This window comes from Arachis stenosperma, chromosome 10, assembly GCF_014773155.1.
Source record: "Arachis stenosperma cultivar V10309 chromosome 10, arast.V10309.gnm1.PFL2, whole genome shotgun sequence".
Taxonomy (NCBI): Eukaryota; Viridiplantae; Streptophyta; class Magnoliopsida; order Fabales; family Fabaceae; genus Arachis; species Arachis stenosperma.
This window is the reverse complement of record NC_080386.1, coordinates 94,596,810-94,668,898: the sequence shown is the minus strand read 5'-3', so window position 1 is coordinate 94,668,898 and position 72,089 is coordinate 94,596,810. Positions and strand designations below refer to the sequence as shown.

Sequence of the window (72,089 nt, the reverse complement as noted above, 5' to 3'; positions counted from 1 at the left end):
CTAAAGTAGAAGAAGTAATAATATTAATCCATAGAAATGAGTAGAGGTCCTATCCTTAACCTAGGAGGTTTAGTCACTCATAGTTTATAGAGAAAACAGAGTAGTGTCTGACTCCCTCCTTGGAGGCATGATTAATTCCTAAGTGATCTCCTCTTTAAATAGGAGATGCTAACACTAAAGATGTTAACTTAAAATTAAAAAGCACAAAGATAAGACTAAACAAGCTAAGGAGTGCTAAAATTCATTTTGCGCCCACTTTGTTCATGTGCTTCGTATGCCTGGCGATCAACTTGGGCTTCTGGGCATTGAACGCCCATTAAGAGGGTGAGCGTGCAGTTTTCTTGCTCCCTTGGTGGCTTTGAACACCAGCTTTGGGCTTGATCCTTCTTGGGCGTTGAACGCCAGTTTTGGGCGTTCAACGCTGAGTTTCCTCCCTTTGAGGCATTGAACTCTAGATACGGGCGTTCAACACCAGTTATGGACGATGATCTAGAAAAAAAGTATAGACTTATATATGTTACTGAAAAGCGCTAAAAATTAGCTTTCCAACGCCGTTGAGAACGCATCAATTGGACCTCTGTAGCTCATGAAATGCCCGTTGGAATGCACGAAGGTCAGGACTTGACAACATCTGCTACCCTTTCTTCAGCTCTGGACAAAACTTTGATAATCTTGCTATTTTCGCCCAAAAATCACCTAAAAATATAGAAAAAACACAAAAACTCAAAGTAGCATCCAAAAGGTGAATTTTGCACTAAAACTTACTATAATTAATAAAATCTAACTAAAAACAATATGAAAATCTATTGGAGTTTGTGACTGATTCTTTTGATCAATTTGGAAAGCTTGTTGAGGTGGTGATTGCTGCAATTCTGTGAATGCATTAAAGCAGCAGTCTTGTTTGAGAAGTTCTGTGGTTGCTGAAATCGAAGTAAGGAAGAAGGATGCTGTTTAGAAGGATCCTGAAGTGCCGCCGCAGCCACAGCTTGATACATGTCTGTCTGCATATTCAGCATGGATGGATCTTTAACAGTGGTGCAAACCTGTAGCCATAGATTGAGTGAGGTTCTATAAAGACACAGGAATTAATCCATCAAATTGGCATTCCTGTAGCCGTAGTTGGTTAAGAGACTTCAACTGGCCTATGGAATCAGGTATTTCTGCTGAGAACGCTGTGTAAGAGAGATCCAACATCCTTAGAGGACTGCTCCAATTAGACTTTGGAAGTTCACCTTTCAGCTCTTCATTCTGTGACAAATTCAGTTCTTCAAGATTAGAAAAACCAAGTATGCCAGTTGCAACAAAAGATGAATGACAAGAGCTAATTCAGTTGCAACAAAAGATTAGGAAAACCAAGTATGCTAGTTATTTTTAATATGTAATTAGTCTTACTTTATTTGTGTTATTTTGTGCATGCAGGGATTCAAGTAATAATAAAAGTGTCTTTGCTTGTTCATCAACACAACAAACATCATATAGGTTTATATATAGATTCCTCAATTTTCATATATGGAAGTTAGTTAATTTTAGAAGTTTAATTAATTCGAATTATATATTTGTGAGTATAGAGGAGGAAAGTGCTACTTTATTGAAAAGAAGCAGTAATGAGAAATCCAGTAGTAGTATTGGTTGGAAATTCAAAGAAATTAAAGCACTACCTAGCTAGCCAGCTTTTGTTAATTATTATTATCCATTCATTTTAATTCTTCTCCGATATCCTCTTCATGTTTCTGGTGTGGCTAAGCAATAAAATAAAGCACTTGCACTTATTGATTAGCCACATCAGCTTATGAATTATATATGATATATATTAGCGCTATCTTTCTATTGAAGAAAAAAAAATAAATTTTGTTTCTTTTTTAGTTGCAAAGGAGGTGCTAGAAGCTCAAACTCAAAATGTTCTCTTAAATTTGTTTCCTTTTTCATCGTACTTACTCAATCCTCATATCATAAGACTAGTGTGATATTCTAAATTGATCTTTAATGATTTTTGTGTCGAATAAACTATATTTTGATAAAAAGAAATTGTCAAATTAATTCTTAATATTTTAGAATACTAGACAAATTAATCCCTTGACATAATAATTTTGGTGAACAAACACATTTTGAATTATCACCCCATGGCTGAGCTGCGCAAAAATGTAGTCTTGAGGCTTTGAGAAGTGAGAATTTTCTCACCCCCATCATTTTGGGAAACTTGATTCCAGGACCATTTTTATTTCGATCAGAAGCTTTGAATTTTTCTTTTCAATGATGATAATCCATTTTGAATCGGGGAGTGCTAGGGGAACAATGAAAATTTTGAACAACATGAACAACCACCAATTAAATAAAAATACATTACACCCTAATTTAATGCTACTAATCAAATTTACTCTTTTAACCCTATTAATTCACATTGTTTACACATTGTTCAAAAATCTTGTTTGTTACCTATACTTTTCCGATTGAATCATGCTTCTCATTCTATCATTGGTGTGATCTGTTACAGAGAACAACGGCTTCAAACAGTTGGGCCTGCTTGGCTTTTGAGAATTCAGCAAATTTCGGCACAAAGAGAGTAATCTTTGCAAAGGGTTTCAAGCTGAATTGCTTGGTTGATAAAGTGATGGATGGGAAGACATCATCTTTAGTGAATGATGCAGTGGATTGTTTTGCTAGTATGTGCTGCAAACCAGACTTTACAAAATGTTGTTTTATGTTTTTCGTGTAAATCCTAGTCATTTCTGTTTGCAGAAGGGGAAATTTTGGACCCTAATATCTCAATATTGGTTATGAATTTTGAGAATGAATCTGATCCTTTTGGAGCAATCAGTAATCCGCTCTATCAGACTACTACTTTTAAGCAGGTAAAGCTTTGATTTTTTTAAACACACCGTGACATGAACCTTTCCAATGAATTTGGACATGAATGTGTCTAGATACATTGATTTTTCGATGTACCGAAAAAATAAGAGTGCTAACTGGAATGGAGGGAGTAGTTTTCTCTTGATCTCATTATGTTTATTGACCAGTACTCCTATTCATGCAGCCTAACGCAATAGAAAATGGTCCCTAAGATTATACCAGAAGTGGAAATCCCACTCGAGATGCTTTAGAAAGGTTCACTGTGTCCTGTTAGTTGTGTTTTCAGGCTTCAATTTTGGTGAACAATTTTGAAGTCAGCTTAATTTTGAGGATTCAAAGGGGTTACATTCTTCCCATTTTCCTCGAATTATATGCTTGCTGTAATCTGCTTGCTCCATATCTCATTTTCTGATTCTTCCCTGCAGCTGCTTTGGTTTTACCCGCTATGTATCTGTAGCATGGTTCTAAGCATCATCTGGTAACATTCTCTTTCTATTCATCTTCTTATGTTAGAATCTTCATTGTTGATGAAGATTCACACTGCTGTAAATTAAGCACATTGATAATGCCAGTGTTTGGTTAGTTCCATAGGAAGGTGCTTTAAGTCATGTTTGAGTTTGTCTTAAAAATTAGACTTTCTAATAATGCTGTCAGGTATAATGACATTGCCAAGTTTGGGTATACTGCAATGGGACGATCCAAGTTCACAGGAGAGAAAGACTCAAGTCAAAGCAATTCTCCAACTTCACAAAATGCTAGTCATGTAAAAAGGCCAACTTCACAAAATTAATTAATTAACTGTAAGAACTGATTTGAGACCCTAACATAAACACTTTTGTTATTGATTTTAGCTGTAATTATTGGTTTTTGTTGTTGATTAGGCTTCATGGAAGCTGTTAATTTAGCAGTAATATATATGCTTAAAAAATGTGTGACAAATAAAATGTGTGTATAGCACTAAAGATCGCATTATATAGCGGATGCATGAGAAAATGGTGTATCTTGTAGTGGCACCAACTTATCTCCCTGCTCATCACTTCACTACCAAAGATGTAAATGGAAACCCACATGAATTCAACCTCATCGATGATGGTATTTGTGTCAATAATCTGGTATACATTTTTAACTTATTATTATTAGTTGTCATTGTTGTTGTTTAATTTTGATGCATTTGATAATATTAAAAAAAAAGCTACACTAAAATTAGATTCATATATCAAATTAATTTTGAGAAGTATGAACCGGTTTGTGATAATGTTGTTAGAATTTTTAATTCCACATCATGAAATGCAACAAAACTAATTAAGGCAATTTTGGATTTCTTATTATTTCAAAGAGTTTATGTTGAGAAACAAAAGAAGTGCAGCAATAAAATAAACTTGGCATTGAAGTTGTTACCTTATGGTGATGAGAAAGAAGAGAGGATGAGAAAGCTGAAGAGGTCATTATTAGTGATCAAAGATGACAGCATGACATATATATAGTATATATAAATATAAATTTGTTGTATTTGTGTGGATTTATTTCTACCTTCATTTTTTTTCATATAGTATACATAAATATAAATTTATTTGTATTAGAATTCATTTTCTATTTCATCTTTATATGATTTTCAATAATTGTTGGCATTTAATCTTATTAAATAGTTATCTATTTTTAATTATTTATATATTTTGTTGAATTAGAATTATATTTAAAAATTAAATTTTAATAGTGATATATGCGAAATTTAGTTAAAATTTATAATTAGAAAACAGAGTAGCGACCGATTTAACAACTGATTTTAGAAATTTGAATTAGCTATTAGCGACCGATTTAGTAATTGAAAAATTAGCGACTGATTTAGTAACTGAAATATTAGTCACTATTTAGCGACCGAACAACTCAACGACTGATTTAGTGACCGGAATATTGGTCGCTATCTAACGACCGATCTTTAGTGACTAAAATTATTTTGTACGGTTAGGTGGTCTTGGTTGAAAATTGGTTACTAAATATTAGCGACCAACATCGATTGTTATTTTGAATTTAGTGACCAAAGTTTTAACGACTACCAAAATCAGTCGCTATTCTAATAATTTTTTATAATGAATACTATGAATTTCATTTAGTAAGTTGTCCAAAAATTTAAAATATGACCATATGTATATTGATATGGCTTAGGTGACTAAAACATTGATGATAGAATATTACAACAATTATGTCAAGTGTTATATATAAATAAAGTTGATCTTTTATTTTCTCGTAGTAACCATTGAGACCTTAGTTGATCTTTTGCTTCTTTATTAACTAGAATTAAATTTGAATTTTAAAAGGGAGACAATTAGAGCATGTTTCGTTCAATATACATTGAGGCCCCAAAGGAAATTTTTCATTAATAAAAATAAATAAATAATATTTTCATAAACAAAAGATAATAATTTTATTACCCAAAGTCTATTTTCTTGGGGGCAAGGATAGATCGGGTGTGCCCATCCCAATCCGAGCTCAAATCGGATAAATCCCATTCGGTTATGATTTATATATATAGTTTCTGGTGGTAAATTTTTTATAATTAGTAGAAATATTTCATAGTTTAATTTAATTTAATTATTTTGTAAAATTAATAAACTAAACTAATAATTAATTATTTAATATATTTAGGATATACTAAATTATAATTTAAAATTAAATACTATTTAATTTAAACTAATAAATACAACTCTAAATGTTAAAATAAAAAAATGTGATGATTTGATTCAGATCCATTGAACTAGATTTAGAGAAGTTAGAATTTCAAAATCATATTTAATTTAAACATAGTTTATCAATGTAAAATAGACTTTTTAAAATTAAGCTATGTTTAAAAGAAAAGAATCTACTTTATATTGATAAATTATATTTAAATTAAATATAACTTTAAAATTATAATCTTTTAAATATAATTAAATAAATCTAAATTGATCCGTTAGATTTTAAATTTAAACATTTAATATTTGGAGTTTTATATATTCATTTAAAATAAATAGTATTTAATTCTAAATTATAATTTAATATATTTCAAATAATATTAAATAATTAATTACTAATTTAATTTAGTAAATTTAAAAATAATTAAATTAAATAAAACAGTTATCAGTAGCGAACCGGTGATCGAACCGGTCAGACTATTAGAACACTAAATTACTAGTTTAATCAGTAGATTACTGGTTCAACTGGTTAATCCAGTCCTACATAAGTGAAACATATAAAATAGTCAAAAATTTAAAAATTAAAATTTAAAATACATATTTTCAATAACATTTTAATAAACATTAAGTCTCAAATCCTAAAAATAAGTAATACAAAAATAAACATAAAATTTGTTAGTACTATTACATTAGTATCTCAATTTAACACAATAAAAATTTCTAAATTCCTAATTAACCAGTACTAAATAACTAGTCTACAAGAATAATATACAACAACAATCTACTGCTATAATCAACAATATAATCAACAGAAATCAAACAATTTAACAAAAAACTGATATTACAACAACAATATACTAATATTATACTATAATCAACAATATATTACACCAACAGCATAAAACAAAAAACTGAACAATCTAACAGAAATCAAACAAAAATCAACATAAATAATTAACATAGATAATCAACATCATTAATCAATTAATTCTAACTAAAGTACTAAATTATTGAAAATTTGAAATACTGAATAACTTAAAAAAAAATAAAAATACATACCTTATGGCTGATGTACCATCGGCAGAGAAGAGGGAGACCAGAGAAGAAGTACGGCACCGACGACGACAGCGACGACTGCATGACCAGACCGACAAAAGGAGGACGACGACGGACACACAACGGCACAGGACAAGATGCGACGAGTAGTAGCAGTAGCAGGAGGCGACAAACACACAGGAGTCAACGACGTCACATTGTTCGATGGAGGTGGCGTTGGCTGTGGTTGGGTAGTGTGAGAGGAGATTGCGGGCACAGTGAGGGGGCGTTGGCTGAACGGGTCTCTCTCAGACGCAGGTCTCTCCCATGAGTTTGGGAAAAGGAATGGGTTTGGGAAAGAGAATGGGAGGCTTCGAGTTAGGGTTTCTTTCATTTCAGGTTAGTTTCTTTTAATAATCGAAACGACGCTGTTTCACTTGAGGAAAAACAAAAAAAAATTAGAATTTGAACTGCTCCGGATTTTTTTAAACTTGTCGGTTTTCGTTAAATTCGGCCGGTTCAAATCGGTTCTCTCCCTTGTCCTATCAGCAAACTCATCCAGACCGGCTTTGTTACCGGTTCACCATGTTTCCGGTCCGACTAGATGGGTCAATCCGGTTTCGATAACATTTAAACTATTAAAATTTATTTTACTACTAAAAACAATATATATAATGTTAAAAAACAAAAGAACCATAATTGGGTGGAACTCGTCCGATTCATATGGACCCGTCCGATCCCCTCCCTCCCCCACCCAAAACAAGAAAAACTAGATTTTGGATAATTTTTATATTTTGTTTTTGAAAGTTTTTTTTTTTATGAAAAGTTTCCAAAACCGATATGTTAATTTTGACGAAAGTTTTTTCTTTGACTCCATATCAAATAATTTCATATTTCTAAAAGGCAAGAGGGATTTAAGAAAAATAAAATAAAATAAAAATAATAGTAGAACAGTCAACGGTGCGAACATTTAACACATTATAAATGTGTTTAAAGTACATATATACGGCAGTGTGAAGACTTATATTTTTGTGACATGCTATTTTGCTATTTTAAAGATTCAAAATTATTCAACAACTTTGTGCACAACTACGTTTTGTTAGTTAAAGTGTCCAACCCAAACTTCAAGTTGAAACGTGAAATAGCACTTCCCGCTTTCAAAAAATACTAGATATATCAATGGAATTGGAAAACATGCAATGCCCGTAGCTCGTAAACTGAAACCAAATAATCATCTTCATTTTTTACTATAAATCTGTTAGTGTATCTAATATTATCTATGTATAACAAAATGATTACATTAAATACAATCATAAATATTAAGGAACACAAAGCACAAGGCTTTCTATATTTACACCATCTGTTGCTACCACGGTTTTATTGCAACAAGGAACACTAACACTGGGATTTCGAAAGCACAATCATGTTGGTATAGAAATATGATCAGCTACATTTGATGGCTCAGAACTAACGCCAATTAGGTGGCATCTTGGTGGAGGAAGGTTTTGAAGAATCATCCAAAACCTTAGCAAGGGACCGATACTGTAATTTCACACTCTCTGCATTGTCCAGTGTCTTCACCACATACCTGTAAATTTTGAAATTCTAAGTCTTTGATTAACAATGCAAGCAATTTTAAAGTGTAGCATAATGTTTGCAAGATCATTTATTATTTATTTATAGTTATATATAGCCTTTAACATCACTCAAGTTCACTTCACACTGGAAGTTAGCATTATATATTAGAAACACAAAATTCACATAAGAAAGCAATTAACTGCTAGAGGAAAAAATCAGATATAGTCACTAACCATCCATTAAGGCATTGTGTTGTTACAATAGCTTCACGCCCAACAAAGCGTTGCGGTGTCCTCTTGTTTCCCTGATCCAATTTCTCTCCAATTATTTATTTTGATAGATTAAAATTATTCTCTAAGTAAACTCATTTGTGTTTGTATACTACCTTTATGATAACACGGTCCATCACAGCAAAAGGAAATTGAACACCTCTCCCCCTTGGTGGTTCTACAACAGCTGAATCTCCAAAACCACCCTGTCCTATGCAAAACATATCTCATATTAAAAGATAAGGAAAATGTCAAAGCAACATATACATATACCTAAAAATGAGGTAAGATCCTAATCTCCTTTCATCCCATTTTCTCAACTTACAGAGACTGAAGCATAGTTCAGAATGGAAAAACACACCTGATCAAATCTCTCTCTTCGTCTTTTAGATGACCGGTAAAATTGTGACTCCTCTTCACGCCGATATGCCTGCACAGCAGCTCGAAGTGCTGGTCAGGGCAGTCAGCACAGGACCCACAAGAAATCAAGGAACAAAATTAGGATTGTTAAAAAGGATATCACTAGTTATAATACATTTATTTGTCTTCACAAAATGAAGGTATCGTATATCCGGTATTTTGCATTTTCAATATATAAACATTTTAGATGAAAGGTTTGCTTAGATTTTGCTTAGTAAATGAAAGCATTGATGGAAGGGGAGTGTGTGTAGTTAGCAACTTAGCGCACTGCAAATACAGAAAAGGACAGTTTAGAAATCCTTTCAACTCTTCCTAGCCCATTTTTGTTATAGTGCTTTTCCTTTTTGTGTACATTACATATAAGCAACATGAAAGCAAAACCCAAGTGCACAAAAAGTGATCAGCAAAAATTGAAATTAATTAGTATAGTATTGTTGTTCATTTAACTGGAATTTATTTGAGTATAAATAATTGAATTTGAACATAATTTGCTTACATAGGTTTTGAGATATTGATTCCTCGGATGTGGGTTGAGAACAGGTGCAGCAAGCTTTCTGAAAATGCATCACATGAACATTATCTTAGCTACTTAAATACATGTATTCCTGAATGAGAAAAGTCCTGAAGCATGATAATAAAAACATAAGTTGCTCTAAAAACTTCTACATTCTATAATATGTTGATCAGCAACTCAAACAATTTGAAAGTAACATGATAAGTTTTTTGCAATCACTATTCAATATCATTTTCTTTACAAACTTTGTTAAAAATTCCAGTTCCATATCCTCGAAACCAATTCAATAACCTTCCATGTTCTCAAAAAGGAAATGAAATTTGGAATCTATGAATCAATTTTGAGACTACTATTGTTTTACTTTTCCAGGACTTGTAATCTATGTTACTCAGTATTACCATATTCTTATCTCCTATCCTATGTGACTTTTCATAAGTACTTATCCACAACATCCCAATTAGTTACTTTTACAGTCCTGCATGTAGAGTCATACATGAGAGAAAGAAGTTGAAAATTACCAGCTCCATAGTTAAAAACATTTTTCAGATGACTAGTCACAGAAAAGGTAAGTCCAAAAGTTACAGCATTTGATCGCTTAGAACCCACCATTCTAATAACATGCTGTATTCCACCTCCACCAAATGAATGCCCACAAGGTAATATCATGGCATCGTCCATAAGTGCACCTCTGTGTTTTCAGAAGATAAAGCAATCAAATCAAATAAAGCAAGCATAAGCTAGTAACAAGCCTTATTATAAAGAAGAAAAATACAAATGCCACCAGTTTTGAACAAGCCGGACTGATTTTTTTGGCTGATGGATCAATCAACCATGTATAATTGTGGAAATGGTTGATATTCTGCACTTAAGTTTATTCATATATCTCACACACTAGTTCTGCACAAGATTCAATCTGCGAAATAAGTTAATCAAACTCAGAAAGAGACTTACGTAACAGGATCAGAAAGAATTGCCCTCAACGACTCCCCCGACTCGCTTGAAAACAGAACCTCCTTTCTTCCACTAAACCCACAACCATTCTCATCCACCATAACTTTCTGCACAGAACCCGATCCTTCCGTGCCATGAAGATAATGTGAATAGTACTCATCACAATCAGTTTCAGCAATGGTTACAGCACTCTGTGATTTACCCAATCTCTCTCTCTGATGATGATCTTCATCAGTACCACTCGCATTGTTATGCACCAGCTGCCCCATATCACCATCCTTCCCCAGCATTTCTCTAGTAGAAACTACAACAACTCAACAAAAACATCAAATTCAAAATCAAAATGCAATTGTGACATAAAGCAAAAAATTCAAAACTTGTCTCAAAATTCATACCATAAGACGAATGATGCTGTCCTTTCCCATTTGCCATCCGCTCTGCAGCACTAACACCACCCAAACTACCACCGCCACCACCGTTGCTACCGTTGCTACCGTTAATGTCAAGAATTGGATTCGAATTGCGCTTGCTTCCATCACCAACACCAACAAGCCCTTCATCACCTTCGACATCATCGTCGTCATCGTCATCCTCGTCATCATCTTCGTCATCATCCCCGTCGGATTCGTCGCCGCTTGGAGTGTTGGCGCCACCATTCCTACTCCAATTGCGTGCTCCCGGCGGATCACGGCGGCTGGAGCAGTCGCCGTAGACGCTCCGGCGGAACTCAGAGCCCTGTGCGGCGAAGTACCGGTCGCGCTCCATGGAGAACATCTTGTCATCGATGAACCCACCAAGATCCCGGGTTTTCGGGCCCGGGTCCCCGACCCGACGCTGCGGGCCCCCGCAGCTGAAGCGCAAGGTTTCGTCTTGAAAAACGAGTGAGGAGCTGAGACCAGTTTCGATCCTCTGGTCTGGTACGAGACCTATGTCTTCGGAGGACATGGTGAGTGTGAAAAAGCTCCCTTTTCTTGGAAGTGCGAAAGGGAATTCTGAGCTAGGGTTTAGGGAAATTTTTGGCAGTAGTTGGTGCAAAACGGCGTCGTTTAGAAGGTGTTTGAGATTTTGAGGATCGAAAGAAGTAAAAAGTACTTTGATGAAGATAGCATAATGAGCGCTTTACTGGAAGATGATTTCTACTACGTGTCGTGTTCTAAGTCGTTTCTTTTATTTATTCTTAAAACGACATCGTTTGGATGTGTTTCACTTTCTCTGCTCGTGTTCAAAGAAGCTACATTTCCACGGGAATAAATAACTATTTTCCTCCATAATTAGACGCTAATAAAATTAACTATAAAAGAATAAAATTAATATTATGTCTATAAAAATTAAATTATATTCAACAAAAATATCTAATTATTAATTATTTATTAATTTTATTATAAAATTAATTAAAATATTTAAATTATCCTCATTTCTTTTATTATCTTTAACCTTTTAAATTTTTCAATTTAATTTCGTTAACAATAAAATTACTATCTTTTTTTTCAAATTTTGAATACCATTAATATATGACCAGTACAGCTATTACCAATACTACTATTATACTACCACTATCACTACTGCTAACATCACCATTAACACAACACAACAACAAACTGAGACAGAAAAAATGAAATACAGGAGATAAATAGCAAGACCAACAAATAAAGAGCATGTGCTTTGTGGGAACAGTGATGAGAGGCGAGTGGCTTTGAGAGAGTTGAGTTCGAAAACATCACTTATATCTATCTTCCAGGTGCAGAGGAAGAGTGATGTGGTTGTGGCGGTTGAAAACAAAACTTCAACACAAGTAATTGCTTTACAATCAGCACAACACACTTATTTTAAACTGTGAATGGAATGGATGATAACCATGACCGCTATACCCAATTTTGAGTGGCGCAGCCACACCACTGCTAGATTTGGCCAACTCAGCATCTTTCCTCTCGCCATTAGAAGGCAATGTGACGTTCTCGACCCAATCTTGCTCCTCCCTTCCCTGATACAAATCATCGTTTGCCCCAATAGCCTTTTGTCCCAGCGTCCACACTGGAAGTCAATTCCTTGCGGTGGTTCAAATCCAGAGAAACCTTTGGGATGATTTCAACATCATTGCCATGGGGAACCCTAGCGCCTATGACTAGCTCCGATAGCACGGCAACGACGTCATCGCAGCCGTAAATCATAAGGTCTAAATAGGTATGAGTTGCAGACGATAATGAGTTCAGAGATTTGAGATTTGTACATTGACATTCTCTAACCCTCCATTTCATCATCCTCTTCACCCCAACCGCCAAAACCACATCACTCTCCACCTGCACCTGGAAGAGAATCAGTGGAGTAGCCTCCAATGGTTGTTTCTTCAGCTGTTTCGTGGAAGAGGAGGGAGATCGGCGGGTGGAGGCAGAGGGTCTCCTTGAGTATGCACCAGAGGTAGGTGAGCTTCTCAAAGTCAGACTTCTCAACCTGACGGTCCAGGCTCACAACTTGGGCTAGCTCTTGTAGAACAAAATTAACAGAAAAGGAAAAACGCTAAAGAGAAAAAGGGGAAGAATGTGTCGGCAGTGAAAGGTTGCCGCTGCTGACGAAGAACGTAGAAAGAGACCCAGGGCAGAGAGGGAGAAAAAAATAGAAGAGAGAAAGAACAAAGCAAGAGGCAACGTCATGCGACAGCCACCATTGCCGACATCGCCACCGCCGTCGCGTGTGGAGAAGAAAGAAAATGGATCTGATAGCAAAAGAAAAAAGGTGAGTGTAACACTGACGTTAGGATTTTTGCTAGTAAAGAATTTTATAAAATTGCGTTGTAAGTATAGATTCTAAACCAACAAGAATCCCTTCGTACAAACGTTTTGGTTGTAACAAATAACAAACCCCTAAATAAATTGATAACCGAAGTATTTAAACCTCGGGTCGTCTTCTCAAGGAATTGCAGGAAGGTATGTTCTTATTATTGGCTATGAAAAAGGTAAAATTGGGGGTTTTGGAAATAAGGAAGAAGTATGACAAGTAATTCAAATGACAATTAAAATAAATAAATAACCATAAAATAAACTCTTAGCAAGATATGAGAACTGGAAGTCCTATCCTAGTTAACCTTATCAATTGTGATGAGAATTGGATTTTTCTCCCACTTTGTTAACCTTTAACTATGAAGGTAAGTTAAGTGAATGAATTAATTCGAATCCTCAAGTTCCAGTCTTTCCTTAGGAAAAGTTAGAGTTATTGGATCTCGAATTAATTCTTGAAGAATTCCAATTTTCAGTCAACAATGAGTTTGATAACTCAAGAATTACCAATTAATCAACCAAAGCCAAAAGGGAATAAAATCTACTTGAATGAAAATAATTTGGATAGAGCCAAAGCATCCATAACATATAAATCTAAAATACCTCAAATTATATTAAATAAAAATGTCAATTCTAACATGGACAATATCATCAGCCAATTGGGCAACATCAATCAAACACAAATAAAAATATCAGAGTGAATAAAAGTAAAAGAGAAACATAATTTATTGAACCTGGTATGAAGAAACAATCCTAATCCTAATAGAAATTCTAATCCTAAATCCTAAGAGAGAGGAGAGAACCTCTCTCTCTAAAAACTACATCTAAACTATGAAAAATGAATTCTGAGAGCCTTCTGAGTCTCTGCATGTTCCCTGACTTTAATCTGTGTTTCTGGGCCAAAAACTGGGTTGAAATGCAGCCCAGAATCTCTGTCAGCGACTTTTATAATTCTGCAGATCGCGCACGTCACGTGTCCGCGTCGTCCACGCGGTCGCGTCACTCAGTGTTTTTCGTATCACGCGTGCGCGTCGTCCACACATTCGCGTCGTTCGTGCAGCTTCCAATCCGTGCGGTCGCGTCAGGCACGCGATCGCGTCACTCTGATTTCTTCCATTTCACGCGGTCGCGTGAGCCATGCGACCGCGTGACTTCTCGCTGGTCATCTCCTCAATTCCTTGTGTTCCTTCCATCTTTGCACACTTCCTCTTCATTCTCTAAGCCATCCCTGCCCTATGAAGCCTGAAACACTTAACACACAGATCAAAGCTTCGGATGGTAATAAAAGAGGATTAAGATTAGCTAAATTAAGACCAAAAAAGCATGTTTTCAATCATGTAATAATTTTAGGGAGGAAATATAAATGCATGCTAATTATATGAATAAGTGGGTAAAGACCATGATAAAACCACGCAATTAAACACATTGTAAACCATAAAATAGTAGTTTATCAACCTCCCCACACTTAAACATTAGCATGTCCTCATGCTAAACTCAAGGAGACCAAATAAATGAGTAGAGAAAGGCAAGACTCATGCAATGCAACCTATGAATGTGAATGCAACTACATGCTAAAATGATTCTACCTACTTGGTGAAAAAGTAAATAAATCCTTCAAGAATAAATATGAACTGAATTTCACTAATTCAAATCACAAAATAAAATATAAGTAACTTGCAAGAAGAAGATAGCTCATGAAAGCAGGGAACATAGAATTAAGCATTGAACCCTTATTGGTAGTGTATATCATTCTGACTCTCAAGTGTCTAGGGTCAATTCTCTCAATTCTCTACTAATCTTGCTTTCTCTAGCTTGCTCTTCATCTAACAATCAACAAAAATTTAATGCACCAATACACAAATCAAGAGGTCTTTTAAGGGTTGTAATGGGGTTAGGGTCAAGGTAGGATTGTATTTGGCCAAGTAGACTAAAATTTGAATCCTTAATTAACATAAACTTTCCACCTAACTTAAGACAATCCATTTAATTAAAATACAAAATCTAACTTCCCATTAACTGTGCTTTCCACATGTTCATGCATCCTAAAATTGAGTTTAGTACATATGCATTGATACCAACACTTACTTTGGGGCATTTTGTCCCCTTTTATTAATTGCTCTTTTCTTTTTCTTTTTCACTTTTTTTTCTCAATGCATATGATTAAAGTATTGAATGCAATAATATGTGCTCAACCATTATTTTGCACATTTTCACTAAAATATACAACACCCAATTATTCAAACCAAATATTTTCAAACCCAACTTCTCCACACTTAAATCATGAGCACTTTTACTAGTCTAAGCTAACCAATGATTCAAATTAAGGATATTATTGTTTTCCGCTTAGAGTTAGTAATGAGCTAAAGTAAAGAACAAATGGGTATATTAGGCTCAAATTGGTTTGCAAAGGATAATGAAAGGGTAAGGCCATATGGGTATGTAAGCTTAGTGAAACAAGGGCCTCAATCATATCAGTGCATGCATACATCAAACAATGGAAATATAGAATTAAGCAAGACAAAGATCACAATTTTAGAGAGAAAAACATACACCAAAAATAAAATATTGGTTGATAAAATACAACCAATCAAATAGGCTCAAGATCTCACTGGTTTTGTGTATTCGAGCTTTAACCCATGTTCCAAAATAAGACTTCTTCAAACAAGTTTTTCAAAAGGTTTTATTCAAATTAGTGAAATACTATAAAAGTTTCTTGAAAAAGAAAATATTACTTTGAACAAGTGGTAAAATATGCAAAAAAAACAAACATGCAATCAAACATACAAATGCAACAATGAAAAACAAAAATTGGTGTTGAGAATGGACTAACTAACCCATGGAGATCGGTATCGACCTCCCTACACTTAAAGATTGCACCGTCCTCGGTGCATGCTGAGATGTACAGGTGGGCGGGTGTTGTGGTTCCTCAGCCAATGCTCGTTGTAGAGTCTTTCTCTTTACTCTTCCCGGTGGCCAGCCTAAAAAAGGGAAAAGAGAAAGGGACATGAAGTCAAAGGGATAGAGCAAAGAAGAGGGCGGTACGAGTGATAATCATGCCAAGTAAGGAAAATAGTAAATGAAAGACATGGTCGCGATTCCATGTGATCAGTTCATCGATGGAAATATAGCAAGGCATGGGGAGTATTGGATGCAAGATGTTTATTAGCATGCCGGCAAGGGCATGAGTAGCATAGATCAAGCATCAAAAGCTTTAATGTATTGTTAGTCGTGAGAAACTAACAATAACGTTTGTATTAACAATTATATTTAATTCATAAAATAGTAAAGGGAATTTGTGAAAAGCAGGCATTTATAGTAGTAGATTAAAAGAAATCTTAAAAATAGTGCACAATGCCATACGGGCGTTTTCACAAACACATAGCATGCACGGTAAATAAGCTATTTGAAAGTATTAAATTTAACATGCAAGCAACCCTTTAAAAAGTAATATATAATTGTCAAATAATCCACAAAAATATAGAAAAAACAATGACCCAAATAAAATTCTAACACCAAAGAAAATAATGCAATGAATGAAAGTATGCAATGAAGTAAAAGAAAATGAAAGATAAGAAGAATGAGAAGGGAAAGAAAGGAAGAAGAAGTAAGTAAGAAAGGAGGGAGGAAAAATTAGGATTGGGGAAGAAAAGATAAAATATTTTGGCATATTAGGTTAAGGTGTGCGACGTTGGTGACGCGGTCGCGTGGGTGACGCGGCTGCGTGGTGCGCAATAAGGTCAGGCGACGCGGACGCGTAGGTCACGCGATCGCGTCACTTGATTTGTGCTAGTGGCCCGAGTGTAGCCTCGCATTCGCACAACTCTCTGTTTGAATTGCATTTTGCCAAAAATCTGGGTGACGCGGTCGCGTAGATGGCCATTTTTAAAAGACGACGCGGCCGCGTGGGGCACGCGTTCGCGTGGGAGGGCTTGGGCTTCTAGTACGAGTCCAGCCCAATTCCAGCACAACTTTCGGCCATGCACCTTTTTGACGTCGATTTTCATGGCACGCGGCCGCGTGGGTGATGCGGTCGTGTGGGAGGCCAAAGTTCCACATGACGCGGTCGCGTGGGGTCAAATTATGCTAAAGGCGCGCCTCCAGCCACGCTTTCGCGTGACTCTCTGTTCAATTCTTTTCTTCCCAACGCACTAGTGACGCAGACGCGTCAGCGACGCTGCCGCGTCGCGTGTGTGTTTTCCCTTTTTTTTATTATGCAATTATGCAGTATGCAATATGCAATGTTAATGTAGATGCTATGAAAACTTCTAGGTTCAATGAAAATAAAATAAAATAAAATAAATAAACAACACGAAATAAAATTGAAAATGAACGATCATACCATGGTGGAGTTTCTAATGTCTCCTTCATGCTACGTTCTTTATTAGATTGTCCACATGAAGCCATGGGGGTTCCTTGAGTGTCCGAACATCTAGAAGTTAATTGATTTATTGCTTGCTCCAATTGATGAAGGATTGCATAAAATTGATCTACTGTTTCCTTGAGACGATCCCTTGACTCTTGTTCCATTTCAATAGCATAACTGAGATCATCTTGCTCTTGGATTGATGGATGTGGGTGCTCTTCCATGGATGGTGGTGATGGAATGGGTGGATCATTATGTAGTTGAAAAGGAAGTGCACTAGAGCTTGAGGGTTGATTGTTGAAGGTATTCGGTGGTCCAATTTAGGTGATGAGAGCTTGTATAGTAGAGTTTAGATCGGAAAATGCTTTCTCCATGGAGGTTTGGGGTGGATAGGAGGGTTCATTTGTTGGGAGAAAGGGTTTATGGTAGGAAGGTGGTTCATCTTGATAATGATAAGGAGATGGTGTATATTGAGGTGGTGGTTCTGTGTATGGTTCATTTGGCTCATAAGGTGGTTGGTATGGTGGGTACGGGTTAGGATCATATGAAGGTGTTTGGTGGTAAGGGGCTCGTGAGTTTGGTGGTCCAAAGTCATGTTGAGGAGAGGGTTCATAGGCATATGGTGGTGGTTGTTGATAGTCCATTAGAGGTGGTTGTTGCCATGAGGGTCGATCAAATCCTTGTGGCTCCTCCCATCTTTGATTGTTCCAACCTTGATGCCTATTCTCATTGTAATTTCTTCTTCCTGCAACATAATTGTAACCAGACTCATAACCAAAGGGGTGAGAGTTCATAGTAGTGAGAGAAAATAAAAACAAAAACTAACAAAAAGAAAATATTTTGAAAAAGAGATGATTTAAAAAAAATAAAATTTTGAAAAATAAGATAAGATAAGATAAAAATTTTAAAATAAAAATCTGAAATTTGTTTTTTAAATATTTACAATAACCAATAATAAGGCACACGTTTGCAATTCCCCGGCAACGGCACCATTTTGACGTTAGGATTTTTGCTAGTAAAGAATTTTATAAAATTGCGTTGTAAGTATAGATTCTAAACCAACAAGAATCCCTTCGTACAAACGTTTTGGTTGTCACAAGTAACAAACCCCTAAATAAATTGATAACCGAAGTATTTAAACCTCGGGTCGTCTTCTCAAGGAATTGCAGGGAAGTATGTTCTTATTATTGGCTATGAAAAAGGTAAAATTGGGGATTTTGGAAATAAGGAAGAAGTATGACAAGTAATTCAAATGACAATTAAAATAAATAAATAACCATAAAATAAACTCTTGGCAAGATATGAGAACTGGAAGTCCTATCCTAGTTATCCTTATCAATTGTGATGAGAATTAGATTTTTCTCCCACTTTGTTAACCTCTAACTATGAAGGTAAGTTAAGTGAATGAATTAATTCGAATCCTCAAGTTCTAGTCTTTCCTTAGGAAAAGTTAGAGTTATTGGATCTCGAATTAATTCTTGAAGAATTCCAATTTTTAGTCAACAATGAGTTTGATAACTCAAGAATTACCAATTAATCAACCAAAGCCAAAAGGGAATAAAATCTACTTGAATGAAAATAATTTGGATAGAGCCAAAGAATCCATAACATATAAATCTGAAATACCTCAAATTATATTAAATAAAAATGTCAATTCTAACATGGACAATATCATCAGCCAATTGGGCAACATCAATCAAATACAAATAAAAATATCAGAGTGAATAAAAGTAAAAGAGAAACATAATTTATTGAACCTGGTATGAAGAAACAATCCTAATCCTAATAGAAATCCTAATCCTAAATCCTATTTACCATTATCACCGAAAGTGACAAACCTTCCGTCATATTCATCAAGTTTAATGAAGAAGGTTGCCTTTCCGGTCATATGCCTAGAACATCCACTATCCATGTACCACATATTGTCCTTCCGCTTGGATGCTAGGCAAACCTACAAAATAAACTTAAGTGACCTTAAGTATCCAAATATTTTTGGATCCTTTGACGTTAAACCATCTTCTTTGTCCCAAAGCATTGTAATCACAAACAATTTTATTTATTTTTAATCATTCTTTCAATAAAAAAACATTGAATGGGAAAATGACCACTCCGATTGCAAAATCTACAAAACCTTGGAGTTGCCGTTTTACTAAAGCTTGTTGGGTTTTGAAACCTTGTATCATTTGAAGAGGATGCCAATTTGGTAAAACAAGGTTTTTTAACAGATTTTAAGGCTTTATGAAAACCCAAACCAGCTTTATCATAAAGAGGTTTTTGACTAGTCAAGAGTTGATTTAGATTTTCAAAACTTTGAGTAAAGTTGGCTAAGTCTTCTTTAAGCCTTCTTATCTCTTTATGCAACCAATCATTTTCCTCAAAGTAGTTCAGATTTGCGATCACAGAATGGTGGTATTCACATCTTTTAAGTTGAGCTTTTAACTGCTTGTGTTCTTCAACAAGTTCAACAGCAGTTTCAGCCTCCCTTAATTTATCTTTGAAAAAACCATTTTCAGCTTTAAGAATAGTGATTTGTGATTCAAGATCTTGGTTTTCACTTAGGAAGCATCTGGTTTTTTCAGAAAGATGATCAATCATGAGATGAAGATCTTCAATGTCAGGATTATGAAATACTACCTGTTCAACGTGATCAGCCATAAGGCACGGTTGAGACTTGGTTTCTAATTCTTCATCTTCTTCTGAGTCGTTTTCCAAGTCTTCCCAAGAAGCCATCAATCTTTTCTTCCTTCCTTTCTTTGGCTTCTCCTCCTTCTTCAACTTTGGGCAATCGGATTTGAAGTGTCCAGCCTCTTTGCAGTTGTAGCAAATCACTTTACTGAAGTCTTTCTTTGGTTTTCGTGAGCCGCTTTGTTTGCTTCTTTCCTTCAATTTCACCATTTTCCTGAATTCTTTTTTGCAAATAAAACAAATTCATTTTCAGAAGAGTTATCACTGGATTCATCATCTAGAGGGTTAGTAATAGATTTGAGAGCTATTCCTTTTCTTTTTGAATCTTTTTTCAAATATGTGTTTTCAAAGGCAAGTAAATTTCCTCTCAAGTCATCATAAGTCATAGAATCAAGACCACTACTCTTATATATCACTATTGCCTTAGTTTCTCACTCTTTTGTGAGACTTCTCAAAATTCTCCTCACAAGCACAGATCCAGGATATGTGATCCCCATAGCATCCAAGCCATTGATGATGATGTTGAATCTTTCAAATAGTTCATCTATCGATTCTCCTTCCTTCATTGAGAACATTTCATACTCTCTGTTTAGCATGTCAATTCTGGTCTTCTTCACTAGGGTTGTACCTTCATGAGTGATTTGAAGTTTGTCCTAGATTTTCTTTGTCGTTGTGCATCGTGATACTCGTCGGTATTCCTAGATGCTGATTGCACAGTTGAGCAAGTTGATAGCCTTGGCATTGAGCTCCACCTTTTTTCTGTCTTCTTCAGTCCAACTGGCTTCGCCTTTGAGAGAGACCACTCCATCAGCACTTGTAGTGGTTGGAAATTAAGGATCTTCCAGGATTATCTTTCAGAGTCTGTAATCTACTGCTTGCACAAACATCTTCATTCTTTCCTTCCAATAAGTATAGTTCTTTCCATTAAAGAGAGGAGGTATGTTGCTTGACTGCCCTTCTGTCAAAGTGTCGGACACCAGGTTTGAGACACTGTTATTCGCCATCAGGATCTTTTCTCCAAGCTGCAAAGCTTGATCTCTTTAAGACCAAGCTCTTATATCAATTGATAGTTATCAATGGCTAAGAAAAGGGGGGTTGAATCTTAGCCCCTTTTCGCTTAGTAACACTTGCTTCCTTTCAGATCGCTTTGAGGAGATATTCTTGCTTTTTGTCCCGTACCTAGCCAAGAGATATTTTCTTTTTATCTCATAACCAGGCAAGAGATATTTTTTAATTTTGTCTCCTATGCAGCAGAAACAGAAATGGAGTAGAAGAGAGAGAGAATCACACCAAGAAATATCCTGGTTCAGCTGCTAAGTATAATGCAGCCTACATCCAGTCTCCATCACAACTATGACGGAATTTCACTATAATCATACAGATTACAAACACCAATTCTCCTTAGGAACTACCCTTCCTATCCGAGACAAGTCTAAAATCTATCCCCAATCCAGAACTTGACTTGGTCACCTACCAAGCTTTCAACTTCTAAGTGCTAACCCAACTTGCAAGGAGATTCCCACAGAATCATGAAACACAATACAAATGTACAAAGGACCTCTAAGACATCTATGGCTTTTTCTTTTAATTTTGTACTGGTGCACGAAATTGTGATCAATACTTTTCAAAACATAAACAATCCCTAGTAATGGCCCCAAAGACTTGGTGCTCAATACCATGGCATAAACACAACTTCGCACAACTAACCAGCAAGTGCACTGGGTCGTCCAAGTAATAAACCTTACGCGAGTAAGGGTCGATCCCACGGAGATTGGTGGTATGAAGCAAGCTATGGTCACCTTGTAAATCTCAGTCAGGCAGACTCAAATGGGTATAGTGATAAACGAATAAAGCATAAAGATAAAGATAGAGATACTTATGCATATCATTGGTGAGAGCTTCAGATAAGCGAATGAAGATGCCTTCCCTTCCGTCTCTCTGTTTTCCTACTGTCTTCATCCAATCCTTCTTACTCCTTTCCATGGCAAGCTCGTGTAGGGTTTCACCGTTGTCAATGGCTACCTCCCATCCTCTCAGTGAAAGCGAGAGCATATGCTCTGTCACAGCATAGCGGAATTCAGCTGTCGGTTCTCGGTCAGGCCGGAATAATATCCATTGATACTTTTGCGTCTGTCAGTAACGCCCCGCCTGCTAGGAGTTTGAAGCACGTCACAGTCATTCAATCATTGAATCCTACTCAGAATACCACAGACAAGGTTTAGACCTTCCGGATTCTCTTGAATACCGCCATCAGGTCCTGCCTATACCACGAGGATTCCGATTAAAGAATCCAAGAGATATTCACTAAGCCTCAGATGCTTGTAGAACAAGAATGGTTGTCAGTCACCTTGTTCATAGGTGAGAATGATGATGAGTGTCACAGGTCATCACATTCATCAAGTTGAAGAACAAGTGATATCTTGGACAAAGAACAAGCGGAATTGAATAGAAGAACAATAGTAATTGCATTAATACTCGAGGTACAGCAGAGCTCCACACCTTAATCTATGGTGTGTAGAAACTCCACCGTTGAAAATACATAAGAACAAGGTTTAGGCATGGCCGTGAGGCCAGCCTCCCAGTGATCTAAGATAGCATAAAACTCAAAGATAGCTACCCCGATTCTTCGATCAAAATACAATAGTAAAAGGTCCTACTTATAGAAAACTAGTAGCCTAAGGTGTACAAAGATGAGTAAATGACATAAAAATCCACTTCCGGGCCCACTTGGTGTGTGCTTGGGCTGAGCAATGAAGCATTTTCGTGTAGAGACTTGTCTTGGAGTTAAACGCCAGCTTTTATGCCAGTTTGGGCGTTTAACTCCCATTTAGGTGCCAGTTCCGGCGTTTAACGCTGGAATTTCTTGAGGTGACTTTGAACGCCGGTTTGGGCCATCAAATCTTGGGCAAAGTATGGACTATCATATATTGCGGGAAAGCCCAGGATGTCTACTTTCCAACGCCGTTGAGAGCGCGCCAATTGGGCTTCTGTAGCTCCAGAAAATCCACTTCGAGTGCAGGGAGGTCAGAATCCAACAGCATCTGCAGTCCTTTTCAGTCTCTGAATCAGATTTTTGCTCAGAACTTTCAATTTCAGCCAGAAAATACCTGAAATCACAGAAAAATACACAAACTCATAGTAAAGTCCAGAAAAGTGAATTTTAACTAAAAACTAATAAAAATATACTAAAAACTAACTAGATCATACTAAAAACATACTAAAAACAATGCCAAAAAGTGTACAAATTATCCGCTCATCACAACACCAAACTTAAATTGTTGCTTGTCCCCAAGCAACTGAAGATCAAATAAGATAAAAAGAAGAGAATATGCAATGAACTCCAAAAACATCTATGAAGATCAGTATTAATTAGATGAGCGGGGCTTTTAGCTTTTTGCCTCTGAATAGTTTTGGCATCTCACTTTATCCTTTGGAACTCAGAATGATTGGCTTCTTTAGGAACTCAGAATCCAGATAGTGTTATTGATTCTCTTAGTTAAGTATGATGATTTTTGAACACAGCTACTTATTGAGTCTTGGCCGTGGCCCAAAGCACTCTGTCTTCCAGTATTACCACCGGATACATACATGCCACAGACACATAATTGGGTGAACCTTTTCAGATTGTGACTCAGCTTTGCTAAAGTCCCCAACTAGAGGTGTCCAGGGTTCTTAAGCACACTCTTATTGCCTTGGATCACAACTTTATTTCTTTTTCTTTCTTTTTTTTTCTCTGTTTTTTTCGGTTTTTTTTTTCGCTTGCTTTCTCTTTTTTTTTTTGTATTCACTGCTTTTTCTTGCTTCAAGAATCATTTTTATGATTTTTCAGATCCTCAGTAACATGTCTCCTTTTTCATCATTCTTTCAAGAGCCAACATTCATGAACCACAAATTCAAAAGACATATGCACTGTTCAAGCATACATTCAGAGAACAAAAGTGTTGCCACCACATCAAAATAGTTAAACTGTTATAAAATTCAAAATTCATGCAATTCTTTTTCTTTTTCAATTAAGAACAATTCTTAAGAAAGGTGATGGATTCATAGGACATTCATAACTTTAAGGCATAGACACTAAGACACTAATGATCACAAGACACAAACATGGATAAACATAAGCATAAAAATTCGAAAAACAGAAGAATAAAGAACAAGGAAATCAAGGAACGGGTCCACCTTAGTGATGGCGGCTCTTCCTTCCTCTCGAAGGTCCTATGGAGTGCTTGAGCTCCTCAATGTCTCTTCCTTGCCTTTGTTGCTCCTCTCTCATGATTCTTTGATCTTCTCTTATTTCATGGAGGAGAATGGAGTGCTCCACCCTTAGTTGTCCCATGTTGGAACTCAATTCTCCTAGGGAGGTGTTTAGTTGCTCCCAATAGTCTTGTGGAGGAAAGTGCATCCCTTGAGGCATCTCAGGGATCTCATGATGAGAGGGGTCTCTTGTGTGCTCCATCCTTTTCTTGGTAATGGGCTTATCCTCATCAATGGTGATGTCTCCCTCTATGTCAACTCCAACTGAATAACAGAGGTGACAAATGAGGTGAGGAAAGGCTAACCTTGCTAAGGTAGAGGACTTATCCGCCACCTTGTAGAGTTCTTGGGCTATAACCTCATGAACTTCCACTTCTTCTCCAATCATGATGCTATGGATCATGATGGCCCGGTCTAAGGTAACTTCGGACCGGTTGCTAGTGGGAATGATTGAGCGTTGGATAAACTCCAACCATCCTCTAGCCACGGGTTTGAGGTCATGCCTTCTCAATTGAACCGGCTTGCCTCTTGAATCTCTCTTCCATTGTGCGCCCTCTTCACATATGATTGTGAGGACTTGGTCCAACCTTTGATCAAAGTTGACCCTTCTTGTGTAAGGATGTTCATCTCCTTGCATCATAGGCAAGTTGAACGCCACCCTCACACTTTCCGGACTAGAATCCAAGTATTTCCCCTGAACCATAGTAAGATAATTCTTTGGATCCGGGTTCACACTTTGATCATGGTTCTTGGTGATCCATGCATTGGCATAGAACTCTTGAACCATCAAGATTCCAACTTGTTGAATGGGGTTGGTAAGTACTTCCCAACCTCTTCTTTGGATCTCATGGCGGATCTCCGGATATTCACCCTTTTTGAGTAAAAAGGGGACCTCGGGGATCACCTTCTTCAAGGCCACAACTTCATAGAAGTGGTCTTGATGCACCCTTGAGATGAACTTATCCATCTCCCATGACTCGGAGGTGGAAGCTTTTGCCTTCTCTTTCCTCTTTCTAGAGGTTTCTCCGGCCTTGGATGCCATAAATGGTTATGGAAAACGAAAAAGCAACGCTTTTACCACACCAAACTTAAAATGTTTGCTCGTCCTCGAGCAAAAGAAGAAAGAAGAGAGTAGAAGAAGAAGAAATGAAGAAGGAGGGAATGGCTTAGTGTATTCGGCCAAGGAGGGGGAGAAGTGGTGTTTTGGTTGTGTGAAAATAAAGGAGTGAAGAAGGGTATTTATAGGAGAGAGGGGAGATGGGGTTCGGCCATATTGGGTGGGTTTGGGAGGGAAAGTGGTTTGAATTTGAAGGGTGAGGTTGGTGGGGTTTTATGAAGGATGGATGTGAGTGGAGAAGAGAAAGATGGGATTTGATAGGTGAAGGGGTTTTGGGGAAGAGGTATTGAGGTGATTGGTGAATGGGGGAAGAAGAGAGAGAGTGGTGGTGGGGTTGGTGGGGATCCTGTGGGGTCCACAGATCCTGTGGTGTCAAGGAAAAGTCATCCCTGCACCAAATGTTGCTCAAAATCACGTTTTGAGCCATTTCTGGCGTTAAACGCCGGGCTGGTGCCCATTCCTGGCGTTTAACGCCAGGTTCTTGCCCTTTTCTGGCGTTTAACGCCAGTCTGGTGCCCCTTTCTGGCGTTAAACGCCCAGAATGGTGCCAGACTGGGCGTTAAATGCCCAACTGCTAGGTTTACTGGCGTTTGAACGCCAGCAACATCTTCCTCCAGGGTGTGCTGTTTTTCTTCCTATTTTTCATTTTGTTTTTGCTTTTTCAATGGATTTTGTGACTTCTTATGATCATCAACCTACAAAAAACATAAAATAACAAAAGAAACTATGTAAAATATAATATTGGGTTGCCTCCCAACAAGCGCTTCTTTAATGTCAGTAGCTTGACAGAGGACTCTCATGGAGCCTCACAGATACTCAGAGCAATGTTGGAACCTCCCAACACCAAACTTAGGGTTTGAATGTGGGGGTTCAACACCAAACTTAGAGTTTGGTTGTGGCCTCCCAACACCAAACTTAGAGTTTGACTGTGGGGGCTCTTCTTGACTCTGATTTGAGAGAAGCTCTTCATGCTTCATCTCTATGGTGACAGAGGGGTATCCTTGAGCCTTAAACACAAAGGATTCTCCATTCACTTGAATGATCAGTTCACCTCCATCAACATCAATTACAGCCTTTGCTGTGGCTAGGAAGGGTCTGCCAAGGATGATGGTTTCATCCATGCACTTCCCAGTCTCTAGGACTATGAAATCAGTAGGGATGTAATGGTCTTCAATCTTAACCAAAACATTCTCCACAAGTCCATAAGCTTGTTTTCTTGAGTTGTCTGCCAATTCTAGTGAGATTTTTGCAGCTTGTACCTCAAAGATCCCTAGCTTCTCCATTACTGAGAGAGGCATGAGGTTTACACTTGACCCTAAGTCACACAGAGCCTTCTTGAAGGTCATGGTGCCTATGGTACAAGGTATGGAAAACTTCCCAGGGTCTTGTCTCTTTTGAGGTAATTTCTGCCTAGACAAGTCATCCAGTTCTTTGGTGAGCAAAGGAGGTTCATCCTCCCAAGTCTCATTTCCAAATAACTTGTCATTTAACTTCATGATTGCTCCAAGGTATTTAGCAACTTGCTCTTCAGTGACATACTCATCCTCTTCAGAGGAAGAATACTCATCAGAGCTCATGAAAGGCAGAAGTAAGTCCAATGGAATCTCTATGGTCTCATTTTGAGCCCCAGATTCCCATGGTTCTTCATTGGGGAACTCATTGGAGGCTAGTGCACGCCCATTGAGGTCTTCCTCAGTGGCGTTCACTTCCTCCCCTTCCTCTCCAATTTCGGCCATATTGATGGCCTTGCACTCTCCTTTTGGATTTTCTTCTGTGTTGCTTGGGAGAGTACTTGGAGGGAGTTCAGTAACTTTCTTGCTCAGCTGTCCCACTTGTCCTTCCAAATTCCTAATGGAAGACCTTGTTTCAGTCATGAAACTTTGAGTGGTTTTAATTAGATCAGAGACCATGGTTGCTAAGTCAGAGGGGTTCTGCTTAGGATTCTCTGTCTGTTGCTGAGAAGATGATGGAAAAGGTTTGCCATTGTTAAACCTGTTTCTTCCACCATTGTTGTTGTTGAAACCTTGTTGAGGTCTCTCTTGATTCTTCCATGAGAGATTTGGGTGATTTCTCCATGAAGAATTATAGGTGTTACCATAGGGTTCTCCTAGGTAATTCACCTCTCCCATTGAAGGGTTCTCAGGATCATAAGCTTCTTCCTCAGATGAAGCATCCTTAGTACTGCTTGGTGCATTTTGCATTCCAGACAGACTTTGAGAAATCAAATTGACTTGTTGAGTCAATATCTTGTTCTGAGCCAGTATGGCATTCAGAGCATCAATCTCAAGAACTCCTTTCTTCTGACTAGTCCCATTGTTCACAGGATTCCTTTCAGAAGTGTACATGAATTGGTTATTTGCAACCATTTCAATTAGTTCTTGAGCCTCTGTAGGCGTCTTCTTCAGATGAAGAGATCCTCCAGCAGAGCTATCCAAAGACATCTTAGATAGTTCAGAGAGACCATCATAGAAAATACCTATGATGCTCCATTCAGAAAGCATGTCAGAAGGACATTTTCTGATCAATTGTTTGTATCTTTCCCAAGCCTCATAGAGGGATTCTCCATCCTTCTGTCTGAAGGTTTGGACTTCCACTCTAAGCTTACTCCATCTTTGTGGTGGAAAGAACTTTGCCAAGAAGGCATTCACTAGCTTTTCCCAAGAGTCCAGGCTTTCTTTAGGTTGAGAGTCCAACCATATTCTAGCTCTGTCTCTTACAGCAAAAGGGAATAGCATCAGTCTATAGACCTCAGGGTCTACCCCATTAGTCTTGACTGTGTCACAGATTTGCAAGAATTCAGCTAAGAACTGATGAGGATCTTCCATTGGAAGTCCATGGAACTTGCAATTCTGTTGCATTAGAGAAACTAATTGAGGTTTAAGCTCAAAGTTGTTTGCTCCAATGGCAGGGATAGAGATGCTTCTCCCATAGAAGTTGGGAGTAGGTGCAGTAAAGTCACCCAGCACCTTCCTTGCATTGTTTGCATTATTGTTGTTTTCGGCTGCCATGTCTTCTTCTTCTTTGAAGAATTCGGTCAGGTCCTCTAAAGAGAGTTGTGTTTTGGCTTCTCTTAGCTTTCTCTTCAAGGTCCTTTCGGGTTCAGGGTCAGCTTCAACAAGAATGCCTTTGTCTCTGCTCCTGCTCATATGAAAGAGAAGAGAGCAAGAAAATGTGGAATCCTCTATGTCACAGTATAGAGATTCCTTGAAGTGTCAGAGAAAAAGAGAAATAGAAAGAAGAAGGAGAAGAAGAATTCGAACTTTAATTAGATAAGGTTCGAATTGTGCATTGAGAAGGAGTGGTACTCCATAAATAGAAGGATGTGAGAAGGAGGGAAGTAATTTTTCGAAAATTAATTAAAATATTTTGAAAACATTTTTGAAAACCACTAATTGATTTTCGAAATTAAAAGTAAGAAAGAAATCAAGTGATTTTTGAAAAAGATTTTTAAATTAGAAATCAAAAAGATTTGATTGAAAACTATTTTGAAAAAGATGTGGTTAAGAAGATATGATTGGTTTTAAAAAGATGTGATTGAAAAGATATGATTTGAAAACAATTTTAAAAAGATATGATTTGAAAACAATAAAAAAAAGATTTGATTTTAAAAATTAATGACTTGCCTAACAATAAAAGATATGATTCAAACATAAAACCTTCCTCAACAGAAAAGGCAAAAAATGTTCAATCAAATCATTAATTGTTAGTAAGTATCTTTAAAAAAAGGAAAGAAATTAATTTTGAAAACATTTGATTGATAAGATTTGATTTGAAAAAGATTTGGTTTTGAAAAACTTTGAAAACTTGAAAAAAATTGATTTGAAAAACAAAATCTTCCCCCTAGCACCATCCTGGCGTTAAACGCCCAGAATGGTATCCATTCTGGCGTTTAACGCCCAAAATGCACCCTTTTTGGGCGTTAAACGCCCAACCAGGTACCCTGGCTGGCGTTTAAACGCCAGTCTGCCTTCTTCACTGGGCATTTTTGAATGCCCAGCTTTTTCTGTATAATTCCTCTACAGTATGTTCTGAATCTTCAATTCTCTGTATTATTGACTTGAAAAGACACAAATAAAAAAATATTTTTGGATTTTTAATAATCAAAATGCAACAAGAATCAAATAACAATGCATGCAAGACACCAAACTTAGCAGTTTGTATACTACTGACACTATATGAGACACATAAACACTCAAGTCAAAAGAATTCAAAGATCAGAGTAAGAAATCATCAAGAATTACTTGAAGATCCTTAAGACACATGAATGAATGCATGCAATTGACACCAAACTTAAGATGAGACACTAGACTTAAGCAAGAAACATCAAATATTTTTGGTTTTTATGGTTTTTGTGAATTTTTTTTTTTATTTTCGAAAATTAAGTGGAAAAAGATATCAAAATTCTTAATGAGAATTCCAGGAATCAGTGCAATGCTAGTCTAAGACTCCGGTCCAGGAATTAGACATGGCTTCACAGCCAGCCAAGCTTTCAAAGAAAGCTTTGGTCCAAAACACTAGACATGGCCAAAGGCCAGCCAAGCCTTAGCAAATCACTGCTCCAAAAGCAAGATTGATGAAAATCAACAAGCTCTTGTGATGAAAAGTTGAAACCTCGGTCCAATGAAATTAGACATGGCTTTACAGCCAGCCAGATTTCAACAAATCATCATGAAACTCTAGAATTCATCTTCAAGAATTTCGAAAAAAAAAATAAATGCCTAATCTAAGCAACAAGATGAACCGTCAGTTGTCCATACACAAGAACAATCCCCGGCAACGGCGCCAAAAACTTGGTGCACGAAATTGTGATCAATACTTTTCAAAACATAAACAATCCCTAGTAATGGCCCCAAAGACTTGGTGCTCAATACCATGGCATAAACACAACTTCGCACAACTAACCAGCAAGTGCACTGGGTCGTCCAAGTAATAAACCTTACGCGAGTAAGGGTCGATCCCACGGAGATTGGTGGTATGAAGCAAGCTATGGTCACCTTGTAAATCTCAGTCAGGCAGACTCAAATGGGTATAGTGATAAACGAATAAAGCATAAAGATAAAGATAGAGATACTTATGCATATCATTGGTGAGAGCTTCAGATAAGCGAATGAAGATGCCTTCCCTTCCGTCTCTCTGTTTTCCTACTGTCTTCATCCAATCCTTCTTACTCCTTTCCATGGCAAGCTCGTGTAGGGTTTCACCGTTGTCAATGGCTACCTCCCATCCTCTCAGTGAAAGCGAGAGCATATGCTCTGTCACAGCATAGCGGAATTCAGCTGTCGGTTCTCGGTCAGGCCGGAATAATATCCATTGATACTTTTGCGTCTGTCACTAACGCCCCGCCTGCTAGGAGTTTGAAGCACGTCACAGTCATTCAATCATTGAATCCTACTCAGAATACCACAGACAAGGTTTAGACCTTCCGGATTCTCTTGAATGCCGCCATCAGGTCCTGCCTATACCACGAGGATTCCGATTAAAGAATCCAAGAGATATTCACTAAGCCTCAGATGCTTGTAGAACAAGAATGGTTGTCAGTCACCTTGTTCATAGGTGAGAATGATGATGAGTGTCACAGATCATCACATTCATCAAGTTGAAGAACAAGTGATATCTTGGACAAAGAACAAGCGGAATTGAATAGAAGAACAATAGTAATTGCATTAATACTCGAGGTACAGCAGAGCTCCACACCTTAATCTATGGTGTGTAGAAACTCCACCGTTGAAAATACATAAGAACAAGGTTTAGGCATGGCCGTGAGGCCATCCTCCCAGTGATCTAAGATAGCATAAAACTCAAAGATAGCTACCCCGATTCTTCGATCAAAATACAATAGTAAAAGGTCCTACTTATAGAAAACTAGTAGCCTAAGGTGTACAAAGATGAGTAAATGACATAAAAATCTACTTCCGGGCCCACTTGGTGTGTGCTTGGGCTGAGCAATGAAGCATTTTCGTGTAGAGACTTGTCTTGGAGTTAAACGCCAGCTTTTATGCCAGTTTGGGCGTTTAACTCCCATTTAGGTGCCAGTTCCGGCGTTTAACGCTGGAATTTCTTGAGGTGACTTTGAACGCCGGTTTGGGCCATCAAATCTTGGGCAAAGTATGGACTATCATATATTGCTGGAAAGCCCAGGATGTCTACTTTCCAATGCCGTTGAGAGCGCGCCAATTGGGCTTCTGTAGCTCCAGAAAATCCACTTCGAGTGCAGGGAGGTCAGAATCCAACAGCATCTGCAGTCCTTTTCAGTCTCTGAATCAGATTTTTGCTCAGAACCTTCAATTTCAGCCAGAAAATACCTGAAATCACAGAAAAACACACAAACTCATAGTAAAGTCCAGAAAAGTGAATTTTAACTAAAAACTAATAAAAATATACTAAAAACTAGCTAGATCATACTAAAAACATACTAAAAATAATGCCAAAAAGTGTACAAATTATCCGCTCATCATGTACCCTCTGCCTTTTTTTGCTCACTGGATTTTTCTTACAAACCTTACACAGTTTGCCTTTTTCACCATGAGACTCAAGACAGACAAAAATGTAGAATCTATGCACAATTACTCAAGAGGGGGGGTGAATTGAGTATTGCAGCAACAATGAATCTTTTTGCGAAAGTTAAAGACAATATACAAAAGTGTTATTGTACTAGTATTTTTCCAAGAGCTTAACTCAATTGCTAAGCATTTATAAGGAGCTTTTACTTTCCAATAGACACCAACTCAAATAAATTGATCAAGCTTTTCACCAATCGGACTTAAGCCACTCCTTAAGTACTTACGAAGCTACTTTTCGATCACAATTTATTTGCTCAAAGGTAAAAGACAATAATATTGAAGAGATGAGTTTGGAGAGATGCAAATGCTATTTAGAGTGGTTCGGCACAATCCTTGTCCTACGTCCACTTTCTTTCTCAATCGCAATTGAGAAGTTCCACTATTGCCAAGTTTCAAGGTGCTCGCGCAAAACCTTTTACAATCCGAGTCCTTAGTTTCTAACACCTCACGGTATATGATCACCACTCGTATACTAACCCACTCCACTTAGAGATACCTTCTCTAAGATTTGCCTTGAGTACTTAGTATACCTCTTTGGTATCCTCACCGACTATAGTGTTTATAACTCTTGACTCAACCTTGGAGATCACACTCCAATTTACACAGTGTATAAGAAAACAATTCTCAAAGAATTGTTGAGATGAAATGAGTACTCTCTAGAAGAGTGTATGATTACAAGTTTAGCACTATTGAACCAATTGATATTGCTCTCTCAAATTGTGTATTACAGCACCTTAAAAAATGTGTAGAATGAAAGAATATGAACAATATGGTTTTCGAAAATCCAATTTTAAAATAAGGCTTCAATCCATCTATTTATAGACTCCCCAAACCTTAGAAACGTTGGGGAGTTAATGGGATGGAGCCTTTTTGTCAAAACTAGCCGTTTTTTATGTTTTTGAATTATTTGCATCGATGCATAGCACTTTGCATCGATGCAAATGTGTCTTTGAAGCTGAAATTTGAATTTTCAGCTAGGTTGCATCGATGCAAACATCTTTGCATCGATGCAACAAGTCGTCGCATGCTTTGCATCGATGCAAGATGAGTGTGCATCGATGCAAACCTTAAAGAATGGCTTAAAATCACTTCAAAATACTTAGGATTGATCTCAAACTTGTTGGAGTCAATTCCTATGCTTTTGTACCTTTGAAAACAAGTTTTTAAACCATTTGGCTAGCATCGAATTGCAAGATGTGCATCAAAACATTTTGTGAGTGTGTGTTGAGAGATTTAGCAATTGGTTCTTAACAAGAAGTTACCTAAGTCCTAAGACACTATACTTGTCTTCAAATGTTGTGGACTTGAGTTTCTTGTTGTTGTTGTGTTGCTTTCAACTCTTCATTCCTCAACGTTGAATGTTGGTTGATCTTTCAACATGCTTGTACATTCAAGTTGTTTGATGGTTTGTCTTTCATGTCGTTTGTTGGTTTGTCATTCATCAAAACCTACGAATACAAACTTTGCATACAAGCAACATGTTTTACAAAAAATAAACAGAAAAATACAACATGAAACACATTGAAGTAGAATAACTTCTATTAGCTTGGGTAGCTATGAGAACTCTGTGCTTTTTACTCATTTTCTCCTTGCTTCAAGCCTTGGCTGTTCACCCTTATTATAGAAGGGGAAGCCTCCAAGGTTGAAACGGTTAAATCGAGCCAACTTCTTCTTCTTCAATCATCAAACTGGTTCAGACAGAGAGAGAAGAGAGAGAACCAAAAACAAAAGCCAACATGCAATTGTCTCTCTCTCATCCCTTCTCATCAAGCTTCATCAATCTGAGCCTTCCATCTTGACTTAGTTCCCAAGAAGGATTTCTGACCCTTGATGAACCCTTGATCCTTGACAGCTCTATCTTCTGCTTCTTTTCCACATAGCTACAGTAGCTACCTCCTGTGATGGATGAACAAAAGTAGAGATGAGCCATACCCCAGGGATCTTCTTCTCTGATCGAATTGGATCTTCCACCATTTTTAGGTATGGTGATCTTGAAACTTCTTCACCACATCTTATAATTTGTGGCAAAGATCTCAGTCACACCATACTATAGATCTTTCTTTTGCTAAGGCCATCATTACCTTAGCCTCTTGCTTGTTCATAGCTTCTCTGTGATTTTTCTGATAGCATGCTTCAACCTTCTTTTCCTGCTAGAAATGACTGAAAGAGAGAGAAGAGAGAACAGAGAAAAGCTTTCAACGGAATTAAGGAAGAAATTAAAATGAGTTAAGTTTACATTACCCATGCCTAGTAACGTGTAAAGCAATAATAGCAATCAAATCAATGTAAGCTTTCTCTCTCATGTTACCAAGGCATGCATTAAATCCATTTAATCAAATTTGAATTCAATCAAAGAGAGTGGGTAACCGAACCACTTCTCTTTCCTTTCTTTTCTTTTCAAATTCGGACCATGAAGGAATTGGTCTTTCAACACAAGGTTTTGGGCTTCTTTTTGCTATCATTGGCCCAATCAACACAAGAACATTTCAGCCACAAAGTTTAGAATATTTTTGTACAAGGCTGAAAGTTAACTTCACATTGGGCTTGTCATTTTTGGCCCAAAACCAAATCTGCACAACACAAAGTTGTTAAGCAACCAATTTATAATTATAATAAAATTCCATTAACAATTTTGTAATTTAAACCCTTTTTAACAATGTTTGGTCATCACCATATTTCAAGTTTTCCAAACTCAACATGGTTGAAATAAGTGAGAAATATAAATTGCAAGAAATTAAAGATGCATGCAAGGAATTAAATGAAAAGCAATTAAAGTAACAAAAATAGAATTTAAGTGACAAAAAGGACTCTTAGAAAGGATTGAAAATTAAGGATTCCTATCATAATCATAGACCACAAACATAATAATTGCTAAAAATTAATCCCAACTAGTCTATCCTAACATCGAGAATAAGTCAAAAAGGCATAATTGATCTAAATCCATAAGTCCTAGTCAACTCACTAATTAACTTAGTAAAAGACTAGCATCAATGGAAATTAAACCAACTAACAATCCTAACACAATATAGAATAGACATCCATAACTCAAGTTCACCTAATTACCCAATTCCTAACCAAGAGTGTGAAAAACTATACAAAAGCTGAAAGAGACATTTTGTCAAACACTTAGCATGCATAAAAGGGGAAATCATATTAAATTGTAACAATAATAAAATCTATAACTACCAATTGCAATAAATTGATAATAACAACTCAAATAAGCATTAAAAAAATATAAAACATCAAAATTGCATTAAAAGAAATTGAAATTGACAAGAGTATTCATAAACTAAAAATAACAAAAATGAGAAAATGACAAAAGAAATTAAGAAGATCAAGACAAGAGAGCATGAAAACATAAATGAAAGTACACTAAAACAATAATTAAAAACTAAAATTAAAGAGAAATTAACCTAGAAACCCTAAATTCTAGAGAGAATGGAGAGCTTCTCTCTCTAGAAAAACTAAGCTAAAACATGTAAAAACCTAAACCTAATTGCTCCCCCCTTCATCCCTCTTCAATTTGGCTTGAAATAGCTTCATAAATGAGTTTGATAGGGCTCTGGAAGTCCAGAAATCACTGCCAGTAAGTTGCAATTAATGAGGTCATGTGTCAGGACTTGTGCGTACGCATACACACTAGCTAAATCCTGACTCGTTCGTACGCATACATTGTGTGCGTACGCACACTTAGACTTATTTCCACTTAGACTTATATCCACTATAGCAAATTGTATATTATTTTGAAGCCCCTGATGTTAACTTTCCAATGCCGCTAAAACCGCCTCATTTGAACCTCTATAGCTCAAGTTATGATCAATTTAGTACCGAGAGGTCAAGATTGACAGCTTTGCAAATCCTTCATTTCTTGAATTTTTTCACTTTGCATACTTTTCTTCCACTTTCTCAAGCCATTCTTTCCTTCAAAACCTTAAATCACTCAAACAAACATATCAACACATCGAATGGGAGAAAGTGAATTAAAATTGGCAATTTTAAGCATAAAAGCATATTTTTCACAATTAAGCACAATTAGGAAAGAATTCACAAAAGTATGCTATTTCAATGAATAAATGCAAGAAAAGTCAATGAAATCCGTCTAGTTAAAGCAAATAAATACCATAAAATATGGATTCATCATGTTCTTCTTGTGATAATGGGTAGGTATTTGATAAACCCCTATTTTATGATAATTTTTGGATAAAAAGATAGAATTTATCAACTTATCTTGCATTTATTCACCAATAATACATGTTATTATGATTTTTTCCTAACGCTTAAGAGTTAAAAGCATGCTTCTTAGGCTTTTAAAACTGTCAATTTTCAATCACTTTAATTCCATTCTATGTCGTAATGTGTTTGTTGAGTGATCTCAGATTTAACAGGACGAGAATGACTTAGAAGATGGAGCAAAAGCATGCAAAAGTTAAAAAATCATAGAAAATTAAAGATTTGAAGATCCCGCTGTCCTGCGTATGCATCTTTCTTAATTCGTGCGCACGAACGACGCATGCATACGCATGACATACAAAGCATGCCTCATTAATGAAAGCACATAACCACAATTTTTGGGCTCATTTAGACCCAACTCAGCTATATTCTGAAGAGAAGAAAGAAGAAAAAAGGCCAAGAGAATGGAGGACAAGGGGGGATCACCAATCGAGAGTGTGTAGAGAGTTTTTTTGGTTTATAATTTTTAGAGAGAGAAGCTCTTCCTTCTCTCTAGGTTTTAGGGTTCTTTAATCAATTTTTATTTAATTCTTGAATTGGATCTTAGTCAAATCTAGTTTTGTTATTTGAATGTTTGTTCTCCATTTTAATTCTATTTAGAAACCTTTTGCAGGTTACTTCTTTTTCTTATTTTGTTAATTTGTGGATTTTGTTAATTTTGAATTTCTATTAATACATTGATGTTTTTATATTTTATATGTTTTAATGAATTGCTATTGTTGATATTCGGTAGTAATTAGATTTAATTTTGATTAATTTTCACCATTTCATGATGTTTTCTCTTATTGCTCACCAAGTGTTCGATGAAATGTTTACTTTAGTTATGGAATAGATTTTAGAATTCGTGACTTGGGGTTGAGTAATTAAGGATTTTTGAGTTATCAATATCCAATATTGATTGGTAATTTAGGATTTGGTTCTCAGTAACGCTAATCTTTTACCAAATTTGGAAGTTGATTAGGATTTGTGAATTGAGAACAATTATGCCTACTTGAGCTTTTCCTGATGTTAGGAGATGGCAAAGTGGAAATAACTCTTAATAATTGTCATGTTTGTGGTTGATAACAAGGATAGGAAGCCTAAATTCTCAACTCTAGCCAAGGCCTTTTAAGTATTTGATTACCATTTCTTTTATTGACTCTACTCTCTTAGTCGTTTTAGTTTAATTCCATTGTTTCCAACTATAGTTACCTTTTAATTGTTGCCATCTCGATTGCATGCTTACTAGATTGTTGTTTACTTGCTTACTGCTTTTACTTATTACAATTTGATTATTGGTTTTTCTTTAATTTCTAGTTGTCTTACCTTTTCGCATTCATATTCAAAACCTCCAAATTCCATAACCAACGATGTGCATTTAATTGCAAGTCCAAGAAAGAACGACCCGAAATTCAACTCCTGATTATTGATTTGATTTTTGTGACAACCTTCTAAGCTTTGACTGTGATTTGGTTGTCGGTTTAGATCATACTTACGACGTAATTGAGTTTTTAAGAGTTGAAAAATTCTGAATTGGTGATTAATCCACATCAATATTCTCCTGAGATATGTGGAGTTATCCCACGTTATAATGGTTGCTAACCTGTAAATGAGTATCTAAAGTAATAGGATGAAAAGATTTGCTTGTTGTACAAGTTGAGTTAGTCGCGCGTCACAAAATCCATGTTTTGGACAAATCAGATTGATAAATCTAAGATTCTGATAAATTGAATATGTAATTTTAATAGATATTTTTAAAATAGTTCGATCTTTATTGAATCTGTAATCCTTAATTATTTGAGTCAAAATATAAACAAAATATTATAAAAATTATTTATAATTTATTCATGAACAAAGAGAATTAAAAGAGAATAGTTTAATATTTTTTAATAAAATAATAATAAAACCCATTGTATGCAAATTTACATTGATGTTTTATTTTGTTGTTCTTTACTCCATATTTGTCATTCATAAGCAGTTTTTTTAATTGATTAATTATTTAAAAAATTAGAAGTAAAATTAATCGTTCATATATATTAAAATAATTCATAAATTTTTAGCGGTACTTTGATACAACTTTTAAGAAAGATCTCTTTTAATTGAAAACCATCAAAATAGTATTTTTGTATAAAATAATAGCCATGTCTCATATGGTATAGTCCAAAAAAATTTTTCGAACAATAAACTATTAATCATATCATTTTTGGATTTTTTACTCTTCTAACATATTTTTGTAGGTTGATATGGTACGAAATCATATCAATTTCATCGTGAAATTTTTTCAAATGTTGTTTCGGTGACTTTTAATTTTAGATAATACTATTTATTCTTAAAAATTTAGTCCTCGTTCAACTTTTTAATTTAATAATATTATTTAATTATATTTCAATTAAATTATTTTTTATTTTAGATAAAGATTTAATTTAAATTTCATCAATTAAATTTTTTTTAATTTTCTCTTGAAAAATAAAACAATTACTTTTTTATTTTCTCTCTCTCATTATATTGATTATTTTTAAAAAATAAAACGATTACTTTATTAATTTTTTATTTTCTCCATTACCACTATTACATACAACATTTATTTTCTCTCAGCTTTACTTTATTATTCGGTTCTTTATCTTCTTACGGTAAATTTAATCAACTTCTTTTTCTTTTTATTTGTTCTTATTATTCTTTACAATGTGTGTGATTACTTAGTTATGATTTTTTTTGAGTTAATAGTTAAATTAGTTCTTAAAAAATAGTTCATTCTTTAAATTTATTCTTAAAAAATTTTATCAATCAAATTAATCTTTCAAAAGTTATAAATTAATTATTTTTGTCCTTTATATTTATAAAAATTTATCAATTTAGTGTCATTAAGTTATATTAGGATATTAGGATTAATATTTATATAATTAAAAAAATTGACTAAATTAATAAATTTTTATAAATATATTTGTTCAACGTCTAATTGAACATACTACAACATATTATGTATGCTATTAGTTAATATTTTATATCATCAAATTATTTATAAAAATTATTAATTATATAATAAAAGAACAAAAATAATTAATTTATAATATTTAAATAACTAATAATAAATTTAAAAAATATTTATCTTTTAAAAATTAATTTAACCATTAATCATTTTCTTTTCTCTTTATTATTTAAGGAACATAGAACCATAAGAGTCAGCAACTTTAATTTATGCAAACACTAAAGAAGAATAAAGCATGTATATTTTACATATATTTTGTACGTATTTTTTTATTACTTTATATATATTTATAACACATCTAAAATAATAGATAACATATAAAATATTTTAATATACGTCTAAAATATGTTTAAATTTCTATTTATAATTTTTTAACATAAATAATCTTTTTAATAAATTCAAAATAATAAAATAACATACAAAATATTTTTAGTATACATCTAAAGTTGTTCAGATCCATACCTATATTTTTTTTAATACAAATTATTTTTAATACATCCAAAATAATAAGCTAAGATATACAAGATATTTTTAATACACATCTAAAATTTATATTTATATTTTTTAATATAAATAATTTTTTTAACACCTCTAAAACCCATCCAAAAATAATTGTGAATATTATTTTTGTTAAATAACTATTTATTAGACTTAAAACCCAAAAAATTAATTCTGATACTATTATTTTAATTTTAATTTAGTTAGAATTTAATTTTGGTTTGTTATTCTTGTTATGTTTAAAATTAAATTTAAATTCAAATATTTTAATTTTAAAGAAATATAATTTTAAATTTTAAATATATAAAAAAAATTTGAGATATAATATCTAAAATCAATTATGTTATTATAATATATAATAATTGATTAAAAAATGATTTATGATGAATAGCTAGTTACATGCACCGTATAAATTTTGAATTTTTCTCGTTTATGGTGGAGGAATCAATGATGAGTTCCAATCAAATCAAGATAAGCATTTTCGATTCCTCCCTAATCCATGATTGAAACAAACTTATTAATTAGCTACACGCATCTAAAATAAATAAGGGATTATCATGTTAACAGAAACAGATTCAATAATAAATTTCATGGATTTTTTTTTTTTTTTGCATGTCATTCGTTTCTAATAAATAGTGTTAAATTTATTTTTAAAAAAATAGTGCTAAAAGATTTATTCTCTTAGTTTATTTCTTTATTTGATAGGATAAAATATTAAAAAAGTGTTATTTTTATTCGCTAAACGTGTATCTTAAACAATAAAATTGTTTTTTTTTATGGGTTCGCAATAAAATATTTGGAACTTAGAAAGTGAAATATCATATAACGGCGAATTATTATTGCACTAGTTACATCCTATAATTTAACTTCTTTTTATTTATTTTCCTCTTGATCATTTGCATAATGTTATTGTAAACCGTCAATAATAAGAGTTTAGTTTACAAAATAAATTAATATCAATGTTTTTTTTGTAAAGAAAAATGAATTTTGTTAGAATACTAAATAAACTATTCTTCAATAATAGAAACTACTTAGAACTTCTATTACAGCTATCAACATCCAAAGCATGGAATTTTTTTTTTTTTAAATCAGGACCCATAGTATTTGATAGCAAGACCCCTAACAAATTGAATCCATAAAATAATACATGTATAATATATTGTTGGTCCATGTTTATCACGCTAGCGGATGCTGACGATGATATGATGTATTGCAACTTGGAACAACTGGTTTTTTAGTTAAACAATAGGCTAAAAAATTTTGATATGGTAGTAAAATGGGTGTTATACTTTAACATGGTGATTTTTTGTGTTTTTTAAAATTATGGGAGTACACAAATCGGACATACCGATTTGTGTTGAAAAAATTTTAAAAAGTTGGAGTACACAAATCAGACCCACCGATTTGTGTTGAAAAAATTTAAAAAATTTGGAGTACACAAATCGGACCCACCGATTTGTGTACTCCAAATTTTTTTAATTTTTTCAACACAAATCGGACGGTCCGAGTACAGAAATCGGACGGTCCGATTTGTGTACCTAAAAATCGGACGGTCCGATTTCTGTACCTCTTAAAAATTGGATGGTCCGATTTTTACTCCGTACATTAAATCATCCCACATTTTAGAAAAATACCACATTAGATCACATTTTAGAAAAACACCATTGTTAATCCAATATTAAAAATAAAAAAATGTAAACAATACCCTCTGCAAGTTCCAGCGGTACAAGATAAAAAAAAATTCCGAAAGATAAAAAAAAATCCCTCCGGAGTGTAGTTAGTTATACCTTATCTTTTGGTTTCTCACCCCCAACTCGCAAGAAACGAAATAACGCGCGAATATTCCGCATTTAAAAAAAAAACTGAATAATGATGACATGGCAACGTACTACTCCTACGTGTCATCCACGTTGCACTCTATTAGCCAATCGTTTGCACTCAGTGAATGCTCCCAGTGTGCTCGCCTTCGCAATCCATGCACTTTTCGCGTGCCGTCTCGTGCGTTTCCCGCCTTCGTTTCTCACGTCACATACCGACCTCACTCCCAATCCCCTACGCTCACTCCTTCCATGCTCACCCTACTCTCATTCCATCTTAACCGTTGCTTCCAACATCAGCAAGTCAAAGTAATCAAACCCCATGGCTATCCTATACCCGGACCAAAAATTCGCACTTGCTACAATTTGCGAAAGCGTGGAAGGCTCGTGGAGTTACCCTCCAAGCCACGTTGCCATGCAAACAAGCCTCGTGCCCTTCAAAATTTCACTCCTCTACAACCTACGCCCACCCTATATGCCTACACGCTCACATTATAACCGTGGATTCTTACTATATTGGAGCATATGGTGTACTTACCCGCAGAGGAACAAAAGCAGCCTAAAAATATTAGGATTGTGAGTTAGTTGTGATATGAATTTTAAACAGTAGCCAGAAGGAGTCCGAGTCAGAGTCCGATAGAGTCACCTATGCATCAGATCAGAACCGTCAAATTTGAAGAAAGCGTTGATCAACCGTTAATCTTGAACGCGTCACTGAAGCTATAATAATCGCCTCACCCATTACGCTTCTTCTATCCCTTTATCTATCTTAACAGCTTTCTCTGATTCTCGTTCTTCCCTCTCTTCTCCTTCTTTATTTGAATTCTTCAGACGAAAGCACAAACCCTTCGTCACAAACAGAAACTAATAAAAGCTTTCATCGCTTTTGGCTTTAAGATTCTCTCTTGTTGCCTTTCTTCTGCGTGTTTTCTTCCTTTCCCCGCCATCCACGCAGGCAGAAGAAGATGGCGTCGTCATCTCTCGGCATTGCTTGCGGCGGAAACAGCCGCCTTGCCGCCGCTAACTTGAGAATGAAGGATCGGTGTTGTTTTGCCTCGCCGTGTTCCGTCGTGATCGGAGACCTGGCGCGCTCCACGGCGTGTAAGGGGAGGATCTGGATGGCTTCGGCGGCGCCAACGGCGGCTAGGGGGGCGGTGGTGGAGAATCGGATGAGCATTGAGCCGTTCGGGAAGAGAGAGGATTCTAATAAGGGAGGAGGCCGTGACGCCGCCGCCGTCTTGGAGGCGCAGGAGAGGCTGGACACGTGGATGAGGGATTCAGTGGTGGAAATCGTGAAGAATCTAAAGGACGCGCCGCTTCTGGTGCAGATTTTTTCTAAGAGAAAGGGAGAAGAAACCACCACATCGACGACGACGGAGAAGCAGGTGGTTGTGGAGGATTGGCCAGCGGTGAAGCAACGGTGGGAGTCAGGGGAGACGCCGGTGCCAGAAGGAGTCATCTTCGTGGAGGAGATCGGAGGGGAGGATGAGGCGGAGGACGGCGGTTCCGATACAGAAAGAACAACAAGAGCGTGGGGGATCGTAGTTCAGGGGAAAGGCGTAGGGTGCGGGCCGGTTTGCTACCTCTTGAAAACGACCCGGGTCGGATCTGGTCCTGGATCGGGCATGGGCTTGTGTTCGATCCATTTCTGTTTGGTTCGGGTGAAGAGCTTCAGAGAAAGCGTGGAGTCTCAGCTGAAGAATTGTTGGTTGCTACAGAGTCAGTGGCAGTAGCGGGAAGTATTGGAAGTTGCATCATCTCTATTCAATCAATGATTTTGTGAAACCATGGCTTGGTGGTTATAGTAATTAGTAGGGCGCTGTGGTTCAATTTGTACAGATTAAAGATGCTATTTTAGGTTAAGTGGATCATGTCATGTACTACTTCTTTAATTCATTGAAAATTGATAATTGGATTACTTAATTTCATGCTAATCAAAATTCCCATTATTCTTAGTATTTTAGTAGTAGTTATTGAATTAGGTCTTTTTCACGTTTTAATTAGTTGATTACTGAAATTTCAGTTGTGGCGAATGTTCAATGAATTACAAATTTGAATGTCAACTTTGGTTCCTTTTTTATGTCACAAATCACAATTACACCCCCTGATCAAGATTCTTGGTTGAAATTGTGACGGTTTTTTCCATACATGGATGAACTTTAATTTCATAATCACCAATTATAAATTTATTTGAAAGTTTTTCAGATATTTTTAAAATAATACTGATAATTTTAAATGATAATTTTAAATGATAATTTTAATAATATATATTATATATTTTTTAATTATTAAAATTAACGATTAAAAATTTAAAACTATTAAAGTTAATTTAAAACTATTAAAGTTAATATTCCGAAAATACCTGAATTTTTTAAAATTATTTATCACTAAAGTCACCATTGGCTACTGTTAAATTATTAAATTATTGGTTCTTTCATTCATTTCACCAATTAGCAGTATTAAGTATTAATTATCGGAAGATTTTACAATGTTGAAGGTTTCAGGTTTCTCTTTTTTTTATATTCTGAAGATTTATATTTTGAAAATACATGTATGTTAAAGATATGTGTAAGCGGTGAGTTTTAAGATATGTGTAAGCAGTGAGAGAATTTAAACAGATATGTGTAAGCAGTGAGAGAGAGAATTTAAACAGATATGTGTAAGCGGTGAGTGAGAATTTAAGCTGCAGGATGACAGTGCTGAAGACACATATATGTGTAAAGTATATGTAAAGTATTTTTATGTTCTGAAGATACATGTATGTATGTTCAAGATATGTGTAAGCGAGGGAGAATTTAAGTTGCAGGGATTACAGTACTGAAGACACATGTATGTGCAAAGTATTTTTATGTTCTAAAGATATGTGCAAGCGGTGAGTGAAAATTTAGAGATGACAGTGCTAAAGACACATGTATATGCAAGCTGTAAGTGAGAATTTAAGCTGGATGACACGCTAATTTGAATTGGATAAATGAGAATTTAAGCTGGATGACAAGCGGCGCTACAGGCATGATATGTGAATGATACGTGGTAAGTGACAAAAGCATGGGGCTACAGGCATGACACGTGGTGAGTGATAAAAGCATGGGAAAGCTGAGTCATGGGGAAGCTGACGTGGTAAGTGACAAAAGCATAGGGACTACAGGCATGACACGTGGTGAGTGACAAAAGCATGGGAAAGCTGAGTCATGGGGAAGCTGAGTCTCTGCTTTGTAACAGATCATGAGTCTCACAGACTAATATGTTTGGATTTAGATAAAAAAACCTTAGTCTTATTGTATTGCTGTTTGTAGCATAATTTAAGAGTGGATTGTAAGACTAAAACAAGGGGGCTGAATTGAATTCACCAAAATAAAAAAAAGAAGTTATATTTTTTATGAATTTAAACACCATTTCTTAAAAATTAATTGTCAATAGCAATCATTTTTATTTATTTGTAACATAGAGAGTACGGTACTCCCATTTATTTTGTGTGTGTTTGAATTCACGTTCGTCAAATTGTAGTTTGAATGAAAGTGATTTTGTAGAATTAATTTTGGATAGGAGTGAGTTTGTGCCAACATGATTTATGTTTGGTAATTTTAATTAAAATTGATTTTGATAAAATAAATATTGTTTGGATAATATTAGTTAAAATCACTTCTAGATAAATAATTAATTAATTACTAAAAAAATATAATATTAAATTATAATATTATTTTTTAAGTATATTTAATTTTTTTATATTTTTTAGTATTTTTATATAGTATTTTTTCCATAGTACTCTATTTTAGTATATTATAATTTTTTATTATTATAATAAAAATTAATATTTATTTATGATATTAAAAATAACATATAAAAATTGACAAATTTTTTTAAGTATCTTTTTATAATAAAAATTAATATTTATTTATTAAATTAAAAATAATAGATAAAATAACATATTTTAATATTCTTTTTAAGTACTTTTAATAATCATATTTTTATTATTATTTTAGATTCTAATTTTTTATTAGTTATATTTTTATTATTATTTATAATTAATTTTTTATTTAATTTATCATTTTTAATAGGAACAATAATATATATTATTAAAAATTAAAATAGTAAATAACGCACAAAAATTAGAATAATTGTTTTAATACTCTCAGTATTTTTTATTTAGAAAAAATGATAGAAAAAACAAATAATAACGAACAACAAACCTAAATGTACGTTGGGTAAACGCAGAAGCTATAATTTCTTACTTCTAGTAAACGAGCTTTTAGGATGCAAAATCACATTGGCGTTCAGGGAAGAAAAATTGCCAAACATCAAAGAATAGCGTTCAAAGCACTTAAACGCATTTTTATCCTCTCCAACGCGTTTCACAAAGACACCCTTTGTTATTCAATTTTTTCATCGTTATATTTATATTTTTTATTTTTTAAATTGTTAAGAATTTCAATTAATATGAATAAGTGAATGAAAATACAAATAAAAATAAGAAACATGAATACCAGAAAAAAAAAATAGAAATAAAAAAGTTATAAAAATAAATTAAAATAAAAATATGAAAACTGTGAAAATAAATTAAAATAAGATTATTTATTTTCATAGTCTTCATATTTTTATTTTTATTTATTTTGATAACTTTTTTATTTCTACTTTTTTTTGTGTGGCATTTATGTTTTTTATTTTTATTTGTATTTTCATTCACTTATTCATGTTAATTGAAATTATTAACAATTTAAAAAAAATAAAAATTATAAATACAATGATAAAGAAATTGAATAACAAAATAACTGGAAGTACCGTACTCTCTACATTACAAGTAAATAAAGGTGATTGCTATTGATAATTAATTTTTAAGAAATGGTGTTTAATTTCATAAAAAAAATTAACACTTAATTTTCAATCCAAAAGCTATATTATCACTATCTTTCATCTTACCAACAAATATGGTCACAACTTATAGTTATTAAATTACATATTTTTATAGTATTTTTTATGACATTTTTATTTAAGACTTTTCAGAAAAACAAAAAATTTTCTAACATGATAAGCATAACTCCTTTTTCTTTATTTTGATCAATCTAATGTAGGTTTTTTTTGGTCTTGTAATCCACTCTTAAATTATGTACTACAAATAGTATTTTAATAAGACTAAAGTTTTTTGGCTAAGTCCAAACATATTACTCTTTTAAATCCGAGTTACTCTTTTTTGAAATAACACATTACAGTTTTTGCAATAAATTCCAACCATAGTTACAAAAACACTACACACTTTAGTTACTGCAAGAATTAAACCAATATTATAATTATAAATAAGTGTGTACGACTGCTGCTCTATGGGATCCATGATCTGCTACAAAGCAGAAACTCAGTTTTTCCATACTTTCTCATTCACTGCGTATCATTTCTGCCGTCTGTACATGTGTTTTCAGCATTTAAAGAAAGGAGAAGCCTTCAGCATAGTAAAATCTCCCCTAACTATCAAGAGATCCAATTCACTCCAAGTCAAGATGCCATAGATATAGTGGTAGCGTGTGGGGATAAATTAGAAACAAAATATCACTCCCTCATTAGAGAAGTAACAAATTTAACTTTGATGTTTGATTTTTACAACAATGACTTAAGTGTTATATATAATAAGCGAGACCTCAATTGATCATTTTTTTTTGCCTGGCAGTGACTATTGAGAACTTGTTAATCTTTTGCCAACCAATGATGATTAGTTTATTAATTTATTTAAATAAGAGTTATAAATTTAAATTTTATTTTATATATGTATTAATTTATTAGACTAATAACAAATTTCTAACTAGAACCTCTTCAAAGAAAAGTTAATCATTTTCTAATGTATTAATTAAAATTAAGGATTAGTTTAGATTAACTCTTAAAAATTAATTTTGTTGGGAAACTAACTAGGAGGTAGCTAACTAAAGTCAACTAGTTGAAAAATAAGAGATCTATTACAAAAAAGAAAAAATAACTTCCCACTATTCTAATTTTTCGAATTTCAAAACTAAAAATACAAAAGATTGGTTTGAGTTGGCTTATGTTGTAGTTGGCTCTCTAGACGTTTTTTTTAAAATACTTTTCATATACTGACCCAAAATAAAGTCAATCCTAAAAAGGTTAGAAGTCCACCCAATAAAGGTGGCCTCATCTACTTCTACCCAACCTCATAGAGGTCGGGCATGACAACGGTAGTTCAACCTTATTAAGCTAAAAAAGTAACTAACTCCTAAGATATCTTTTACTTATTTAGAAGGGAGTAGGGAATAGTTATCCACCATCAAAGGTGGAACTACACTACAAGATGGTTATCTATTTTACTGTAAATATACTACAAACTCAGATATATTTAGAACCCAATCTACAAAAAAAATCTGCCTAAAATCTTTGCTAACTTAAATATCGGAGTCTCTTGCAGGTACCACCCCCACCTCTTCACAAAGAACTCGGACGGCGGCACCTCAGCTCCAATACAAGTCAGTCAGTGTCACAGAGGGAGTCTGGACCTCACGTTCAATCCTAAACACAATCCAGTTTTAGGTAACCCTCGGAACATTGGCGTCATTGCCAGTGACCTGGGAGCCTACACCTACGCATGGCGGACAATCATTTCAAGGACAGCCATACGGCATCTGAATTGGAATCGAAGCCTCACAACGATGATCGAGCACTTGTGCTACCTCCACCATAGGAAAGAACAAGTACCCCATCACAGGGAGGTACATCCGGAAATCTACCACCACGGTGGGTCCATTCAGAAATTCACCCACCTGACGATGAAAAACCTCCTCATCCCACAGAGATACTGGGACTCATACACAGGCATCACAGTCGATTAGAGCAACTCGAGCAAAAAGCTGAACGACAACGAGAAGCGGAAAAAGAATTGTGAAAAAAGGTACAGCAACAAAGAGAGATGGAGAAAAAGCTCTCAAGATTAGAAGCCGACCTTAGAAGTCGAAACAATCAGGCCAATCGAGAGGAAAGCCCTCTTGGATGAGAAGATCCTTCGTTGAGGAAATCATGTGAGCTAGAGTTCCCAAAAACTTTAAAAGTCCCGACATAGATCTTTACGACGAGAGACACCACCTTAGAAACTTTAAAAGTCGGATGTACCTGGCTAATGCATTTGATGCATCTCATCGTAAGGCCTTCCCGATAACACATACCAAAGCAACATGAAATGGTCTGATAACTTACTGCCTAGGTGAGTGACTTGCTTTGATGATTTGGCAAGAAAGTTTCTTACCCGATTTTCAGTTTAGAAGGATAAAGTCAAACATGTTCCAAGTCTCTTAAGGGTAAAACAAGTGGTCAGGAATAATTTCGAGATTATATGGAAAGATTCAACAAAGCTTGCTTCGAAATACAAAACTTACCTCTCGAAGTAGTGATAATAGAGTTGGTTAACGGCCTTAGAGAATTGCCCTTTTTTCAATCTATATCAAAGTGACACCCGACTTCTTTGTACGAAGTGCAAGAGTGGTAGAGAAGTATATCAATATGAAGAAAAAGGCCCGACTTAGAGATCCAGTCCCAAAGCCAACCCTTCCTTACCAAGCTCGGGATAAGGAAAATGAGCAAAGAAAAAAGAGGAGTACAATTCAGAGAAGCCTCGAATATAGCATAACTATACCCCACTCCGAGTTTCTCTTGTTGATATCTACAGGGAGATCTGTTATACTAAAAAGCTTCCATCTCCTCGTCCTATTAAACACAAACACGGCAGAAGTCGGATAGAATATTGCGAGTATCACAAACTATACGAGCATTCTACTAATAACTATTATGATCTGAAAAATGTTATAGAAAACTTGGTTAGAGAAAGTCGGGTAGAAAGGTTCCTCGCTGAAGGTCGGATGACCTAAGAAAGAGGAAGAGAGGAGATGAAGATGGAAGTTGGCGAGATCGGCCACCACAAACCTTTGATAAGCATATACACATGATAATAAAGGATTCGCAAGAGGAGGAGTTACTAAGTCTTCATGTAAAAGACATCTTAAGGAGGTATACCAAGTCGGGAAAGACAGTAGAGCTTCCGATCTGCCCACAATCTCAGTCACCAAAGAGGATGAACAAGGAGTGACACCTGATCATGACAACCCTGTGGTAATTACAATGATCTTTGCTAATGCGAATCTGCACATAACTTTGGTGGCCAAGAGAGTTCGACCGACATACTATTTAAGCCTGTGATGAGTCCATATTTGACGATATATTTTAGCTTGAATTGGATGGATTTTATCACATAAACTCACACTTATTCACCAAAATAGCATACTTTTGTGTTTGATCCCTAAATTGAACCTAAATGTGAAAACATGCATTTTTGTGCTTAAATTGAGCAATTTAATCTCACTTTATTCCATTTGATATGTTTGTTGAGTGATTTCAGGTCCTAGAGACAAGAATGGTTTGGTAGAAGTGGAAGAAAGCAAGCAAAAAGGGAGAAAACATGAAGAAAACAAAGGAGAAAAGCATCTCAACCTGTGGCCACGCACAGCATCTGTGCCGATGCACAGAATGGAAAATCAGGACCTGTGCCCATGCATAGCTTCTGTGCCCCTGCACAGGAGTCAAAAATAGCACCTGTGTCCACACACAGGCTATGCCCATGCTCAGAACAGAATGGAAATCAGCACCTGTGCCCACACACAACTTCTGTGCCCACGCACAGGTACCAACGTGTGCCACCATTAAAATTGCACGTGGACTCCCATTTTGGGGGCTTTTTGGCCTATTTTTTGAAGGCTTTGGAGCATATTTAAAGGGGAAAACAACTATATATCATACCATACACTACCATACTTCATACAACACATTTTAGGAGTAGATTTAGAGTAGTTTAGTTTTAGGTTTTCTCTCTTAGGGTTTTAATTAGGGTTTCAATTTAGCATTTTATACTTCAATTTTGTTCTTGGATTTCGCTATCTCATTGTAAGTATTTCTTTAATTCCTCTTTTATTACACTACTTGTTCTTCACTTTCTTCTACTTTAGTTTCCTTTGTCAATATTTACATAGCCTTGCAATTTTGGATTTCTAGTTGTTGAATTTGACGTTTGATACTTATTTTATGTTTGTTTGAGTTGCTTTTATTGATTTTGAGCATTTATGATTCATAGTTTTTATCATTTTCCCAATTTTGTCATATTTTATGTTTATGTCCATTATGTGTTTGATGAAATGCCAATTTTGATTATGGGGTAATTTTCACTCCTTGACTTGGGGAAAATGAGTTTATGGATTACTAGAACCATAATGTCCAATATTAGTGATAATTCTTGGGTTGTTAGTTGTTATTATTTCCGCAAACGCTAGTTTTTTACCAACTAGTTTGGTAAGTTAGTTAGGATTTGTGGATTAATAACAATTATGCTCACTTAACTTTTCCTTCGATGTTAACGGTTGACTTAGTGAGATTAATCCATCACAATTATCATAGTTGTGGTTATAACAAGGAAGGAATTTCATAACTCATCCCAAGTCAAGGTTTCATTTTTGTTTTAAATCACATTTTCACCACTTTATAGTCTTACTTGTTTATACTGCATACATAGTTCTTTTATTCCTTTATTAGTTCATTAATTGCAATTTTGTCTAGTTCTTTTATCTCTTTATTTGTTTGTCTACTTCTATCATTGAAAACCCCCTTGCTTTCTCACAACCAAAATTATATGCACTTGTCGGCACTAGTTCCTAGGGAGAACGACCCGGAAGTTGAAATACTCTCGGTATATATATTTGCTTTGATTAGTGACATCTTTAGAAATATAATTTGATTGATGATCAATGGTTGGGTTTGGACTATACTTGCAACGTCAATCCTATTTTTAGTGCGAAAATCCAAACCTGTGCTTTTGGCCATCGTCAAATTTTGGCACCGTTGCCGGGGAACTAGCGTCATGAGTGCTATGTTTTGGTTGTTGTTAATATGTGAATAGTGTGAATAGATACTTTTTGGTTTTTTGTTTGTTTTTGTTGGTAATTAGGATTTTGTTTATTTTGTTAATTGATGTCTTTAGTTTTTGTTTTCTATTTTCTCTATGAGTTATCACCCTCTTGGTTTGGAGTTTGGTTGTGATTATTTTCTAGGGTTTGATAACTTCAATTTTAGATTGCATCATGGGATTGGAGCATCACTTTTGGAAGGAGCAACCTCCTCTATTCTATAATGAGTCATACCCTTCCCAATGCACATACCCAACCCAAGGATATAATGGATTTCATCTTGATTATACACCTCCACCACCATATACCTATGATCATACCCCCAACATAATCCTCAACCACCACATTTTCAAACACCACACCACTACTACCAACAACCACATCCATACATACCACCTCCAGATGCTCATCAACATGAACTACCTCCTACATATACAACCTTCCTCCTAAATAATGAACCTCATTTTTCACCACAATGTGAAGCTTTTCCACCCTTGGCCCAAGAACCACAAGACATTCAAGCCTTTCTCCAAGAGCAAGAAAGATTCCGAAGGACACAAGGGCACTTCATGGCTACCATAGGCGAAGCGGTAAACCGCTTAATCCTTTTACACTCATCCGATCAAGGCATTCCTCTTGAGGAATGTATAGGATCAACTAAAGAATGTGGTAAAGAGGAGAGCATGGAGCCACAAGGGAAAGAAGAAGGGTTTTGCACCTGAAGTGCAACAAGAGGGAGAGAGTGAAGTATGTGAACCGGAGGAGAGAAAGGAGGAGTTGAGAGAGATTGATCAAGATGAGGATTCCATCATTGATGATTTTTGTCCTCCTTGATCAATCCCCTCAATGATCCTAATGAGCCTCCTCCCATTGAGTTTGAGAGAGACATGGAGGTAGACTTCTCGCAACCTCCATGTTATGATGTGAGTGATGGGGAAGAGGAGGAAGAGGAAGTTGGTGAGGAAGAGGTTGACAACCAAGAGCATATTGAGTGGGTGGCAATCTCACCTATGAGCTTCATTAGCCCCTATCAATATGCTATCTTGGAGACGGACTACCAACTCAAGGTCCTTCTTGGGTTGGTACATAGTGGAAAAATGGGGATTGGTTGTCAAAGGAGTCCAAGGTTCTTCAAGGAGACTAATTCAAGAATTGGAGCTTAAGCATAGTGTGAAGCACAATTGAGTGGTTTCCGGAGAACGTTCGGTTGTTTCAAGGGTCATTTGAAAGCTTGTCCATCCGGCTTGAAGCATAGAGATCAACAAGAAGGTGACCGGATGCCTATAATATGGGATCCCGAAGGAGCCTTGAAGTGCAAGCATGGATGAAGATTCAAGGAGGAGTGGAAACGCAAGCAACCCTAACACGAGTCTCCTCAACAAGTCCAACTTAAGGACTATAAACCAAAGTGCTAGGTGGGAGACACCCCACCATGGTAACATTGTTCCTATACTTTACTTGTTTTAATTTTAGTTTCTTGCAAATTTGCTTGTTTTGGTTAGCTTAGGTTAGTTTAATTTTTGAGTTGGGTAGGTTAAGTTTCATATGGATAATGATTTTATGGATTTTGAATGTTTGGGGTTGTAAAATGTGTTGAGATAAGGTGGAGACCCCTAGAATTTGAAGAAAACTTTTTGGAAAACAGAGCATCTGTGCGTGCGCACACACCTATGCGTGCGCACAAACCTCCTTGTTTCACGTCCTGTGCGTACCCTTCTTGCGCTCCTTGTGCGGCCGCACAGGCATGTGCGTCCGCACGCCAACCCGCATCCCCTCTGGTGGGAGTAATGGCACAGCTTGTGCGCGTGAACACCCTCACCCCTATTTGCTTCTGTGCGCGCGCACGGTATCGTGTGCGCGCGCACGGTATCGTGTGCGCGCGCACACATGATCCTCCTTAAAAAAAAGTGTTTTGTGTGTATGCACACTTCTTGTTTTTCTCTCTGTCCAGAGCGTTTGCACACTCTGTGTGGACGCACCCCTTCCCTTTTTCACTTAGTGTGCGTACGCACACATGCTTGTGCGTACGCACAAGTGCTGTTTTGGGCAAAATTTTTATTGCATTTTTCTTTGAGCCCTAACACACTTCCACCCCCTTTCACCTCTCTCTTCTCTTACTTTTCTTATGTTTCTCTACTTGTTTTACTTAGTTTTCATTGCATCTCATTTTTATTTTAGTAGTTATGTTATTTTTGGTTTACTTTCCTGTTAATTGAATAAGTTGCAAGTGTTGCTTTACATTGATTGGGTTGCTTTTTATTTGAATATCATCAATGCACTTATGCTTTGCCTCAATTTACTAGAACCTAGTGGGTTTGATAACTCATGTTTTGACTTTACCACTAGGATAAATTCTTATAAGTGCATATTGAATTATGGGAGTTGAGTTGAAATTACTTGTTCATCATGATTTTCCATATCAAATTCATCACATGTCCGGTACTTGTTCCTTGTTAATGCCTTGCATTTGTTTGAGTGATTCAACTTGGTTCTTATCAAGCTTGTCACTTTTTGTAACAAGTACCTTTACCATGTGACTTTTTCTTTATGTTTCATGATGAATAAGCGGTTTTCTTTTCATTAATGGATTAGTTGTTATTTATTATGCTATTTTATATCAATTTTGTGCTTTCACTTTCACAATTTCAATATCCAATACCTCAAACACTCAATTCACTTTTGTGGTTACCTAGGTTTGTTTGTGTCTTATCTCTTGTTATTCTTTAATTGCAACCTAGACCATCTAATTGAGAAACACATGCTATTACTTTTGATTGTGTGGATGCTATTTTAACCGGCCGTTGTGCATGTTCCAACCGCGCGCATAATTGGAATACACACATGGCTAATTTTTTTTTATCATACCACACCTCTATACAAACTTCCTCAATTAGATGCTTGTTAGTCTCCCCCTTTACCCTTTTGTGCTACTTGCCCTATGATTCCTAATTATACCTTATTCACTCTTTTTGAAGATGAGACATAACGGCAAGGAGTCGGGAGAGGAGGAGGACACCAAGGATGGAGATGCCGAGAATGCATTGAACTTGACAATTTCCATGCAACTCGAACCCCCGCATCCGCCAACTAAAGGTGGATCTCTTGAGAGACATTGCCCCAAGATTGTGTTCGTGCACGGAAGACCGTGCAACGCTTAAGTGTGGGGGGAGGATTCACCATTTTTGGGGCGTAAACTTTCTTTTCCCAAACACTTTGCACTTTCATTTTTTGTTTTCTTTTATTATGTTTCTTGTAGATATTTGTTAGTATTTTTTATTATTGCATCTTTACTCTAGTTAATATATATATTGCATTTTCTTGGTATATATAGTATAGATATTGGTTGTGATTGGATGTTGTGAATAACATGTGCCTAGTTTAATTTTGTCCTAATTGTTCATGTTAATTTTTGGTTCTTGAAGATTTGGAATAGAACTAGGAATTTTTGAAAAAATTTGCATCCATCACATCATACATATAGGAAATAATGTTGGTTGCAAACAACAAGAATTTTCCAAGAATTTTGTTTCAAGGGCATTCTATTGAATTGATTTGGAAAATTATTTTTAAAACTTTCTTGAATGACTTTTATGGAACATAGAAGAGAGATAGAACAAAGCAACCTTGTGAGTGTTGAGCCTTAATGAGTGATTACACATTATAACCACAAATTTTGTTCATTGTGTGCTATGCTCCTTCTATGATTGTAATCTTGGTTTTGCTTGATTCTTTATTTTTAATGTTTGATGTTTTGGATGCATTTAGCATGATTGAGGCCATTTTTGAATTAAACTCACTCACTCATATGGACCTACCCTCGCATCTACCTTTGTTAACCCATTTTGAGCTTTTAATCCCTTTGTTCTAATTGTTAGCACATCACAACCCTAAGCGAAGAACCATGAATTACCTTGAATCGTATCTTTGATTAGCTTAGGTTGAAGAGTGTGTTTTATTTAAGTGTGGGGGGAACTTTTGGGAAACATTGGTAGTGAATAAAAAAAGTTTGTATTGGGTATGCATTGAAAAAGAAAAAAACAATTTTTTTTTTGGGAAATGGATGCACATTTATGTATCAATTTGCTTTAACCATATGCATTTGTCCTAGAAAAAGAAAAAAATATGAAAAACGAAATGAAAAAAATAATAATAGTAATAAAATGGGACAAAAGTCATCCTAAAGAAAAAAATGATGAATAAGAAGTGCATATGTGGATTTGAATAATAAAGATGCATGAATGTGTATAAAAAGTGTGATTATGGGAAGTTAGGTTGCATATTCTGTTATTTGGTTGAGTTGGACACTTGAGCTAGTCAAAGATCCAATTCCTTAGTCCACTTAGCCATATTCATCCCACCTTAACTCTAACCCCATTACAACCCTCTAAAGACCTCATGATACTTGCACTCACGCATAACATATTTGTTGATTGTTAGATGAAAAGCAAAACCTTGAAAGCATGATTAGGAGGAGACTTGAGTGATTAGACCCTAAAACACCGAGCGTTGAGAGTGTATACACACCTAGTGAGGGTTCGATCACTCAACTCTATGTTTCCATACTTCTTATCATGTATTCTTTCAAGTTGCTTCATTTTGATGAGTAAATCAATCTTTAGATTTTGAGTGCATTGGATTATTTCCTCGCATAGCCCTATATGTCTATATACTTGCTTGGGAATTTGATTGTTTGTTTTCACCAATTCAATAGGATACTATAGTATATATAGTTATATATAATATATACATACTTGCATGCATAAAGATAGTTGCATTTAATAAGTTGTTTCCTTTTGATCATTCTCTTTGTTTGGTTTAGCATGAGGACATGCTATCATTTAAGTGTGGAGAAATTGATGAGTCCATATTTGACAATATATTTTAGCTTGAATTGGATGGATTTCATCACATAAACTCACACTTATTCACGAAAATAGCATACTTTTGTGTTTGATCCCTAAATTGAACCTAAATGTGAAAACATGCATTTTTGTGCTTAAATTGAGCAATTTAATTGCACTTTTATTCCATTTGATGCTGTGATATGTTTGTTGAGTGATTTCAGGTCCTAGAGACAAGAATGGTTTGGTAGAAGTGGAAGAAAGCAAGCAAAAAAGGAGAAAACATGAAGAAAACAAAGGAGAAAAGTATCTCAGCCTGTGCCCATGCACAACATCTGTGCCCACGCACAACATCTGTGCCCACACACAGAATGAAAAATCAGGACCTGTGCCTATGCACAAGGGTCAAAAACAGCACCGGTGCCTATGCACAGGGGTAAAAAATAGCACCTGTACCCACGCACAGGCTGTACCCATGCTCAGAACATAATGGAAATCAGCACCTGTGCCCACGCACAGGCTGTGCCCATGCACAGACCTATGCATACGCACAGTTACCAGTGCGTGCCTCCATTAAAATTGCACGTGGACTCGCATTTTGGGGCTTTTTGGCCCATTTTTTGAAGGCTTTGGAGCATATTTGAAGGGGGAAGCAACTATATATCTGGTGGACGAAATTGTGATTCCTTTGTTATTGTATTTTGTAAAATTCATTGCTTTTCATTCCCTGGCAATGGCGCCAAAAACATGATGCCAATACCATGGTTCATAACTCCGTTCAACTTAACCAGCAAGTGTACTGGGTCATCCAAGTAATACCTTACGTGAGTAAGGGTCGATCCCACAGAGATTGTTGGTATGAAGCAAGCTATGGTCACCTTGTAAATCTCAGTTAGGCAGATTAAATTGGTTTATGTATTTTCAAATAATTAATAATAAATAAAAAATAAAAAGGGATAGAAATACTTATGTAAATCAGTAGTGGGAATTTCAGATAGACGTGTGGAGATGCTAGAATCCTTTCGAATCTCTACTTTCTTATTGCTTTCATCCAATCCTTCTTACTCCTTTCCATGGCAAGCTGTATGTAGGGCATCACTATCATCAATGGCTACTTTCAATCCTCTCGGAAAAATGGTCCTATGCGCTGTCACTGCACGGCTAATCGTCTGGAGGCATCACCCTTGTTGATAGCTACATCCCATCCTCTCAGTGAAAATGGTCCAAATGCTCTGTCACAGCACGGCTAATCATCTGTCGGTTCTCAATCAGGTTGGAATAGAATCCATTGATTCTTTTGCGTTTGTCATCACGCCCAGCCTTCAGGAGTTTGAAGCTCGTCACAGTCATTCAATACCGGAATCCTACTCGGAATACCACAGACAAGGTTAGACTTTCCGGATTCCCGGGATCCTACTCGGAATACCACAGACAAGGTTAGACCTTCCGGATCCCCATGAATGCCGCCATCTATCTAGCTTATACCACAAAGATTCTGTTGGGGAATCTAAGAGATATGCGCTCGGCCTAAGGTAGAACGGAAGTGGTTGTCAGTCACGCGCGTTCATAGGTGAGAATGATGATGAGTGTCACGGATCATCACATTCATCAAAGTGTTGTGCAACGTATATCTTGGAATAAGAATAAAAGAGAATTGAATAGAAAGTAATAATAATTGTATTGAAACTTTGAGGTACAGCAGAGCTCTACACCTTTAATCTATGGTGTGCAGAAACTCCACCGTTGAAAATACATAAGTGAAAGGTTCAGGCATGGCCGAATGGCCAGCCCCCAAAACGTGATCACAGGATTCAAAATACAATCCAGGATGAGATTATGATAGTAAAAAGTTCTATTTATAATAAACTAGCTCCTAGGGTTTACATGAGTAAGTAATTGATGCATAAATCCACTTTCGGGACCCACTTGGTGTATGTTTGTGCTGAGCTTGATCTATCCACGAGCTGAGGCTTTTCTTGGAGTTGAACTCCAAGTTATAACGTGTTTTGGGCGTTCAACTCCGGATCATGATGTTTTTCTGGCGTTTAACTCCAGATAGCAGCATGTACTTGGCGTTCAACACCAAGTTACGTCGTTAATTCCCGAATAAAGTATAAACTATTATATATTGCTGGAAAGCTATGGATGTCTACTTTCCAACGCCGTTGAGAGCACGCCATTTGGAGTTCTGTAGCTCCAGAAAATCCATTTTGAGTGCAGGAGGTCAGATTCCAACAGCATCAGCAGTCCTTTTGTCAGCCTTTTTTAGAGTTTTGCTCAAGTCCCTCAATTTCAGCCAGAAATTACCTGAAATCACAGAAAAACACACAAACTCATAGTAAAGTCCAGAAATGTGAATTTATCATAAAAACTAATGAAAACATCAATAAAAGTAGCTTGAACTTACTAAAAACTACCTAAAAACAATGCCAAAAAGCGTATAAATTATCCGCTCATGACAACACCAAACTTAAATTGTTGCTTGTCCCTAAGCAACTGAAAATCAAATAGGATAAAAAGAAGAGAATATACTATAAATTCCAGAATATCAATGAATATTAATTATAATTAGATGAGCGGGACTTGTAGCTTTTTGCTTCTGAACAGTTTTGGCATCTCACTTTTTCCTTTGAAGTTCTGAATGATTGGCTTCTTTAGGAACTTAGAATTTTGGATAGTGTTATTGACTTTTCTAGTTAAGCATGTTGATTCTTGAACACAGCTACTTATGAGTCTTGGCCGTGGCCCTAAGCATTTTGTTTTCCAGTATTACCACCGGATACATAGATGCCACAGACATATAACTGGGTGAACCTTTTCAGATTGTGACTCAGCTTTGCTAGAGTCCCCAGTTAGTGGTGTCCAGAGCTCTTAAGCACACTCTTTTGCTTTGGATCACGACTTTAACCACTTAGTCTCAAGCTTTTCACTTGGGCCTTCATGACACAAGCACATGGTTAGGGACAGCTTGATTTAGCCGCTTAGGCCTGGATTTTATTTCCTTGGGCCCTCCTATCCATTGATGCTCAAAGCCTTGGATCCTTTTTACCCTTGCCTTTTGGTTTTAAGGGCTATTGGCTTTTTCTGCTTGCTTTTTCTTTTTCTTTCTTATTTTTTTTCGCCACTTTTTGTTTCGCAAGCTTTCTTTTTCACTGCTTTTTCTTGCTTCAAGAATCAATTTCATGATTTTTCAGATCATCAATAACATTTCTCTTTGTTCATCATTCTTTCAAGAGCCAACAGTTTTAACATTCATAAACAACAAGATCAAAAGACATATGCACTGTTCAAGCATTCATTCAGAAAACAAAAAGTATTGTCACCACATCAATATAATTAAACTAAATTCAAGGATAAATTCGAAATTCATGTACTTCTTGTTCTTTTGAATTAAAACATTTTTCATTTAAGAGAGGTGAAGGATTAAAAGATTTTATTCATAGCTTCAAGGCATGGTTACATACTAGTGATCATGAAGTAAAGACACAAAACATAGATAAACACAACATTAAAAACCGAAAACAGAAAGAAATAAAGAACAAGGAATGAATCCACCTTTAGTGGCGTCTTCTTCTTGAAGGACCAATGATGTTCTTAAGCTCTTCTATGTCCCTTCCTTGCCTTTGTTGCTCCTCCCTCATTGCTCTTTGATCTTCTCTTATTTTATGGAGAATGATGGAGTGCTCATGATGTTCCACCCTTAGTTGTTCAACATTGTGGCTCAAATCTTCTAAGGAAGTGTTGAGTTGTTCCCAATAGTTGTTGGGAGGAAAGTGCATCCCTTGAGGCATCTCAGGGATTTCTTGATGATGAGCTTCCTCATGCATCTCTTGAGAACCGTGAAGGGTCTCTCTTGCTTGCTCCATCCTCTTCTTGGTGATGGGCTTATCCTCTTCAATGGAGATGTCTCCTTCTATGATAACTCCAGCTGAGTAACATAGATGGCAAATAAGGTGAGGAAAAGCTAGCCGTGCCATGGGTGAGGGCTTGTCGGCTATTTTGTAGAATTCATTGGAGATGACCTCATGAACTTCTACTTCCTCTCCAATCATGATGCCATGAATCATGATGGCCCGATCCACAGTAACTTCAGATCGGTTGCTAGTGGGAATGATGGAGCGTTGAATGAACTCCAACCATCCTCTAGCCACAGGCTTGAGGTCCAGTATTCTTAGTTGGACTGGCTTGCCTTTGGAGTCTCTCTTCCATTGAGCTTCTTCCACACATATGTCCATAAGGACTTGGTCCAACCTTTGATTAAAGTTGACCCTCCTAGTGTAGGGGCGTTCATCTCCTTGAACTCCTCAATGTCTCTTTCTTGCCTTTGTTGCTCCTCTCTCATGATTATTTGATCTTCTCTAATTTTATGGAGGAGAATGGAATGTTCTTGGTGCTCCACCCTTAGTTGTCCCATGTTGGAACTCAATTCTCCAAGGGAGGTGTTGATTTGCTCCTAATAGTTTTGTGGAGAAAAGTGCATCCCTTGAGGCATCTCAGGGATTTGATGATGAGGAATTTTCTCATGCTCATGTCTATGAGTGGGATCTCCTGTTTGCATTGAGCTCCTTCCACACAGATATCCATGAGGACTTGGTCCAACCTTTGATTAAAGTTGACCTCTTTTGAGTTTGAAAGGGACCTCGGAGATCACCTTCTTCATGGCCACAACTTCATGGAAGTGGTTTTGATGCACCCTTGAGATGAATCTCTCCATCTCCCATGACTCGGAGGTGGAAGCTTTTGCCTTTCCTTTCCTCTTTCTAGAGGTTTATCCGGCCTTAGATGCCATAAATGGTTATGGAAAAACAAAAAGCAATGCTTTTACCACACCAAACTTAGTAGGTTTGCTCGTCCTCAAGCAAAAGAAGAAAGAAGAGAGTAGAAGAAGAAGAAATAGGGGAGATGGAGGTGGCTTTATTTTTCGGCCAAAGGGGAGAAGTAGTGTGTAGGTTGTGTGAAAATGAAGGAGTGAAGGAGGGTTTATATAGGGGTGTAGAGAGGGGAAGGTTCAGTCATGTATCGGTGGAATTGGGAGGGAAAGTGGTTTGAATTTGAATGGTGAGGTAGGTGGGGTTTTATGAAGGATGGATGTGAGTGGTGAAGAGAATGGTGGGATTTGATAGGTGAGGGATTTTTGGGGAAGAGGTGTTGAGGTGATTGGTGAATGGGTGAAGAAAAGAGAGAGTGGTGGGGTAGGTGAGGATCTTGTGGAGTCCACAGATCCTGAGGTGTCAAGGAAAATTTATCCCTGCACCAAGTGGCGAGCAAAAATGCTCTTTATGCCAATTCTGGCGTTAAACGCCGGGCTGGTGCCCATTTCTGGCGTTTAACGCCAGCTTCTTGCCCTTTCCTGGTGTTTAACGCCAGTCTGGTGCCCCTTTCTGGCGTTAAACGCCCAGAATAGTACCAGACTGGGCGTTGAACGCCCATTTGCTGTCTTCACTGGCGTTTAAACGCCAGCAAGTTTTCCTCCAGGGTGTGCTATTTTTCTTTCTATTTTTCATGCTGTTTTTGCTTTTTCAATTGATTTTGTGACTTCCCATGATCATCAACCTATAGAAAACATAAAATAACAAAGGAAAATAGATAAATATAACATTGGGTTGCCTCCCAACAAGCGCTTCTTTAATGTCAGTAGCTTGACAGTGGGCTCTTATGGAGCTTCACAGATACTCAAAGCCTTGTTAGAACCTCCCAACACCAAACTTAGAGTTTAAATGTGGGGGTTCAACACCAAACTTAGAAGTTGGTTGTGGCCTCCCAACACCAAACTTAGAGTTTGACTGTGGGGGCTCTGTTTGACTCTGTTTTGAGAGAAGCACTTCATGCTTCCTCTCCAATGTTACAGAGGGATATCCTTGAGCCTTAAACACAAAGGATTCTTCATTCACTTGAATGATCAATTCTCCTCTGTCAACATCAATCACAGCCTTTGCTGTGGCTAGGAAGGGTCTGCCAAGGATGATGGATTCATCCATGCACTTCCCAGTCTCTAGGACTATGAAACCAGCAGGGATGTAATGGTCTTCAATCTTTACCAGAACATCCTCTGCAAGTCCATAAGCTTGTTTTCTTGAATTGTCTGCCATCTCTAGTGAGATTCTTGCAGCTTGCATCTCAAAGATCCCTAGCTTCTCCATTACAGAGAGAGGTATAAGGTTTATGCTTGACCCTAGGTCACACAGGGCCTTCTCAAAGGTCATGGTGCCTATGGCATAAGGTATTGAGAACTTCCCAGGGTCCTGTCTCTTTTGAGGTAATCTCTGCCTAGTCAAGTCATCCAGTTCTTTGATGAGCAAAGGGGGTTCATCCTCCCAAGTCTCATTACCAAATAACTTGTCTTTTAGCTTCATGATTGCTCCAAGGTACTTAGCAACTTGCTCTTCAGTGACATATTCATCCTCTTCAGAGGAAGAATACTCATCAGAGCTCATGAATGGCAGAAGTAAATCCAATGGAATCTCTATGGTCTCAGTGTGAGCCTCAGATTCCCATGGTTCCTCATTAGGAAACTCATTGGAGGCCAGTGGACGTCCATTGAGGTCTTCCTCAGTGGCGATCACTGCCTCTTCCTCCTCTCCAAATTCGGCCATGTTGATGGCCTTACACTCTCCTTTTGGATTCTCTTTTGTATTGCTTGGAAGAGTACTAGGAGGGAGTTCAGTAACTTTTATACTTAGCTGACCCACTTGTGCCTCCAAGTTTCTAATGGAGGACCTTGTTTCTGTCATGAAACTTTGAGTGGTTTTGATTAGATCAGAGACCATGGTTGCTAAGTCAGAGTGGCTCTGCTTAGAATTCTATGTCTGTTGCTGAGAAGATGATGGAAAAGGCTTGCCATTGCTAAACATGTTTCTTCCACCATTATTGTTGTTGAAACCTTGTTGAGGTCTCTGTTGATCATTCCATGAGAGATTTAGATGATTTCTCCATGAAGGATTATAGGTGTTTCCATAGGGTTCTCCCATGTAATTCACCTCTTCCATTGAAGGGTTCTCGGGATCATAAGCTTCTTCTTCAGGTGAAGCGTCCTTAGTACTGCCTGGTGCAGCTTGCATTCCAGACAGACTTTGAGAAATCATATTGACTTGCTGAGTCAATATTTTGTTCTGGGCCAATATGGCATTCAGATTATCAATCTCAAGAACTCCTTTCTTCTGATTCGTCCCATTGTTCACAGGATTCCTTTCAGAAGTGTACATGAATTGGTTATTTGCAACCATTTCTATGAGTTCTTGAGCTTCTGCAGGTGTCTTCTTCAGATGAAGAGATCCTCCAGCAGAGCTATCCAATGACATCTTGGACAGTTCAGATAGACCATCATAGAATATACCTATGATGCTCCATTCAGAAAGCATGTCAGAAGGACACTTTCTGATCAATTGTTTGTATCTTTCCCAAGCTTCATAGAGGGATTCACCTTCCTTCTGTCTGAAGGTTTGGACTTCCACTCTAAGCTTACTCAATTTTTGAGGTGGAAAGAACTTTTCCAAGAAGGCATTGACTAGCTTTTCCCAAGAGTTCAGGCTTTCTTTAGGTTGTGAGTCCAACCATATCCTAGCTCTGTCTCTTACAGCAAAAGGGAATAGCATAAGTCTGTAGACCTCAGGGTCAACCCCATTGGTCTTGACAGTGTCACAGATTTACAAGAATTCAGCTAAAAACTGATGAGGATCTTCTAATGGAAGTCCATGAAACTTGCAATTCTGTTGCATTAGAGAAACTAATTGAGGTTTAAGCTCAAAGTTGTTTGCTCCAATGGCAGGGATAGAGATGCTTCTCCCATAGAAGTCGGGAGTAGGTGCAGTAAAGTCACCCAGCACCTTCCTTGCATTGTTGGCATTGTTATTGTTTTCGGCTGCCATGGGTTCTTCTTCTTTGAAGATTTCTGTTAGGTCCTCTACAGAGAGTTGTGCTTTAGCTTCTCTTAGCTTTCGCTTCAAGGTCCTTTCAGGTTCAGGGTCAGCCTCAACAAGAATGCTTTTGTCCTTGCTCCTGCTCATATGAAAGAGAAGAGAACAAGAAAATATGGAATCCTCTATGTCACAGTATAGAGATTCCTTGAAGTGTCAGAGGAAAAGAAAAATAGAAGGAGGAGGTAGAAGAATTCGAACTTATCAAGAGGGATAGAGTTCGAATTGTGCATTGAGGATGAGTGTTAGTCCATAAATAGAAAGATGTGAGAAGAGGGGAAGAAATTTTCGAAAATTAAAGTGAATTAATAAAGAAAATTTTGAAAAAAAAAAGTAATTAATTTTCGAAAACTAAGATTGGGAAAGAAATTAAGTGATTTTTAAAAAAGATTTTGAAATTAGAAATAAAAAAGATATGATTGAAAACTATTTTGAAAAAGATGTGATTAAAAAGATATGATTGAAAAGATATAGTTTTAAAAAGATATGATTGAGAAGATATGATTTGAAAAACAATTTAAAAAGATTTGATTTTGAAAATTAATGACTTGGCTAACAAGAAATTTAAAAGATATGATTCAGACATTAAACCTTTCTCAACAGAAAAGGCAACATAATTGAAATGTTGAATCAAATCATTAATTGTTAGCAAGTATTTTTGAAAATGGAAAGAAATTGATTTTGAAAATATATGATTGAAAAGATTTGATTTGAAAAAGATTTGATTTTGAAAAATTATAAAAACTTAAAAAAAATCTGAATTAAAAACAAAATCTTCCCTCTTGTGCCATCCTGGCGTTAAACGCCCAGAATGGTATACATTCTGGCGTTTAACGCCCAAAATGCTACCCTTTTGGGCGTTAAACGCCCAGCCAAGTACCCTGTCTGGCGTTTAAACACCAGTTTTCCTTCTTCACTGGGCGTTCAAAACGCCCAGCTTTTTCTGTGTAATTTCTCTGCTATATGTTCTGAATCTTCAATTCTCTGTATTATTGACTTGAAAAGACACAAATTAAAAAAAAATTGAATTTTTAATGATGAGGAATAATCAAAATGCAACTAAAATCAAATAAACAATGCATGCAAGACACCAAACTTAGAAGTTTGTATACTATTGACACTAACAAATTCAGAATGAATATGAGAAACAACAAAATACTCAAGACAAGAGAATTTAAAGATCAGAGCAAGGAAATCATCAAGAACAACTTGAAGATCAATGAAGACACATGAATGAATTCGAAAAATGCAAGAAGAATAGAAACATGCAATTAACACCAAACTTAAAATTAGACACTAGACTCAAACAAGAAACATAAAATTATTTTTGGTTTTTATGATTTTGTAATTTTTTTTGGATTTTTTGAAAATAAGAAGTAAAAAGCTTAAACATAAAATAAAATTACCTAATCTAAGCAACAAGATGAACCGTCAGTTGTCCAAACTCAAACAATCCCCGGCAACGGCGCCAAAAACTTGGTGCACGAAACTGTGATCATCAATGGCGCCATCAACATGGTACGCTCAATTGCAATCTCAACTCTTTATCACAACTTCGCACAACTAACCAGCAAGTGTACTGGGTCGTCCAAGTAATAAACCTTACGCGAGTAAGGGTCGATCCCACGGAGATTGTTGGTATGAAGCATGCTATGGCCACCTTGTAAATCTCAGTCAGGCAGACTCAAATGGTTATGGAGGATAACATAGAATATAAAATAAGGATAGAGATACTTATGTAATTCATTGGTGAGAATTTCAGATAAGCGTATGGAGATGCTTTGTCCCTTCCGTCTCTCTGCTTTCCTACTGTCTTCATCCAATCCTTCTTACTCCTTTCCATGGCAAGCTGTATGTTGGACATCACCGTTGTCAATGGCTACAGTCCCCTCCTCTCAGTGAAAATGTTCAACGCACTCTGTCACAGCACGGCTATTCAGCTGTCGGTTCTCGATCATGTCGGAATAGAATCCAGTGATTCTTTTGCGTCTGTCACTAACGTCCCACAATCACGAGTTTGAAGCTCGTCACAGTCATTCAATCCTTGAATCCTACTCAGAATACCACAGACAAGGTTTAGACCTTTCGGATTCTCTTGAATGCTGCCATCAATTCTAGCTTATACCACGAAGATTCTGATTAAGGAATCCAAGAGATAAACATTCCAGCCTTGTTTGCATGTAGAACGGAAGTGGTTGTCAAGCACGCGTTCATAAGTGAGAATGATGATGAGCGTCACATAATTATCACATTCATCATGTTCTTGGGTGCGAATGAATATCTTAGAACAAGAATAAGTTGAATTGAATAGAAGAACAATAGTAATTGCATTAATACTTGAGGTATAGCAGAGCTCCACACCTTAATCTATGGTGTGTAGAAACTCCACCGTTGAAAATACATAAGAACAAAGGTCTAGGCATGGCCATGAGGCCAGCTCCCAAAACATGATCTAAGATAGCATAAAACTCTCCAAGATGAGAATACAATAGTAAAAGGTCCTATTTGTAGAGAACTAGTAGCTTTGGGTTTACAAAGATGAGTAAATGACATAAAAATCCACTTCCGGGCCCACTTGGTGTGTGCTTGGGCTGAGCATTGAAGCTTTCATGTGTAGAGACATTTGTTGGAGTTAAACGCCAGCTTTTGTGCCAGTTTGGGCGTTTAACTCCCATTCTTGTGCCAGTTCCGGCGTTAAACGCCGGGCATTCTTGAGCTGATTTGGAACGCCGGTTTGGGCCATCAAATCTCGGGCAAAGTATGAACTATTATACATTGTTGGATAGCCCAGAATGTCTACTTTTCAACGCAGTTAAGAGCGCGCCAATTGGGCTTCTGTAGCTCCAGAAAATCCACTTCGAGTGCAGGGAGGTCAGAATCCAATAGCATCTGCAGTCCTTTTCAGCCTCTGAATCAGATTTTTGCTCAGGTCCCTCAATTTCAGCCAGAAAATACCTGAAATCACAGAAAAACACACAAACTCATAGTAAAATCCAGAAAAGTGAATTTTAAATAAAAACTAATAAAAATATAATAAAAACTAACTAAAACATACTAAAAACATACTAAAAACAATGCCAAAAAGCGTATAAATTATCCGCTCATCAGGCGACGAGGCTCGCGATAGCAACTGGGCGCAGTGGCAGGGATAGCTCCGCAACGGTCCTTCTCCTCCGGCGTGGCTCTCTCTCCTTCTCACGACAACGCCAGCGACATTGGCGGCGTGCAGACCGACGACGACTCCCCACGGACGGCGACTGGGTAGCACGACTCCTTCCCCCATCGCAGTCCTCTCCCTCGCCTCAGATCTGATCCACGACAACGCAGGGACGGCGGCGTGACTCCCTCTCCTCGCGGCTCTGGTTCGCTCTCCTCCTCCTTCAATGGCAACAAACGACAGGCATGAATGGCGAGCCCAAGGCCAGCGGTGGTGACACAGCTCCTCCCTCTTCTCTTTTCCTTCACCAATCTCCCTTCCCCTCTGCTCTCCCCGTTCCCTCTGTTCCTTTTCTTTCTTTGGGTGTGTGTTTGTGCTGAGAGTGTGAGGAAGAGTGACGGTGGTGTGGGTTGTGTGTGTTATGTGTGTGGGTTGGGGTAGCTAGGGTTAGGTAAAAAAAATTAGGATTTTGATTTGGGAATTTTGGGTTTAATTAGAGTAAGGTAATTTTAATAAAATTAGGACATAGGGTATAAATTTGAATTCTAATTAAATACTTAAAATTACTTCAAAAATATTATTTATTGTATCAAAATACTAATTAATTTAAAATCAAATACTTTAATTGAAATTATAAGATAAAAAGATTAATTTTTTTATTTCTAAAACTTAAAGTATTGAATTATAAAAATATCAACTACTTAAATTAAATCATATAAAATTCTTATTATTTCATAACTGCCAACTTTATAATTCAAAAATAGAAAATAATTCAATAATTGTATAATTGGATAAGGATCTTAATTTATTTTAAATTCAATTAATTAAAACTTACTTTAAATATTCTTTAATAAAGTAATTTTTGAAATTAAGGTTACAAATAATAATCGAATTTGAAATTAGTTTATAATAAACCTTTTCAAAAATTCTGGGTCTTACAGTCGTAATATTTTCCCTATCAGAATGACGCAACTAGAAACGTAATATTCTAGTAGTGAAAGTATTACATTATGCCAAACTTTTTTCTACTTTAGAGTTTAGGATTTAGAATTTAAGTATATATTTTGTGTACAAATCTAATAGTTTTAATTATATTTTTAATGCATTATTTCCTTTTTATACTTCAAATGTAAAGGTAATCCAATCGATTGATTTTCTAAGAAACACCATTTCAAAATCTTCGACGGATGTAATGGATCAAAGATAAACTTTTAATTGATTGGGATTGCCAAAAAATTATTACGATGAATGGAAGATCTAATTCGTTATTGTTTTTGTTTTTTATTATTAATAAACATTATAGATGAATGATAAAATAATAATTTATAAAATAAAAAATAATTTTTATGATTAAATAAAATATATGAGATTAATTTGTAATTAAAATTAGAAATTGACTATTTAGCAATTATTAAAAAATTTAAAAAACATGTTTTGTTATGGGACCATTTAAAGGTCCAAACATGCTGGGACCATCGAATCCTTTGCCCTCTTACTGTTTGCAAAATCTTTTGTGATATGTTCTTGTTTAGATGCGACTGACACTCATCTTATGCTCTTGTTGTTTCAGTAGAGAGATGTTTTCCAGATGTAGCTGCTAGTAGGGCCTCCGTTTCAAAAAAGTTTAACAATTATTGACTAGGTGAAAAAGGAATTTTTTATAATTAGTGTTTAGTTAAGAGAGAGTATATCTTGGCCCTCAAGCCAGCAAGCTAACCACAGCGATGATGGCGCAAGCCAGAGCGAGATGACCTTTCTACAATCTGAATACAATGCTCAAGTTTCATGCCACATCAAAAGTGATTCTCCTACCTCGTTGAAGAAGAATCTTGCGGCGATTTCCAACAAAACTCGGCAACACCAACACCGTGACCCACGTCACTATGATGGCTCGGAGATCCCACACCATCACTGATGCCACAGTGGCAGTTACCGCCACATGTGCAAGAGACCGTGGAGCTTCCACATAGAGCCTTTCAGCTTTCCGATCATCGCATAAAACATGGACAACAACATAGGACACGGTCAAGACTACCAACAGTGATACAGTTATGGTAGTGTTGGTCATACTTTTAATGCTGCTGGTAGGAACAAGAATATGATGAAGAGGCTAATAATCACAACAATTGGGGTTTTATATTATGAACTTTGGTCTATCTTGTATTGTGGTATGCATGTGGTTCAAGTAGTGTTAGGTAATAAGTGATATAGCAGTATATATTGTTGGGCCAACCGTGGGGAGCTCTCGACAACCGGGGAGATTCAGAGAGGAATCAAGTGAGAGAACATAAGATGAGAAGACACCACATCCAACTCAAAACCTTAAAGTGTCAAATAAATGGGTCTCTCATCTTATAAACTCCTCACTCTTCCTTGCTTTCTTTGATGTGGGACTAACTTCAACACTCCTCACACTTGCAACACTAACAATCTCCCCCTCAAGTGTGAGCCTCTACATCAAACATCAACTTCCCTCTAGCTCCTCCACCACCATGAGTATTCATCCATCACACCGCTGCAAAACACCGTGGGACACGCCGCCCAAACCACATTTGTCGGGAAGACTTTCGATGCTTCACCTTGAATACCCCTTAAAACCACCAGACCGATTAACCATCGGCTCTGATACCAGTATGAAAGAGCCTAGCAGTAGAAACGACACAAATGTCCAACACAAGAACAATATGGAAGCACTCACAACACAATATGGCAGCAACTATAACAAGCAAATATAGCAAGTAAAGCAATAACAAGAACACACCGAAATTTTAACGTGAAAAACCCTCTCAATGTGAGAGGTAAAAACCACGGGTCGTCCAGACCAATGAAATAGCTTCACTATAATCAAATGAGGTACAAGAGAGTCTCAAACAAAGCACAAAAACGTGCATATAACCAGCCAAAACATCAAAGCACTAAAGCTTTCAAATGAGAAGCAAGAAGATGAAATATACCCCAAAAACAAAGCTGCTGTCGAAGCCAATTTCTCCCTCTGCAGACTTCCAATTTAAATCTCCACCGTCCAGAATGAAGAACAAGATGTGAAGAATTTACAGTTCAAATTTTACATCGATCCAACGGAGAAATAATGAGAAACTGCCGTTTCAAGATTGCTGCTCTGTGTAAAAATGGAAAACCTAATTTCTCTCTTGCGAAGCCAATTTCTCCTACTGCAAACCTCCAATCAACATCTCCACCAACCATAATGAAGAACAAGATGATAGAAATACGCAGTTTAAATTTCAAGCCGATTCAACGGTGAACAACTGAGAAACTGCCATTTGAAATTTGCTGCTTTGGGCAAAAAATGGAAATTCTGTTTTCTCCCTTCTTTCTCTCTTTTGGTGGCTACTCTCTTTCTCTCAAAAAATCTCAAAAAACTGAATTAGGGTTGTGACACTAGGATGTAAGAATACACCCCTAAAAAGTTAGGCTTAGGCCTCAGAAAGGAGAGAAAAAACCCAACAAATCTCCCCCTTCTCGACTAGGTGGAGGCCCTCGCCATTCTGGCGATCAAACAACATGTTTCAAACTTTTCTCTTGACAATGTTTTTGTCATCATATCAGCACCATTGTCATCAGTGTGAACTTTCTCAAGTTCTAACAACTTGGAATCTAACACATCCTGTATACAGTGATACCTAACATCAATATGTTTAGATCTTGGATGAAAAGTAGAATTCTTGGCAAGATGAATAGCACTTTGGCTATCACACAACAACACATAACGGTCTTGCTTGAAACCAAGTGCTGCAAGAAACTTCTTCATCCACAACAACTCTTTACATGCTTTAGTTGCTGCAATAAACTCTGCCTCTGTGGTAGAAAGTACAACACACTTCTATAGCCTTGACTTCCATGAAATAGCTCCCCCTGCAAACTTGACCAAATAACCTGAAGTAGACTTTTGAGAATCAATATCTCCTGCCATGTCTGCATCAGTAAAGCCAACTAGCAAAGGTTTCTCACCACTAAAACTCAAACTCAAGTTAGTTGTACCTTTGAGATATCTCATAATCCATTTAACAGCATTCCAATGTTCTTTACCTGGATTAGAGAGAAAACGACTCACTGTACCAACCGCATGAGCAATGTCTGGTCTAGTACACACCATAGCATATATCAAGCTTCCAACAGCTGAGGCATAAGGAATTTCATCCATTGCTTGTTTCTCCTCATCAGTGGTTGGACACTGCTTGGTACTCAACTTAAAATGAGGAGCAAAAGAACTAGCAACACATTTGGCATCATTCATGCCAAACATTTGAAGCACTTTCTTTATGTACTTCTCCTGTGACAAATAAAGCTTCTTGGAATCTCTATAACGAGTAATAGTCATGCCCAGAATTTGTTTGGCAGGACCCAAGTCCTTCATAGCAAAGAACTTGCTCAACTATTTCTTCAACTTATTAATCAAGCATTCTTGCCCACAGTCAAAATATCATCCACATAAAGCAAAAAAATGATAAAATCATCATCAAAAAAATTTTGCCCAAATACACAATGATCTGAAATTGTCTTACGGTAACCATGCTCCCACATAACAGATTCAAACTTCTTGTACCATTGTCTTGGAGCTTGCTTCAACCCATAAAGACTCTTCTTAAGCTTGCACACAAAATCTTCCTTTTCTTTGACAACAAAGCCCTCCGATTGCTCCATGTAGATCTCTTTATCTAAATCACCATGAAGAAAAGCTGTCTTCA

At 36.3% G+C, this 72,089-nt stretch overlaps 3 protein-coding genes and 2 non-coding genes across 9 annotated transcripts; 4 read left to right on the top strand and 1 right to left on the bottom strand.

The window, feature by feature from the left end:
* Nucleotides 1-2,136: 2,136 nt before the first annotated feature.
* Nucleotides 2,137-3,987, top strand: LOC130958152 (protein EI24 homolog). Of its 2 annotated transcripts, XM_057885093.1 has the most exons (5): nucleotides 2,137-2,162; nucleotides 2,492-2,660; nucleotides 2,737-2,849; nucleotides 3,273-3,325; nucleotides 3,502-3,987. In XM_057885093.1, the coding sequence occupies exons 2-5, from the start codon at nucleotides 2,609-2,611 to the stop codon at nucleotides 3,635-3,637; spliced, it is 354 nt and encodes a 117-aa protein (XP_057741076.1). In that variant the 5' UTR covers nucleotides 2,137-2,162; nucleotides 2,492-2,608; the 3' UTR covers nucleotides 3,638-3,987. The 2 variants fall into 2 exon arrangements, 1 of the variants encoding a protein (XP_057741076.1); XR_009077337.1 differs by lacking the exons at nucleotides 2,137-2,162; nucleotides 3,273-3,325; nucleotides 3,502-3,987 and adding an exon at nucleotides 3,032-3,266 and having other exon boundaries at nucleotides 2,270-2,849.
* Nucleotides 3,988-7,745: 3,758 nt separating this feature from the next.
* Nucleotides 7,746-11,399, bottom strand: LOC130954143 (U-box domain-containing protein 62). 4 transcript variants are annotated; one of them, XR_009076195.1, is made up of 8 exons: nucleotides 10,679-11,397; nucleotides 10,284-10,587; nucleotides 9,939-10,020; nucleotides 9,315-9,372; nucleotides 8,760-8,848; nucleotides 8,515-8,609; nucleotides 8,363-8,433; nucleotides 7,746-8,139 (listed from the first exon to the last, which is right to left on the bottom strand). XR_009076195.1 is itself a non-coding variant. In XM_057880880.1 (8 exons), exons 1-8 carry the CDS (start codon nucleotides 11,226-11,228, stop codon nucleotides 8,019-8,021), a joined length of 1,365 nt encoding a protein of 454 aa, XP_057736863.1. In that variant the 5' UTR covers nucleotides 11,229-11,392; the 3' UTR covers nucleotides 7,759-8,018. The 4 variants fall into 4 exon arrangements, 1 of the variants encoding a protein (XP_057736863.1); XM_057880880.1 differs by having other exon boundaries at nucleotides 7,759-8,139; nucleotides 8,515-8,604; nucleotides 10,679-11,392; XR_009076194.1 differs by having other exon boundaries at nucleotides 8,066-8,139; nucleotides 8,515-8,604; nucleotides 9,851-10,020; nucleotides 10,679-11,398.
* A 16,566-nt stretch (nucleotides 11,400-27,965) lies between these two features.
* On the top strand, nucleotides 27,966-28,073 carry LOC130958532 (small nucleolar RNA R71). The gene has a single exon (XR_009077647.1). It is a non-coding gene; the product is annotated as a small nucleolar RNA R71 (small nucleolar RNA).
* A 14,099-nt stretch (nucleotides 28,074-42,172) lies between these two features.
* LOC130955714 (uncharacterized) lies at nucleotides 42,173-43,498 on the top strand. Its single transcript, XM_057882650.1, has one exon. The coding sequence runs from the start codon at nucleotides 42,506-42,508 to the stop codon at nucleotides 43,271-43,273; it is 768 nt and encodes a 255-aa protein (XP_057738633.1). The 5' UTR covers nucleotides 42,173-42,505; the 3' UTR covers nucleotides 43,274-43,498.
* Nucleotides 43,499-63,665: 20,167 nt separating this feature from the next.
* LOC130958737 (small nucleolar RNA R71) lies at nucleotides 63,666-63,773 on the top strand. Its single transcript, XR_009077843.1, has one exon. It is a non-coding gene; the product is annotated as a small nucleolar RNA R71 (small nucleolar RNA).
* The last annotated feature ends 8,316 nt before the right edge of the window (nucleotides 63,774-72,089 follow it).

What these genes read in the sequence shown, in the direction of transcription:
- LOC130955714 (XM_057882650.1), top strand. Translation starts at nt 42,506, where the DNA reads ATGGCGTCGTCATCTCTCGGCATTGCTTGCGGCGGAAACAGCCGCCTT.
- LOC130954143 (XM_057880880.1), bottom strand. Translation starts at nt 11,228, where the DNA reads ATGTCCTCCGAAGACATAGGTCTCGTACCAGACCAGAGGATCGAAACT. An exon ending in ATCAATATCTCAAAACCTAT is followed by an intron (nt 8,849 to 9,314) that starts GTAAGCAAATTA and finishes TGCCCTGACCAG; the next exon opens with CACTTCGAGCTGCTGTGCAG. An exon ending in TGGACCGTGTTATCATAAAG is followed by an intron (nt 8,434 to 8,514) that starts GTAGTATACAAA and finishes AAATTGGATCAG; the next exon opens with GGAAACAAGAGGACACCGCA.
- LOC130958152 (XM_057885093.1), top strand. Translation starts at nt 2,609, where the DNA reads ATGGATGGGAAGACATCATCTTTAGTGAATGATGCAGTGGATTGTTTT. An exon ending in AGACTACTACTTTTAAGCAG is followed by an intron (nt 2,850 to 3,272) that starts GTAAAGCTTTGA and finishes TCTTCCCTGCAG; the next exon opens with CTGCTTTGGTTTTACCCGCT. An exon ending in ATGGTTCTAAGCATCATCTG is followed by an intron (nt 3,326 to 3,501) that starts GTAACATTCTCT and finishes TAATGCTGTCAG; the next exon opens with GTATAATGACATTGCCAAGT.